Source organism: Ipomoea nil, unplaced genomic scaffold, assembly GCF_001879475.1.
Source record: "Ipomoea nil cultivar Tokyo-kokei standard unplaced genomic scaffold, Asagao_1.1 scaffold1286, whole genome shotgun sequence".
NCBI classification, from domain to species: domain Eukaryota; kingdom Viridiplantae; phylum Streptophyta; class Magnoliopsida; order Solanales; family Convolvulaceae; genus Ipomoea; species Ipomoea nil.
This window is the reverse complement of record NW_017617714.1, coordinates 169352-233924: the sequence shown is the minus strand read 5'-3', so window position 1 is coordinate 233924 and position 64573 is coordinate 169352. Positions and strand designations below refer to the sequence as shown.

Sequence of the window (64573 nt, the reverse complement as noted above, 5' to 3'; positions counted from 1 at the left end):
TGTAAATCATTAAATTTGTTTTGTTGCCTAGCAATGTCGTTTTGGCCTTTTGATTAATTTGCCACTAGTTTTACTGTTTTAGAATTTAGTGCTTTACTAATTACTAGTTCAAGATTTAGTTTTTAGTTACTTCAAATTTTCATAGTTTTCTGGAACTTATTTTGATGTTGCTAAACCCGATCATAACTCGGTTATCCGACAAAACCGTCTGAAACCGAATTAACAAAAACCGAAAGGATTTTATAATTTTTTTAGCCAAGATCGGTTTTAGTTTCTCCCATCCGAAAATCGTGCGGATTAAGTATTCTCCCATTCGAACCGAACCGATCCGTCCGTTGCACAGTCCTAGCTTTGAGTTCTTCATCTAGTTGTGCTTATGTGGTAGCCTTAGCACACTGCTAGAAATGCTTTTTCATAACCTTGCCTCTATGACTTTTACTCCAGTTAGCATGGACATTTCTTGCACAATTCCCGTGCTCAATCCCAGGAAATAATTCTGCAATAATATTACTTAGACCCTGCAACAAATAAGCAACTGAAGCAGTAAATAAACATTGTTGTTAAGGTTAGGATACTTACTGTTTCTGTTTCTGTTTAATTAGGAAATAGGATTACCAACTGAAGCATTAAAGCAGTAAATAAAGCATTGTATCCGTTTCTGTTTATGTAGTAAATAAACATTTTAAAAAAAAACTGAAGTGCATACCTTTTGTTGATCACTCATAATTGTCCACTCAGTGTTGTCCCACATCCCTAGATCTGCCTTCAACAACTCCAGAAACCATCTCAAAGATGAATTATTCTCTATCTCAACAACAGCCTAGGCAATAGGATACATTTGGTTGTTTCCCTCCCTACCAACCGCAGTTAAAATCTCTCCCTTCAGCATACCTTTTAAGAAACACCCATCTAGCCCAATCACCTTCCTACAGCCTTCTAAAAACTCATTTTTAAGAGCACAAAAACACACATATATTCTCTGAAACACACATGGAGCATCTAGAACAACCCTATTTGTTTTTATCACAACAGTGCTACCTGGATTTGAGTTGAGACATTCTTGAGCATAATCTCTCAGTCTCTTAAACTGCCCTTCATATCCTGCATCCAATTTCTTTATAATTCATTTGATAGTCCTTCTAGCCATGCTTATTAAGATATTGAGCTTTAAATCAGCCTTTATGTCATTCTTCAGTTGAGTAAAACCAATCCAAGGATCCTTCATCACTTTGTCCTCTAATTTATCTACAAGCCACTTTTGACTCACAACCCTAAGTTTGTACCCTTACCCGATGCTTTAAGCAAGAGAGTTAAAGCTAAGCAAGAACAAACAAAGCAAACACAATAAGCGATAAAGGAAACTCGCATCTCACCGCGCGTCCTAAGAGTCTTAAGTCCTAAACACTTAGTCACTTAGGGGTCAACTTAGGGTCTCAATTCTAACTTAACTTCTTAAAGTTCAACTCTTAACATCCTAGGCTCTGATACCAACTGTAACACCCCCGATTTTACCAAAATTTAAAAGCTTAAATAAAAGATAAAATCTAAGCATTAATCATAAACAAAGCGGAAGCTAGTCAACTGCAATACGGGAGATGTTATGCCACACCTATACAACTATAGGTGCATAGGCTAAGTCTAAACAAAACTATCCATAAACAGAGTCATAAGAAATAAGGCACACATGCCATAAGTCTAAACAAAGGACAACAAGAAGAGCTACACTATCTAGGTCCACTAGCGTGCTCTCCAAGCTACTCATAACCTGTAAAGACATAGGGATAACACCCGTCAGCGAAAGATGCTGGTAACCCACCAATACGCGTTAAGTAACATAATGTATATATATAATAGAAACCATTTGAGACAAAGAAATACAGTATATATCATTTCCAAAACCAAGAGAGGGAACATCAAGAGACACAACATAACACTCTCAACAAAGACCAACCATCAACAACAATCCACAAGATAATAAGGACTAGGGCTGTGCATCGGACGGGTTCGGGTGGTTCGTTTTTTGGAACCGTCCACCCGTCCGGATTTCGGATTGGAAAAAACTACCCCAATCCGTTCGAATTTATTACAAAATCCTTTCGGATTTCCCCTGTTCGGATAGGGTCGGTTTTCGGTTTCAATTCGGATTATACAACATACAAAAAAAAAAAAAAACTGTTGAAAGTTGAAACTTAATAACTTAAAACTAAATTACCAAAGCTATTTACTATTTAGACATTTAGCTACATATTGCAATTTGCAAATTGCAATTACAATTCACAAAAGTTCAAAGTTCAAACTGGCCAAGTCCAACTGTCCAACTGTGAACTGTGAAGTGTTCAAAAAAGCAAAATTGAAGTTCACAAAATTAACAATTCTCAAATCAGCAATAAGCAAATTACACTATTACTGGTTTACACTTTACAACACTCAAGTACTCAGCAATCAGCATTAGTCAGCAATCAGCAGTCAGCATTCAGCATTCATCCATTCCTCCTCTTCCTGCTCAATTATAAAACCATTAAAGGCTTAAAGACAATAAAGACAAAGAGAACTATATGTCTACATATGACATATCAACTCAAGATAATAAATAATAATAATAATAATAATAATAATAATAATAATAATAATAATAATAATAATAATAATAATACTAATAATAATAATAATAATAATAATAATAATAATAAAGGCTCAGATTGCCCTTTTTCATATCATTTTAGAGTTGGGGGCAAATTGCTTCATGAGTTTTGTCTCAGAGCAACATACCAAACACCCAAAGTCCTTTTAATTCAGACAAATGGTAGAAGCATCGTCATAGCCATAATAAACACAAACTAAACAGAAAGGAGACTATGAGAGGAAGGGAAGTGATATACCAGAATTCCAGAGAAGGCATAATACCAGAGATCTAACTGAGTAAGGGCAGCAACATTTATAAAATAGTTACCAAGCCACTTAGCAATTAGCAGTTCTGGAATCTTACTTGAGTTCCTCAAAGAGTCCACACATTTAGCAATCAAACTAAACAGAAAGGAGTGTTATATAAACTAATAAATTATAAAAGTATTACAGCAATTGTTGGGAGTGTTCCAACAGTACTTAGTGAAGAACCAGCAGCTCCAGTGGACAATTCTGCACAAAAAGAAAAAACAAAAAAGAGTTTAGAAACTGTAACAATTAACAATTTATAAAGTTGAAACCTAGAAAGTCAGAAAATAAAAAGAGTATCCTTCTCTAATCTTTCCACATCATCCAAGTTTTCCTCAACAAAGATTGGATGATTGGGTGCCCTCAACCAATCTTGTGCACAGACTAGGGCTTCAACAATTTTAGGAGTTAAGGAACTCCTAAAGGCATCTAATACCCTACCACTAGTACTGAATGCACTCTCAGAGGCAACAGTTGAAATGGGAACAACCAGCACATCCCTTGTCATTTTAGAGAGTATAGGAAATCTATCACTGTTAACCTTCCACCATCTTAGCACATTAAAGTCCACATTTTCTTCATCTTCCACTAATTTTTCACTTAGATAAATTTGGAGTTCAGTTTCTTTACTGCTCTACCAGTCTCCATTCTCTGTTTTTTTAGCTGGCTTTTCATTCTAGCCTGAGGTTTTCCAACTGAAGTTTGAGAATGGACAGGTTCAGATTGCATAGATTGCACAGTAGGGGATGCAGACGGTACATGGTAGGTGGCTGTATAATCATTAAACAGCACAACCATAGAAGATTGAACTTTTTCAAAGCATGATTTTCCTTTATCATCACCATTTAACTGGGCAAATTGGGCAGACATGTACTCAATCTTATCCCTAGGATCCAAAATAGTGGCATAGAATATCAAGAAGTTCATTTTTTCAGGATCTCCCCAATATTTTTCAAATTTTTGTTTCATATGGGACCCCATTTCCTAAAAAAAACATACATGACACAGAAAAAATAAAATCAAAGTCAAACACAATTCACAGATTCATACAAACACATTCACAAAATGTTTACAATTTACCTTTTCAGAGGTTGAAACAGAGTTAACCATGTCATCCAGCATGCAACCTAAGTCAGAAATCTCAGAAAATGAAAATGGACTAAGCTTTGCACAGAAAGCCAATCCATAAAATTTGGAATAGAATCAGATAAGTCAGCAGTCATTGAGGAATCATTCTCATAAGCTTCAAAGGCCCTCTGGTATTGAAGGCCAGTGTTGAGCATCATGTATGTGTTGTTCCATCTTGTTGGAACATCAAGTTGTAATGCACATTTGGCTTCCACCCCATTAAGCACAGTAAGCTCTCTAAACTTCTTGAGTCTTGCAGGAGAACTCCTCACCCATCTCACAACATCTCTAACTTTCTTAACAGAAGGACCTGCATATCTCAACCCATCCTGGACCACTAAGTTCAACACATGGGCTATGCACCTCATGTGCATATATTGAACCCTAACAGAAGACTCACCCCAAGACAGAAGTTTGTTCTTGAAAAACCCCAAAGCTGTGTCATTTGAAGAGGCATTATCAACAGTAACAGTGAAGACATTTTTTATCCCCCAATCAAGAAGACAACTCTCAAGGGCTTTGGCTATGTACTCTCCCTTATGAGAAGAAATTTGGACAAAGGAAATGATCTTTTTGTTAAGCTTCCACTGATCATCAATGAAATGTGCAGTAATGCACATGTAATTTATCCTTTGGACAGAGGTCCATGTATCAGTGGTCAAGCTGACCCTTTGGGTGCTCACCCTAAACAACTTTTTTAGGCTTAGTCTCTCATCTAGGTAAATCTGGTAAATGTCTCTAGAAATGGTCCAGATAGAAGGGATTTGAAACCTAGGACAAGCAACTAAAATGAATTTCCTAAAGCCATTTCCCTCAACAATCCTAAAGGGAAGTTCATCAACAATGATCATCTCACACAATGCCCTCCTAATAGCCTCTTGGTTGAAAACCCAAGTCCCCAAAACCCCCTCAGAAGCTTCTGTTCCATAGGTATAAACATCATTAAAGGTGAGAAGAGACTGCCTTGTATCCTTAGAATGAGGATTTTTTAGGCAGGCCACCCTATGGTTTTTCAATGAGGAAGTGCCATGCTTTTTACTTTCACATTTATAAATTTTTACACAACAAAAGGCATTTGCCCTTAACTACTGGTCCCTTAGGATCACCTACAGGATCACGGATCTTTTCAAAATGATCTCATACTTTGGATCTAGACTCCACCTCTTTCCTCTTCTTTGTAGGAACAACAGGAGGAAAATGCATAGGATTTGTCTGAGGATTTCTCTCAGTACCTGGAGCTTCTACTCCATGCTCCTCTTCAGTTGAGGTTGGAGGGTGTCCAGATGCACTGATGCTTTCCATCTATAAAGATGGGCATCAGTAAACAAATATATCCAAATAAAGAAGACAACCAAACAGATTTGAGATTACAAATCATAAACAGGTAACAGATTACAACATATTTTATATTAAAGCTTCCACCATACATAGTACACTTCCACCATTAGATTACATATTACACTTCCACCATTAAATTCATAAATCAGATTTGCATTTTTCAAATCATCATCTAAATGGAATTGCCCAAACCTTACTGCCTTAGGACTTAGGAGGTTTAGGGCTTTGTGCTCAACTGCTCATACAATCAACACAAATACACAATACAATTCAATCTCATAATTCATAAAATCCATAATCACATTAATCAAATTTAGGCTTCCACCACTACAATATGTAAAATAATTACATATATACAGTCTGTACAAAGTTAAGGGTCCTATTACCATAAACATGAAACCATATATCAGGAATTTGACAAATTCATCATTTATATGGAAAGCCCCAAAAATTAGGGCTTAGTGAGCCAGTGACTCACTGACTCACATACAAATTAGGGCTCACAAAGTCACTATTTCATCACAAATCGCAGAATAATGCAAATAATCAAAATATATAGAAACCCCACAAACTATCCAAGTATCAATCATAAATAACACAACTTACACAAGAACCCTAAAAAAACTGTATTAAAAACATGTTTTTGATTTTTCTCCAATATTTTCCCGGAGAACTAGGTCTTCAACTTCACTCTTCAAGCAATCAACACAGCCACACAGGGACACTGGACGTCTGGACACAGGGGCTTCCACCAAGGCTTCGCTGGCTTGAGAGTTGAGGCTTCCACCAAGGCTCAAGAGTAGGGCTGTGCAGAACGAGTGAACTACAGAACCCTCGAAGCCTCTGAGAGACTGAGACTAGTCGAGAAACTTAGAGTCTTAGAGAAGATAAGAGAGTGAAGAGTTTGAGTCTCTGAGACTCTGAGTCTCAGAGAGTGAGAGAGACAGAGAGTGAGAGAGAAGTAGAAGCTGCGCAGCTGAGAAATGAAGCCCTAAGCAAACCCTAGCACATATAAGGCATATATATAATCCCCACACGACGTCGTATTATCCATATACATATAATACATTATATATATATATATATATATATATATATATATATATATATATATATATATATATATATATATATATATATATATATATATATATATATATATATCTAAAAATCTAATAAGTGTGAATGAAGGTTGGTACCCTTCATTTATGTCCATTTTTCTGTTATCTTTTTTTATACATTAAGCTATAAATGTTGTACTATATAATTTTGTGGACAACAATGCTCCTACCGTTATAACTTCCGTTATCTATTTCCATCACTATTACCATGCACTTGCATCCAACATATATTTTCTTACATTCTTTAATTGTAATAATATATGTTGATATTATATTAGAATATGTAATAAATAAATTATTAATCATACCATAATTATTAATATACTTTTTAATATATAATATGAATTCTACAACTATAAATTTTATGAATTTTTATAAAATTTTAATTTTAAAAAATTATAACTATGATTTTAGCATTGAATACTAATATTGGGCACTTAGTTTTGCGCATCGCGCATAGAAAAGACTAGTGTGTATATATATATATATATATATATATATATATATATATATATATAGTTTCGGGTTTTCGGACAGATCGGGTTGCTTTTTAGCCAACCCTAACCGATTACATATTAAATCGGAAATTCCAAACAAAGGGCGTCGGGTTGCTATTCGGTTTCGGTTATCCGCTCCGAGAACAACGACGAGGCGCGGGTCGGACGGGTTGGACGGGTTATGCACAGCCCTAATAAGGACAACAAGCAACATACTCATCAATAGATGCAACCTACTATACTCAAGGTAGAGTTCCCGATAGACATACTCATAAGCAATGAACACAACAAATCACACAATGACAATATCAAGTCACAAGACCAAATTTCAAGTTCCAACCTTATACTTAGTGCCACCCTTATGGCTACCTCCGGTCTTATCTCAGTTCCAACCTGTACCTCCGAGTGTCACCCTGTACTTCTGAGTCCAACCTTATCCCTCCTGGGACCGTCGTCCCCCGTCAATCTGCCGTTAAACAATACCGCCGATCTCTCAATACACGAGGGTACCATTAAATATCATAGTAACATACCGTCGATCTCATGAGCAAAGCTCAAGTCACAATACCACCAATCTCATTCATAGTCACATATAGTCATCATCAAGAGGATTGAGGCTCATCAATAGCCCAATCAAGCATCAACAACGGGTACAACAAATGTACAAGATCACATCATAGGAATCAATCAAGAGGTTTCAATAACAGACATGAAATAATACTCAATAACAATAATGGACTTCAATCCAATATCAACACGATTGGCAACACAAGTTGCCAATCCTCAAAGGAATGGACAAACAACACATACTAGCATCAACAACAACATATCTAGCATGCTCATCAAACGGGTAAACCAAAATGGTTTCAACGAACCTCAAAGACTCACATAAATCCAATGAATCACAAAGTTGGACCATAAGCACGATTCAAGACACCAAATCTTAACATGGATACTTAGGACATCGTTCTAGACATACGAAAAATCAAGAAGACAAACAAAATATCAACAATCCAACATAGGGAGGCCAAAACATCACAAACCAAAGGGTGGAACCACGGGAAAACAACACCCGGCACGACCACCACCAGTGGACCCCGCGGGTGGGTCCCTACCTGCGGACTGCGGTTTTCCCCGCCGGGTACACAACTTCCACATGCGGGTGGGGCGGCGGGTGGACAAGTGCCCGCCGTTCCGCGCGCGGGGAACACGCCTGAACACAAATAACCCTTTGGGGAATTTCATCTCCAAGGTCAAGTTCAATTCTAAAACACCCCAAATCTCACATACAACAAGGAAATGGCTTGAACCCAAGAATATATCAAAAGATAGCACTCAAGAAACCTAGATACAAGCTCTAAACATGCATTATCACAAGATCATGCATCAAATCTCACATTAACACCAAGAATCATCAATAGAAGTCAAGAATCATTAATAGCAAGTAGAAAATAGGTTTTGTATAGCATGGATTACCTTTGAAGACCAAAAGCTCTTACTTTCTACCCTCCTAAGCTTCTCCTTGAAGCTCCTATTCAACCAAGACTTCTTACACAACCAAAACCACAAAGAAAACACTAATCTTAGATAAAGACTAGTTAAAACTAATTAAAAACACCAACTAATCCTATATCTTACCCTTCCTTAAGCTTGGGAGATGGAAAGGTGGAATCTTGGAGTAATTCCAAGCAAGGCTGGAAGAGATTCTTCTTAGCTTGGAGAAGAAGCCAAGTTTTCTTAGAGAGAAGGTGGAGAAAAGTCTTCTTGCCAAAGTGGGGAAATGAAATTTAGGTTTGATAGGGTAAGGTTCCAAGACCAAGCAAAGGGGAAAAGACTATCATGCCCTTACTTTCCCTAGAAAAGCTCAAGTAGACCCCAAAGAGTTAGGTACAACCATCAAAGCCAAAGGTCCTCCTTTTTTACTTAAAGCAATTGTCTAAGGAGTTGGTCAATTTAAGTCCTCCGACTATCAATTTGGGAAATTGATAAAAAAGTCTACAAGGATGACTTAGGATTGATTATCCAATTAATCCTATTTAAAGGGTGAGATTTTCGGGGTGTCACAAGCATAACTAATCATTGCATTTTTAAATTGCACATTATCATCAAACAACATACCTAACTCAATATGAGGTGGATCAGACTTTGGATTATATATAGGATATCTAGATTTCATCCTACTAGATTAGACCACTTCACTAACATCATTGTCATTGTCTTCTTGAATGGTAGGTAGATCATCATAATCATAGTAAACAGATTCATTCCCTTCATGCTCATCAACAGTAGTAGTTTCAGGTTGCCTACCCATAGTTTCAGCCCCATCATTAGGCCCACCATCTGTTTATTCATCACTATAAGGCCCACCATCAGTTTTTCCATCATCTGCCCCACCTTCAGTTTCAAAGTTTGACCCTACTTCCCCTCCTATTTCTGCCCCAACATCACCCTCATTCCCAAATTCAAAGCCATCAAAATCCAATTCAATATCACTCAAACACCCAGATTGAGCCCTATTATCTATTTTTATTTCTGCAGTTTTAGGGCCAGGTAATCTCATAATAGAAACCAAATCTGGATCATCTAACCCATGTTCAACATATATTTCACACCTCTTACCCTTCAAAGTAATCTGAACTAAGTGCATACTGCTAGCATCATTATTTAAAAGTTTCAAGCACTTAAAAGATTCTTCAGGTAATTTGTATGTTAGTGATACAATGTTTCCATATCTTTGCTCTTTTATGTACTTCATAAGATGTGGATAACATACGTAGTCTGCGTCAATTTTTACATATTTTACTTCTCCACCTACATACTTAAGGCTAAGGGTTTTTATAAAGTTACCACCATGGTGAATAAGTAATTCAATAGTATCTGACATTCTAAAATATAATAAGTAAATGCACAGTATAAAAATCACAACCAGACAAAACTCACGTTTCACATGTTCTCACCATTATTAAATACAGAAATTGAAAAATACAACAACCAAACAATTTAAGCCTAGTGTTTTGTAGGACCACCCACAAGACCTTTACTAGACATTGTATACGCAAAAGCAGGACCACATTACCCACTTTAACTTTGGAATACTGTCTGGACCACAGAACAACAAGCATAACATATTTGTTTTGAGATATTCAGAGCAGGACCACAACCCTATTTATCACTTTACAGAACATCAAAGCAAGAAATTGACAACCCCATTTGCTCGTCTATTTATTTCAAAGCAAATCAACCATTCGACAGCAGCAAAGCAAAGCTTACCTAGTTGCTCGTCAATGACGTCGACGGGTAGTCCACCACGCAGGTCGTCTATGTCATCAATGTAGGCTTCTCCACTGTCGTCGACGGGTAGTCCACCACACAGGTCGTCAATCTACGCTTCTCCACTGTCGTCAATGGTATTGGGCTAGGGTTTCGCGAAATGGGGATTTGGGAATGCCTAAATTTCACGATTGGTGTAGTCAGCCTCCTAAGTGGCTTGATGAGTTGTTTGTTTTTTTGTTATTTTTTGACATGTAGATAAGCCACCTCACCGTAATCAGGAAGCCTAAAAGCAAACGGGCTGGTAACCTGCGAAAAAGGCTATTAGAACAAATTTAGAAGGTAAGTGCAGCTAATTACACAATATTTTGGTTCATGGGGGAAATTGAGCACTTCGCGGAAGTAGATTGGCCTATTTGACACTTTTGCCCAACAATTATAAAATAATTAACTCTAAAGGATTCCTTAGGCGATTGCATTTCCTCTTCATGATCATTTTCGTCAAATTATTTTTTTTTCCTAATAATACGATGTTTAATTAGAAATGTAGGATTTATGTTCATCTCACATGCAATACTGTTGACAATGTTTATACTCGAAACAAAGCCTTCATTTCTATAATTATCAAAATAATCTATTACACCTTTAATTTGATTTTTAGTAGTTACAATGCACATAGATTTTGATTGCAACCTTTTACTTACCATGTTAATAGCAAATAAAATTTCATACCAAATAACAATTCCAAGTAAAAATTCAAAACTCTCAAGTCCACTAACCAAGCTATCCGCTTCACTCTTTGATTTGACATCATCACAAAAATTAGATAATTTTAACAAAACTAACCTTATTTGAGGAGCTTGAAATCTAATAGTTTTGACACTTTTTATTCGACTCTCCAAATCTGTGTTGCATAAAGATTTTATAGTTAAGTTTGAAACATTATCAAGTAAAACTTTTCATCTTTTAGGGGAACTTGAAAATAAAGCATATATGCGTTGCATAACTCCAAAAATGAAATTGTTTTAATACAAGAATGTGTCATATCACTAACAGTAAGATTAAGACTATGACAAGCACGTGACATATACAATTCTTTCGGATTTATTTTAAGTAATCGTTTTTTAACACCTTGGTGCTTTCCTTTCATATTAGAATTATTATCATAGCCTTAACCTCTCACGCCATCAATTTTAAGACCTAGAGCTTTATTTGCATATAACAATTCATTAAAAAGTCTTAAACCAGATGTATTGTCAACGTTTAAAAACTCTAAAAAGTACTCTTCTAATTTTATTTTGTTACTGAACATATTAACACATCGTACTACTAAACTCATTTGTTCTTGATACTCACATATGAGGTACAATCAAGAATTATAGAAAAATATTTAGCCTCTTTAATAATATTTATGATAGAACTTTTAACACTTTGAGCCAAAATAGAAATTAAATAATTTTGAATTTTGTGACCAAGATAATGACAATGAATTTCATGGTTTTGAATACGTCTAATATGATCTTGCATTATTAAATCAAATTCTACAATCAGCTCAATCAATCCAAAAAATTGACATTATTATCATAGTAAATTTTTTCATTAGATTCTCGAAAAGCCAAATCATGTTTTGCAAGACATTTTACAACAGAAACTATGCGTAGTAAAACTTGTCTCCAACGTTCTTTTTATTTTGAAATTTCATGTTGTACATCTTTATCAATAGTTTGATTATTATTTAATCTTATTTTTAGTTCATTCCAATTTATCATATTAGTCATATGTTCAATACTATTCTCATGTTCTTTGAGTCTCTCACTAAGATGCTCTGAATCTCTAAATTCACCATTTGCTAAAGTAATTGTATTGTTATTAGATTTGAACAACTTACAACAAAACAATATACTTTATCCACATGTTTTGAGTAAACTAACCGTTTTGGATCACTAGTTTTTGCATTACTCAACTTTCTAGTATAATAAGCATATGAAAAATGTCTAGAGTTATTATGTAAAGGAAACACAATATTTAAATCTCTTATAGGTCAATTTTCAACTAAAATATCTTTTAATTTACTATTATTTCTAAATATTTTGTTTTGACTTTATTTTCCAAAAAATAACTCTTGTGCTGAGATGACACTCAGGTTAGACTTCTATATACGAGGTTGTGGGTTAGTCTCCCAGAGATTGTGAGTTTGAGCCTCAGTGAAAGCAATACTACATTGTAATACACTAGTAGCATTAAAAAAAAATACTGCTGAAAATCATTTTTGGGAATCCCAAATCAACCTAAAATAAAGCCACATGGAAATATCAAATCAAATATGTTAAAACCGCTTGTCGCTCTTTCGCTTCGCCCAAATCTCCCGATCAATACCGCGCGCGTTGAGCAGAAGGGTGATCAGAGCTAGGGTTAACGGCACACTCTGTTCTCTCTCGGCTTCAGGTTTTCCCTCTACAGCCCCCTTCAGTGTATAATACATATATAAATATGATGTATGAATTGATGATTTAGTAATTGTTTGTCTATAAGGGAGATGGGGGATGCGTACTGGAATCGACAAGCGCCCATGCATCAACCAGCAGGATTGGTCAAACGGCCTCGTTCTGACTATGGTACAGTTTTAGGGCATTCATTTTTTTATTTTTTATTTTTTGGGGGGGGGGGGGGGGGGGGGGGGGAATTACTGGTAAACGGACTGCCACTAAGTATTTCTGGAATGAATAATGGATTACTTAACTGCAATGGATTGATGTGTAACTCTGTAAACTCTAAGTTGTTCTAGCATGAAATTTGTAATGTTTAGTTAAAGCTTTAAGTACTCTGGGTTTGATTAGTTAATATTATGAAAGCCTAAATGGGCTGGGATTGAGGTAGAAGGTCATGACTCATGAATGCTTGAGAGCTTGCCAATTTTTTCAGAGACCAAGTAAAAATGTTTTTTTTTTTTTTCATTCCTCTTTTCTTATTCTATTTTGGTGTAGTGTGAAATTTACTCTTCAGCCATGATGATATCCTATTTACTCATGTGACTTTGGTCTACTATTTATGTTGTGGTGTTCTAAATCTATATACTACTATTCTTTCTCTTTAATTATATGCATAATTGAGAAACATTGCTATGAATACCCTGATAATTTTTTCAGTCTGTTAAATTGTCTGGTATACTCAGGTAATTCAGCTAGTGTTTGATGATGCAAGTTCTCTTAAAATCATAACATTAGAAATTAGAAATTAGAAATAGGAAGATAATTGAATGATTTGGCTAGAAGTGCAGCTGCTATGATTCCTATGAATGGGTAATGATTCAAGTTCTGTTGACGTAGTAACACTAGAAATGGAAATATCGTACTGTGGTTAGTTGATTAGAAGTGCAGTTGCTATAAATTGGTGAATAGATTTGCTAGGTTGAGACATTGCTTGGTTGCAGGTGTCATCATATTTCTGCAAAATGAGGACCTGCTGGCTCAAAAATACCCGAGTTCTTCAAACCCTGCTTCCTTATTAGAAAAAAAAAGGTTTCCATTTTTGTCAGATCCAATTAGGAGAAAAACCTATCACAACCACGCTGTTGCTGATTGATTAGTGCAACGGAATCTGCATAACAGTTCCACTTGATCCTGAAGTTGGCAGTCAAATATTTTAACATCACCTCATTTCCATATTTTTCTAACATGATAATATCATTTCATTGATAACTGGCCCTGTACTGCTTGGGGATTTGTGATTTATTTTTATCCTTTAATGTGGATTGGATACTACATAAATAGCTAGTATACGAATGCCTCAGTCTCTGTTTGTTATGTCTGCTTGTAATATGCTCTATTTGCATATATATAAATAGGAAAAAATGTGAATTTGTTAAGTGCTAGTGCATGCAATCCCATGTCTGCATGAAATTCTGAACTTATTCTAAGCCATCTTCTACTATGCCGTAATTCTAAATCACTTCTATCAATTCATAGATATTACGCCACAAACAATGCCTGTGGCTCCGGACATGCATAATTATTTTGTACGGGATGATGATCGTGGCATGACTAGGATAAAGGATACACAGACAATTGGATCAGCATATGATCGTTATCTTCAGAGTTCGGTAATCCCAAAATCCCAAATACTTACTATTGCATTCCCTTTGCTCAATTGGACCTATAATTGTACTCAATATTATGATGTTGCCTTTTATAGCATGTTTCTTCTTTCTCTTCTGGAGAAACTAGTAACTATAAAGGAGTTGGAGTTGGGTTGGGAAGAGTAGGAGGAGGTGACGTGATGCCTGGCCTTGCAGCACGTGATCCTGTTGCTACGGCTCGGGGTGCTGTTGCACCAGAACTAGTAACAAATGGCAGAGGTATGGGATATGTTGGTCGTTTGCCTGTGGATGCAATTGCTAGACCTCGTGAGACAATACCTCTGCCTCCTGATGCATCGAGCACACTATATGTTGAGGGGCTTCCCCCTGACAGCAATAGAAGAGAAGTTGCACGTATCCTTTTAGATGCTAAAAGAGAACGCGATGAATGAATACGTATTTACTTCTAAGAGTATTTGTCTTGAATGTGCTTTTCTTCCTTAACCCTACTATAGATATATTTCGCCCTTTTGTGGGCTACAAAGAAGTCAGACTTGTTAGGAAGGAGAGCAAACACGTATGTCAATCATCATTTTCTAATCCATACAGCCATCCGCCATTTTATTCCGTTGTTCTTGAGTTTAGTCTCCCAATTGTCATTACTAATAAGACTTCATCATTTTCAGCGTGGTGGAGATCCTCTTGTTCTTTGTTTTGTGGATTTTGTAGATGCAGCCTGTGCGGCCACTGCTTTGAGTGCTCTGCAAGGTGATCCATTTAAGTTCTAAGATTCAATTATTGTTGGTGGCCTTTAAAATATAATTTTATGAAGATATTATAGTTATTAAGCTATTTATTTATGGCATATATGGTGAATACTAGAGCATATTTTCTTCTTTTCCCAAAAGGTTGAATCCCCAACCCCAAGGGCCCCCCACACCCCAGCCCAACAGAGTATTTGAGAGGATGTAAATTACGATAACTTATGGCCCAACAGACAGGGCCAATTGGCTAAATGCTGGTGCAAACAAGGGATTTATCCACTTTAGGCATAATCCCCACACTGTTGCTACCGTGTTTCGGACCTTGATCTGTTCTCCCAAATACTGTCTACTAGAGCATATTTTGTTTAAATGATCTGTAGTATGATATTTTCACTCTACTCTCGTCCACATGCATGTGAACATAGTGAGATTAAGAGGGAAAAGTAGTGCTAGGATGAATCATCAATTCCTCATCCATCTTATATAAGGCATGATATGAATAATTTTTGTTGTGGCTGGCTTGCCAGGATATAAGATGGATGAACATGACCCCGATTCACCCTACTTGCGGCTACAATTCTCCAAGTACCCAGGCGCGAGATCAGGAGGCTCTGGAAGCCGTGGCAAGCAGCGATAAAGACAGCAGACCAACTATTTGTATTATTGCTTAACACCCCACACCACACCGCACCGGAGATGGGACATGCAGTCTTAGAGAGATTTCTGAACCACGTTTAGCCAATTTAACATAATTCTATCCTTGTTAGGCTGTTAGCATTTGGCACTAAGTGTTGGTTCATGGATGTGTATGTTGTATACTAGTTTTTTGCCAATGAGTTTATTTTTGTTGGTATTTTTTTTTTTTTTTTTTATGTGAATTTTGTTGAATCATGGTCCGACGTGAAAATCAGATTTTTTGTGTGGCATGGGAGGTTGAGTGTAGTCTTTTAAGTCAACAAAAACATGTTTCCCTTTGGTCATGTTTTGTGAAGTACCACCCAACATATAATTATAATATTATAATATAATTTTATATTTATACTAATTTATACTAATAGGAAAATGTTACAGCACAAAGCATTTGACTATGGTTTGTGGATATTGTGACTTTGCAGTGATGTAGATCAAGTTTACAAACTTCTAGGAGTTGTCTTCCGACATTTGAAACAAGTTACTTCACATATCGACTTAGGACGTGTTTGAAAGCTCGAAAAATGAAATTTTGATGTTTGGCTAGGTTGGAAAATGAAAGGTCAAAAGAAAATAAGGATTGATCAATGGAAAGTGACCTCAACTATATGAAAAATGACTTCCCCTTTTTTTGGGGAAAGTCATTTTCCGAAAGCTACTTTGGCCTACAATTACGGTCTCTGGTGTCTGGCTGGAAACTAGAGAGCACTTTTCTCTGGTTTCCGGCCGCGGAAACCCGCCGAAAACCAAAGAGCTTTTCTCTGGTTTCCACCCGGAAACCAGAGAGTAAGTACTGGTTATACTGCTCCCTTGTTTCCGCCGGAAACCAGAGATAACAACGAAAACCAGAGAGTTTTGTACTCTATGGTTTTCGTAATTTTTTTTAAAATTTTTAATAAATAATATTATTTGATTTAAAAAATAAATATTATTATTTATAATATTATTATAATTTTTTAATATTTTAAACGAAATAATTAATTATATAAAATGTTTAATTATACAATTCTACATCATTTTTCAGAAAATGAACCAAATACACAAAGACAGTTTTATGCTGAGCAGCCAAACACAAAAAAAGAAAAATGTTTTCAGAAAAATGACTCATTTTCTAGAAGTAATTTTCTTACTTTCCAAATGGACCCTGGTGCACGATATAACGATTCTCATTATGATGAGAAAATTCAAGTGTAAAAGAGCATTTTTTTTTTAAATTTAAAAAGTATTTAGTTATTTAAAAAGGGCAAGCTCTCTCTCTCACACACACACTTCGATTTGTTCGGTATGTCATTGCGTTGACGGTAGGACGGTGTGTGCACTTTTATGCTCTATTTATGCACTTTGGTATGCGTCGGACAATGCACATTATTGCCGGTGTGTGCACATACATTGTGTACGTGTAAGCTGATTGCAATTGTGTGCACTCGCATACCCGTTTGTGTGCATTCTACATGGATGACGTGCATTTATTCTTACATTTTATGACCTTTTGGACAAGTGTTGCATTGGTGTTCAGTGGTTTCATTTATATGCATTTGTGTGTTGCGTTTTTAGTCACTTAAAAAACGCTAAAAGTATTGAAATATGTCAATCCAATGTCATTTGTCCATTTTCTCACAGCGGAATACCAACAAAACATGTTCAAAAAATGCACACAACATTACAAACGTGTACGCACTATCCATCTTTCCCAGCCCCGAACCCCGTCCGCATTCCCCCATCCACCGCGGGTGAACAAACATGAAAACATGCCAATAGATAACAACCTAAAATGCATACAATATTACAAAAAAATGCATATTATCTATCCATCTTCTCCAAGACCCAACCCTTTTCGCTTCTCCCGACTAACATGGCCGAACAAACACCCATGAAACATAGCAATGGACAACAACCTAAAATTCACACAATAGTACAAACAAGTGCATACTATCCATAATGCTTATAGAAATCAACACCATGCTCCAAATTATTAAAACGTTGTCCAATAAAAGACTTGATAGACTCGTCACAAGTTGACGACTAGTACTTCGTTTCACCGAGGTTGAATAGACTTGTATACGATTTTGAAATTTTTTTTCCATTCAACTAATTGAACCGAAGAGTAAACTTGATTCGATCAACCTTTCGTAAGATTTGCATAGTGGAAATAATTTAACCCTTTTTTACTTAGTTTTGCACATAAGTTTAATTTGATATTGTCTAAATGGTAGTTTGTTGCGTGATGAAGTAAATGCTTGTAAATACGGAGTAAAAGATAGAGAGAGAGACACTTTTATAGTGGTTCGGCTAAAATCTAGCCTACTCCACTCTTCTCCTTAAACTCCAAGGAGGTTTGCACTAATCTTTCTAGTGCAAAAAGATCACCCAAGCCTTGAACACAGAGTTAGCCTTGAGTATCTATATTTTTTTAACTCCACACGAGTTTACTCCACATCTTTCTATTGCTTCCGAGTAGAGATATAGATTTTTAAACAAAATTCTTTGATTTTCCAATGCGTGGACTTGGCTTCTTGAATGTAGCCTTGATCGTCAAGGTTTGCAGCACAAGTCTCACAAGGCAAAAAAACGTAATTCAAATCTGCGTACGATCTAGCGATGAGAAGTTATATTTGTTTTTTGTTTTTATTTTATTTTATTTTAGTACTACTGACTCTGTTATACGGAGTAATATAATATCTATTTAATAGGATCAAACCCATGACCTTCCGGTTGAAAAAAATTACTTCATGCTATTAGATTATAAGATCATTGACATTTATTGTTTGTTAAATGTTTTTGTAGTTTGATGACAAATTTTAATAAATATTAGTATATTTAAGGTGGATCCAAATTGAATTATTAATTACAGAGTTGTTCAGGAAAACCATTAAAATTTGAGCTAAGAGTGAATCAAAGAGCACATTAGTTGTTACTAATAAAATTGGAACTTACAAACATATATTAAAAGCCAAATTAATTCACTTAATTAAATACTATATTAAACCATGGGGAAGTGTCAAGTGGGATGAAGTCATGAAGCTGAATTTCACTAATAACTGATACACTGGGGAGAAAAACACAGATATAAAAGTAAGCATCAACAACATACCTATCAGCTGGCTGCATCAAAAACAAAGAAAATCCTTTACAAAGATGTTAAAGTAACTGGGACTGGGGGTGGGGTATGGAGAAACAAAAACCCTAGCATTCAATCGTGTGATGTTAGATATTTACCTCTACTATACTATGATCATTTCAAAATTCTAAAACGTGTAAAAGTGGTAAATGTCAAAACATATATATATAATTATATATATTAGATTGAGAGTATTCTTCTATTCAGCTTCCATTTGGTGCTTCAAGTTCAGTGGCATCCTGTGATTAGGTAAGGGGAGTTTACTTCTCAAGTTCAAAAGGGGTATATATAGGGATATATAAAAGTATGGATGTTTTACATACCTCCTCCTCAACATTAACATCCTTTAGGAGCTCCTCAAGTTGTGGTCTTATATCAGAGAACGAGGGTCGCTCACTAGGAGCTGCTTCCCAACTTCTCTGCATCAACTCAACCAGCTTTGGGTGTGAATCAGTAGGAAGTTCTGGTCGAAGACCCTGCCATACATTTATTTAATTATAAAAACAATTTTTTTTAAAATGATGAATTTGGTATACATATCTTAGTCTGTAGCCCCGGTTTCCCCCCAAATTCCATTCAAAATTGCAGTTTTAAGGTACAAACCTGTCTCACACCGAGTGCAGCTTGTAAAGGGGTCATGGTGTCATATGGGACCTGCATCATCAAGGAGACAAAGTTTACCTTTTGAAAAGAGCAGCCGGGGTTTTCTTTCTAAGAGAGATTGATACCTTGGCTGTTGCAAGTTCCCAAAGAACAATTGCGAAACTGAATACATCTGCTTTCTGGTCATACGGTTGATGATTTATCACCTGGGATGAAGACATTCAAACATGCATCACACAGATATTGTTACATAGTACACAGTCCCAGGTGAAGAAATGCACAAACTCGGGCACTCTCACCCCAACTGCAGACAAAGATTAATTCAAAACCATTAACTACATTCTTGATTCGTAGGATCTCTAATAATCAGCCTACTATGTGACGACTGAGGAGAAGGATAGGAAAGTTTTTATAATACACACAGTTCACTGTAGATCCAATGCAATACATGGAAACATCTAGTAATGCAGTTTTAACAACGTATGAAAGGCACATCTGTATGCATGGATATTCATTCTATAAAAGGACTTTGTGATTTCATACCTCAGGGGCCATCCATCTGTATGTTCCAGTCTCAGCTGTCATGACACCCCCTTTACTCTGGAACCGAGCAACACCAAAATCTGCCACTTTTACAACCTAGTGAAAGATTACAAAATCAATATAAGCATCGGTGAAACAACATAGTAAATTATACCAAAGAGGCAAAGGAGAATATAAACCTGCAAATAATTGATAAACAAATAAGGCCAACATCTTGGCACAAAGACATATTCAAGTTAATTCTCTCCTCCCCACAGTGATAATATACAGGGTCTTTATATGGTCTCAATACATCAAAAGTCTGAAAATCTCTCAATAGGTAATGGATGAAACTGGGGGAAAAGGATAGTATATTCCAATTTGTGATGCAATTATCAGTTAATTTGCTAAATGAAAACAATCCTCAGTTTGAGAAAGCAAATGAGTTTTATGATTTCCAAGTCATATCCCAGGCAACTAGAAATTAAAATTAACAGAAGCTTCTAGAAATATGTTCATTTGATCATTCCTATGACCAGATAATCAGCATTCATCCATTTATGGAATAATAATGACTTTTTCATACAAACATACACACACCCACTTGTAGTCACTCATCAGACAGGTGAAAATAAGAAATGAAATTATCTTCAGTGTCAGGAGGAATACTTCTTCATTTGGCAAATGCAGAACACCAAGAACACAAAAAGAAAGATAATATATTCCAATAAGAGGGGAAGTTTAAAAGACCAACATAGGGTAAGACAACCAACTACTCCAATATATCTTAGCAAAACAATGTACAAACTTAAGGGGCAGAAGCTCACTAATTGTATTATCATGTTACTCATGTATTGGAAATAGAAGGATAAACGACATTCTTCTTTGATTGCTGCAATTAAAGACTGCATGCAAAATGTAACTCGGCCCAATGACCACAAGCATTTTTCATTGCATTAAAATTAGGGCAAATCTGTACAGAAGAATTGAGAAGCTAAAATGCAGATTGTAATTGCACACATGGAGAACTTCATAAAAATGTAATCCATTCAAGTCATCAGTTATGACCCTGCAACATTGTCCCATGCAATGAAACACATTGTTACCTACTCTGTTCCCATGCCAAATTGCTAATGTTGAGATTATGCAAAGAACAACAAAAATTTTGCATTCACAAACCAATACCTTGTCTACATCCATAAGTAAATTTGCAGTTTTCAGATCTCTATGGATTATATTGTTTTGATGCAAATATTCCATTCCTTTGCAAACATCAATTGCAAATCTCAATAGTTGTGAGAGCTTCAAAGTATTATGGTTCCGATGCAAATAATCATACAAGCTTCCACCAGGCATGTATTCTACATGAGACATTAATAGCAACATATTAGTAAGCGTACATCTCTAGTTTACATTCACTAATTGAAAAATACAGCTGATGGCAAGAGCTTCATGAAGCAAATTCATATCCAAAATATGAAACAGATAACTTTAGATACAGTATTAGGTGAGAAAACTATACTCAATTAACAGCTTCAATAAACTAAGAGAATGGACAAATCAACAATAATAAATTACTATAAGAGCAGGCCTAACAAAATGCCAAATGGTGCTACACTAAAGTTGTTCTCAAGCCATCAGAATTACCACACAGACATTAGTCCAAAAACGTAGCAAAAAGACGGGAAGTATTTCCTACGGATATGTAATTGTGTACCTGTGACAATGCACAACAGAGGTGGTTTTGAGCAGGCACCAATGAAGCGTACGACATTTTTATGTTGGACCTGCCTGCATATAATGCAAAAGACCACATAAAATCAGCCAGTAGATAGCCACACAAATATGCCACACTAACTGCCCATAAGGATAAGTACGAAAGTACTTTCTACCCATTTCAAGTATTGATGTTGTTTTCAAATAGATTTGGATATCAAAAATTTATAGCAAGATACATCAGTGAGATGGGATATGAAGAACACATCTACTAATAAGAGCTACAACTATTTACCTTAAAATAGCAACTTCTTGAGCAAACTCATCCTCCAAAGAGTCATTTAAATGCTCAGATCTAAGGACCTTCACCGCAACATCAAGACCAAGATATACACCATGATACCTTTTCCACGGAAATATTATGAAGAAAACAATACCATAAGAGGTTACAACAATAGGAAATCACATATAAAACATTACTGAGATATATCTAACTTACAGATCACCACAAGATCCTGATGCAATCTTTTTCCCTATCTTCAGTAATCTTCTGTCAATTTCCCAATCTTCAAATTTTGCTTGTGCAGAAATAGCTTTTTCCACTGATGACTGAGAATGTGAAGAACCAGACCATGACCCCTACATTACCAAATAGAACCCAAAATTGTCACTAGAAATGGTTTGTCGATGTCAGCTGCTTTGATATATTTAGAAAAGTAAATAGAAAATCACAAGAAGAAAACTAACATCCAATGGCTATGAAGCTCAACCACAAGGTCCTCAAATGCTAGTGAGAATCTTGAGAATTCAAGACATAAATATATGATTTTGCATTTGAAATTTATATTTATTTATTGAAATAAAAATAGAAAACAAGCTGCTGACAAAAGCAGAATAGAAGTAACAATAAATATATTCTGTTTTGCGGCATTGATATATGCAATAAGTTACCTTATAAATGTATTGTGATACAAGTAGAACAATTTGCTTTACAAATTAGCAAAGCGTAAGATGGGGAAAAAAATCGCTTGAGTCAACTCTCATTAACCAAACTGGACACATAAAATGAGTTAAGGGAGTAGTAAGCAATGCCCTCCTGTTAATAATTAAATAATGTTTTAACCTCAAGGGACATTTTTGGAATTTCATATCCTAACTAGTTCAGTCCATATTCAAGGTTTCAAAGCAAGACAATGCTTAACTAGTTCATGGCTCAATGACAGATGATGAAAAGTTGGCCCTTTGGAGATCCAATTTCAATAATAATTCAGCTCATGTACTGGACAAACATCTCATATATGGCTTTTGCCAAATGGTGAATGTTTGTTATTTGAGAAAATGAAGCTATACTAGCAAAAATCTGTAGATATACACATGCTATACATTTTCTTCTTCCTTTAGGTTTTAGGGTATGCAATCTTAAAAAGGTCCCTTAGAGTTTACACTTCATTTGAAAAATGTTGTGTCTTATATATACACATTGAAATGAAGCCAACTTCTAGCAGAAAAGTTATAAAAAGTGTATAAACAAAGTGATTACCTCACTTCTAGCAATTGCCTTTTCCAATTCTTCAAGCATCCCCTTTGGATCCTGAGCACAACATTGCAAAGTCAGCAACATTTGGACTCACCACACATTCCTGTCATGCAAGAATATAATCACAATGCTCACTTTTTATCATATGTTTGTGCTATCCTATGACAACTACCTTGTGAAAGGTTGTCCTAATGACTTCAAAGCTCTATTTTTGTCTCTCATAATCAATGAGAAGAAATCCATGTGAACCTATGCAACTTAGAGATGAAATTAGTATGTATTTACATTGCATCAAATTATAAATGGGATCATCAAAATTGATTATTTCATGCAAGACTTGGTTATGTTTTAGCAATCAGCAGCATTATTATGCACTGATATCTAAGCACATAAAAACAGAATGTTATATCTAACTAGATGCTGTTAAGGATATAACAACAAAATATTTATATCGAAGGATGAAATGACAAAATAAACCACAATTTGGCACATCAAAAAGAGATGGGATTCAACCCAGGCCATTGTGAGGCTTAGCCAACCACTAGGCTATAGGCTAGGACCTGAATCTTGGACAATATAAACCATACCTCAACAGGCCATCCATCCACCACAAATACATCTAACGAGTAGCCATCAGTTGTGGAGAATACATGAGCTTCACGGATGTTAAGTCCTATGTCAGAGAGCAAAGCAGAAAGCTAGAAGAAAAGGGAGGAAATCAGGTGCGATACAACTCCAACGCAAAACAAATGATGAGAAGAGAGGTACATTCAATAAAAAATAAATCCCTTCCAATACAAATATAGAAAAACAATGCTCTAAATGATCAATATTGCCTTTTATTGTCTAAATTCTAGCCTCAATCCTTGAAATTATGTAGCTAACCTAAAGTCTAATGAAGATAATGTGCCTTAAACACATTAAAAATAAATAAATAAATAAATAAATAAAGGAGACAGTTCAGTACTTCAGTCAGATTCTTAAAGTTTATCAAGGACACTGCTAGCAATCAGAATTAGCTTGTCTGACAATGATTTCTTATTTTGATAGCTAAGGAAGTTCAATAAAGCACCACAGGTGTGCAACCCCAGTCAACCACCAACAAAGATTCCAACAATAGCTACCGTCGATCCCATTTCACAAAAAATCTAGGATGAATTGCAAAAACACAATAAAACAAATTTTCAGACCCAGTTCTATCTTCCTTTGGATTTTCTATCTTTGCACTCTTACTCCACCCTCCCAATTCCAAACTTCTCAGTTCTCTTTCCATGTTAGGTATTTAGTTGTTCAGTAGTGAGTTCCCCAGTAAATAAAGGGGCTTGGCAGAACAAATGTATGCAGTTTTTTCACCAATTACATGGTTTCTTAAACCTTGTTTATTCTCTTCAGATATGATCTAAGAATTAAAAAGAGCCAACCTTTCACAAATTAGCATGCTGGTGATTCACTGGTTTTGTGCCCTAATTTCCATTTAAATCAAGCAATTCACATGTCAAATCATCATATGGTAATTATATAGGGGCAAAATGAAGTTTTAAAGTTTGGAATTGATGAAAGAAGGAACAATAATTATGCATAACTGGCCACAAAACAGGTGTATATTGGGAAAGAAAGAACAAGAATATAGAATAATCATGAAGATAAGAAAACAAAAATCTAGAAAAATGTACAGTAGATGTCTAGAAATCCCACTTATTCTTATTCTCAAAAAAAAAAAAAAATCCCACTTATCCTAAAAAAGGAAAGAGATGTCCTAGAAATCCCTTTAAGAAACTTGAATCAACCAACTTTTAAAAGCTAGGCCCTAATAGATATCTTATGCAATGATATCCTACTTGAAAGATCACAGATCATAATGAAGATAAATCAGGTCACTGTCTTCAATGTTATAATAACTCAAAGTCAGAGAGACAATAAGATTATCTGTTGCACAAAATTATAAGGTGATTCTTTATAAACTACAATGTGGATTATCTTGCATTACCTGGCTAAGAAGCTTGGGCTTGTCAATGGTAGAAAATATTACTTCATGGATTGAAATACATGAAACCACCTCCCTGCAATTCACCTTCCAGTGGTCAAGTAACTTTTCATGTGGATAATAATATAAATTTATTATGGGAATAGCCTTCCTAATAGGTGTGCACTGACATGAGGAAATGCAATGGGGCAGAGCTGGGGGCATATTCCCCATCCCCACCGGGGGAAGAGAATTCTTCTCTACCCCTGTCCATGTGGGAAAATTACGGGGATGGGGATTCCTAGTCCCCGGTTAACTCCCCAAAAAGTTATTTTAAAATAATAATAATAATAACACTTTCGATCCTACAACAAAAATTCACCAAATATTTAGTTCTTAACCTTAAAAATATGCATGTGTGTGGCAGGGAATTGGGTGAAATTGCCATCCCTAACAATTACAGCTTTTTAAACAGCAAGATAGTTCCTGTGTAACAAAGTGAATGTGGTTTTCTTTCAATTTTAAGCTTAATTATCTTTGGCTTTGAGACTGGATCTCTGGAATTACAGAGACTGATTTTTTATTCATAAGCTGATAAACAGCTATTTATTTTATTCACATATATACTGGGAAGATGCCAAAATATTATTCAAATCTACCAGGCAAACTTACTAAAGTATTTAAAATTTTCCAAAACTGCCTAGCTAAGGGAAGTGCAAAGTCAAATTATGGAGTAATATTGTTTATGATAAAATTCAACAAAAAAATTCCCCCTGATTCTAATATTTGATTATTTGCTAACTAAAAAATCTGCATGCTAGAGTCTCCCAGATGTTTGATATTATAGCCATCTATGTAATCCCCAAAGATTCTCACTTCAAGTGTCAAAAATAGGGATGGGCAAAATAGCTAGACCTGAAACCCAATCCAAATTAGTCAGATTGGGTGGAATTGAATCAATTATGGTTCGGGGATTTGTGAAATTCATATATCTGTTGTTTATACATATATCCAATAATTATATTCAGAAAGGGTTTGGAAATTCTAAAAATTTTAATCCATTTTCCAACCCTACCCTAATTTTGCCACTTCACCTAATGGCTCTTGTGCAACTGTGCTCCAATTCCAGATTGGAGAAGCCCCTGGATTCCCAGATCATTATTGTTGAGCACCAGTGGAGCCGTGGAGGAGATGACATCTCAGAGAAAGGTGACAGTGCTGCCAGTATTGGTGGTGCCTCAAAAGGTGAGGCACCAACTCCTGGAAGATAGGTGAATCTTCACATACAGTGCTGGAGCAGGGAATGCCTAGAAGAAATCTACTGAGCTTAAAGGGTTATTCATTTTTTATTTATTGATGTTATATTGCTTTGGCTGCTACCTTCCTATGCCTTCTTAAACACGTCTAACGAACCCTCTCTTTCTGAGCTGGTTTAGTGCAGAACATAAGGACCTAACGAAGCTTCACAATTTGGACGTTGAGAGGAATATGAACTCAAAAGAGCTTGTTGTCCACCTCTTTTGCCTACAAACGAAAACTCCATAGTATTTAATTCTTAGATGTTACACAGCTAGTGAAATGGTGAGTTCTTTTGTTAAAATGTATGTTGACACAATGTTGATACAATAGTTTGTAGTACTCAATGAAAAAGCATAACTACAGTGGCTTGAATCTCAACAGTAGTAGCTGTCATATAGTATTTAATTATTTATTCATGTAAATGTGTCAAAGTTGGTGATTCTTAGCAGGCAAATATAATGTATATGGATGAGAGATTGCTTTCAGAGTTTCAGTTTTAAAATTGGGACTCAGTGTCGGAAATTTTGGATACCCAAAGGCCAAAGCAAGATCCAAACAGACTAGAAATATTTCAGATACCTGAACTAAATTTTGGATCCCAATGCCCATCCCTAGTCAAAATAAATCAGAATGATGGGTTTAATAGTTGGTCAAACTGATGGGTTTAATAGTTGCTCAAGAAGTTTACTATTAGAAATAAGAAGTTCAAAAGAAGTTTACTATTAGAAATAAGAAGTTCAAAAGAAGTTTGCTGAGAAACTACCTTCTGTTAATATTTTCTTCAGGACTTCCCACCCTTGTGCCATTGAATTTCTTTCTAACATCCAAATTTAGATCCTCAAGCTTAGAGCAGGCTTCAAAGTCATTCACACTAGTCCTGTGTCTTGTATAGTAAGTTGACAAGTAATAGGGCAAAAGAGAGCCGGAAGCAAATACTTATTTAGTAAAAGTAGCTTTTCTTATCAAAACGTGCAAATCAGTGATAAAAGTAACTAAAATAATCACCTTCTATCAGAATGCAAGATCCCTTCAGCATCGTTTACATTGAAATGCGGCTTTGACATGGAAGAAAATTTTAAAATGTCTTGATCTTCAGTTTCATCGACTCTAGTCCAAAAATTCTGCTCAGCAGGGGGGATAAACAAAAACAGAGGCAATGGATAAGAGAGGAGGAAATAAGCAGAAAATCAATTCCATCAGAAGATCATAACTATAGTAGCAATAGGTAATGTATTGGACTTCCTAGAGCAAATTCTATTACGAGGTTGTAATCTTAGCTCTATGACCTTCCAGCCCCATTCAGCATCCTTTCTCCAGTCTCTTCAAATATCATTATCTAAATCTGACTAAAGCAATCTGTTTTTAGCCAAAACGGAGAATCACCAATCAAGAGGAGGTTTGGCCCACCACTACCCATATAATTAAAACACAAGGAAATACAAGAAAGGAAGATGAAGCCTGGTCTCTAAAGAAACCAAAGATGCAACTAAATTAATAAGACACATGTTATTGTGTCCAATGGTGGAAACCCTGGGTACACCAAAAAAAAAAAAAAGACATGTTATATGAAGTGCGCTTATTCAATAAGCCACCCCTTCTTTTTTGTCAGGCCATGAGAGCAGGCCGCACCTTTAAGCCACCCCTTTAAAACCCATTAAAATCTTCTTATCTAGTCTGTTCAAATTTAACTTAATGCTTTCAAAAATCCCATTATGTTCCCTGTCCTAAGCCCAAACGTGCATAAATTAGCTATCTAGCATTCTAGCAAATGCACAAAAGCAGGAGGGTGAATGCCACTTTTGAGCATCAGTAGAAGATGTATTTGCTTGAGCTGAAGCAGAAAGTGCTGGCAATTAGCAGTTCTATGCTGTATGATGAAATGGTGGAGTACCTCTAGAAAGCGGACATGGTAAGCAGGCCGCTTATCAGGATCCTTGGCTTGTGTGAGAAGCTTTTGATGCAATAACACATCTTCCACTCTATCCATATTAATATCCAGCCCATAACTAAAACAAAAATTCCACCATAATTGACAAGGTGTTTAAAATTCATGTAAAAAGCAACATTAAATTCTAATCTAAATTTTTTTTTAAACACTAATCTACATTTCATCATCCTACATTTTAATAAAATTTCAATTAAAAAAAGTGAAATGGATCTTGTAAGATATATATAAGTCCAAACTTCCATGAGCTATTGAGCTCCAAGTTGCATTAATCTCCATATGTTAAAAAAAAAAAAAAAAAAAAAAAAAAAGGATTTAAAAGGAAAGCCAATTCAAGAGGTCTCCCAATCAAAATACTAACTTATACTAAATCTACATTAAATAGAAGTATATCCTTAAGATCCATCTTCAAATAGTCGACAAAAAGAAAAAAAAAATGTTATTTGCGTGTGAAACAAGAAGAAACCTGGAAGGCAAGCGAATGAAGTGAGCTTCCAACTGCTCCCTGAGCAATTCCGGATTTCTAATCACCTCCTCATTCCCACTATCCAACAGCCGGTTGTACACTTCGTTCCTTATGTCGTAAGCTCCTCCTCCTCCGCCACCGGAGCTACCGACGCTCCGAGGCGGCGACGAGCTCTCCCCCACACCTTCTCCAAAATCCATCTATGCGCATGAACTTTCCCGCACAATTTCTGCAGCGTCTACCGCACTATCCGTACAACAAGGATGAAAAATGAGGCAACCAAAGTCAAATAACTTCCATGGCGGTTGACCAGGCGATCGGAGAGTATCTAAAGGGGGAAGGAATCAGACAGGAATTTCAGTGAAGAAGCGTGAGCAAAATGGTCCGCCATTACCAATGGAAAGTGGAAACTCAGGTCCTTCTTTCTCGCTCTGCGTGTCTGAACTCTGAAGAGAAGGAAACGGAAGGTTTGAAAAACGCACCGGAAGGTGTGAGTGTGTGTGAGAGAGAAGGGGGACAAAAGTGGAGTTGGAACTTGGAAATGGATAGGGTTCTAATTAATAAAGACGTGTATGAGGTGTAACAATAATACTGTAATAAATTACTCCGTATTCAATAATGCTGATTTAAAATAAAATCATTCAACTTAGACCCTTCAAGTTTTCAGCTGTAACGGATGCACCCCAAAACTTGTATTCCTTCTCTCTCTCTTCTATATTTTAGAAAAAAAGGTCAAATAGGTTCTTGAACTTCACCAGGACTATGTGGTCCAATGGTACCCGGGTTGGACTTCCATTTGGAAGGTTGTGAGTTTGAGCCTCAGTGGAGGCGTTATTAGCTCTTTGTGTTAGCTCTTTGTGTTTCAGTAGGTTGAGAAAGTATATGAACAGATACTACAATGTAATAGAGCTAGTAGCATTCAAAAAAAAAAAAAAACAAAAAAAAGGTTCTTGAACTTCACTTATAAAGTCAATTAGGTCCCTAAATATTTTAAAATTGTAAATAAACTTATCAACATTGTATTTTAGTGCAATGAAGCCTAAAAATTGATTAGTGACCTGCGATACCCTCCGTCGCAAATTTCGACAAAAAAATCACTGGTGAATAGTTACTGGTCATTTTTTTTATCAGAATTTCCACCAAAAGGGTGTCAAAACTCTAGTGACCTGTGATAGTAATACAATGTTAATGGGTTTAATGGGACTACTTGACTTTTCAAGTGAAGTTTGAGGGCCTATTTGACCATTTTCTCACTTGACCCCCCACAATCCTTGGACCTCTTTCCCATACATGTTTCTATTGGGATTCAAATTCTATATTGCCGCCTCCAGTCATTACTTTTAAGTCAAGCGACAAACCAACTACTCTAAGTCATGCAGTGAGATCTGAACTCAGATTGATCAAATCTGGATCAACGACTCAAATCAATAAAAAAAAAATGCATGTCCTAGGAAGGCAGAAACTAAGTGTAAAAATGGCCCACCTTAAGTGTTACAACGACACACATTAAGCAATCATTATTGTGTGGACCATGGTCCACACAAGTTGTATGAACCATATTTTGTATACTGTAAAATAATGTACATTGTATTCAGGGGATGTACATTATTTTTGTACTGAGTGTACATTATATTGTATAATGTACATACAATATAAAAATAATGTACATTTAGTATATTAAAAATGTACTTTTTGTTATTGTCCACATAACACTGTATGGATCATGGTTCTCACAATAATTTGCCCACATTAATGGCATGTTTGGTTCATGAAATATGTCAGGAATGGAATAACATTCATTGGAATAGACCTATTCCATCGTTTGGTTGGATCATTTTGTCATGTGAATAACATGCCTAGGAATGAGCTATTACCGGGGAATAGCCATTCCTAGGGGGGCCTTGGTATTAGCTATTCTCATGTCCTTGGGAATAGCTTTTATATCACAAATACCAAAAATACCCTTTACACATTATATAATATTTATATTTATTTAATAAATATAATGTATTATATAAATGTATACATTTAAATAAATTATTTGTGTGTGTGTGTGTGTGTGTGTATATATATATATATATATATATATATATGTAAATACAAAAAATTAATTGTATAAGACTACTTAATTATGGAGCCTTGGCTCTTAAATTAAGTAGTCTGCCCATCTGCATGCCTAGCGAATGGGCATTGCAAGCTTGCCTAGCGGATGAGCATTGCAATTGAAATTATGGAGCCTTGAGGCTCCTTTTATAGGAGCCTCAAGGCTCCATTCCTTACTTCTCCAACCGATGTGGGATAAGTGGGAAAATAAACATAAATATAAATATGTATTTGTATAATAATAATAATAATAATAATAATAATAATAATAATAATAATAATAATTATTATTATTATTATTATTATTATTATTATTATTATTATTATTATTGTTATTGTTATTCTCTCTCTCGCATACACACATGCATATACATTTATATAAATATAAATATAAATATAAATAAATAAATAAATATATATATATATATATATATATATATATATATATATATATATATATATATATAACATTCAGTATATCATAATCATATTTCTTATTATTATTATTATTATTATTATTATTATTATTATTATTATTTTGTATAAGGGTATTTATGTCTTTAAAACCTATTCCATTTCTATTCCTTTAACCAACCAAACACTGGAATACAATAACTAAAGTCTATTCATTCAGCCAACCAAACAACAAAATACAATTCCTATTATATTCCTTACCTATTCCATTCCCTGCGGAATAGCATTCCTATTCCCTCTAAATTCATTCCGTGAACCAAACTTGATGTAAGTGTTAGAATGACTTACCTTAAGTGTTAAAATGACGCACCTTAAGTGTTGTGTTACAAAGACACACCTTAAGTGGTAAAATCACGCACTTAAGTGTTAAAATGATGCACCTTAAGGGGGGCGTTTGGTTCAGGTTAAATAAGATAACCAAAGTTATATTTGCTTGGTAATATAAGATTCTCATGTTTGGTTCAGGTTATATAACTTTCCCAGGGAATGTCAATAACCTCCGTATTAAGTTTTTAGCTATTGGAAGGGAATGTGAGATACCCTCCAATTTCTTGGGTAATCTAGTACCGTCAAAATGGGCCGAAGCCCGTGGGTTGGCCCGCCCTTGTCCCATGGTGGGGCGGGTTAGGGTCATAGAAAAATAGGTCCGCGAAAATACGGGCCTAACGGGGCGGGCCGGAATTGACCCTCAACCCACGCGGGTTAGCCCGCGCGGGCTGCGGGTCAGCCCACGGGCTAAATCAGTTAACACTTACGGATACGGCATACGAAATAATTAAGATTGTGACTTCTTATATAGTGCATTCGTAAATATATATATATATATATATATATATATATATATATATATATATATATATATATATATATATATATATATACAATGTTGAAAAAATCGCTAGGCGCTTGAGGACCGCCTAGGACGCCTAGAGCGCCTAGGCCGCCTAGGAGGCCGGGCGCCTAGGCGCGATTTTTACAACAGTGTGTGTGTGTGTGTATATATATATATATATATAATTTTTTAAACATTACTTATTTTGTTTAACTTTGAATTATTATTTAAAAAAAAAAAAAAAAAAAAAAAAGAGTTCGTGGGCCGGCCCGCAGGGCCCGCCAACCCGCGTGGGCGTGGGTTAGGGTTGCATGAGCCCTAGCCCGCGGGCCTAGCGGGCCAACCCGCAAAAGTCCGCTAGAAATTAGGCCCGCGATGGGGCGAGCCTAATGGGACGGGCTGGCTCGCTTTGACAGTACTCGTAATCTCACATTACCTTGTCTTATTACTAATATTGGACTTTGTATTTTTTAATCAATTTATCTTATTATCGTTGTCTTATTTACATATCTAGTTTTAAACCAAACACAGGAATCTAACATTCCCAGTAATCTAACATTTCCAGTAATATAATATTCCTAGCAATGTAACATTCCGTGAACCAAACACCCCCTAAGTGTATAACCGATGCACATTAAATGTTAAAATAGTGCACCTTAAGTGTTAAAATGACGCACCTTAAGCTTTGAAAATACACTCCTTAAGCTTTAGAATGACACACCTTAAGTTTCAACAATAATGTTAAGTTTTCAAGTGTAGAACTGACATACCTTTAAGTGTTAAAATGGCACACCTTAAGTGTTAAAATGACACACCTTAAGCTTTGAGAATACGCATCTTAAACTTTCAATAATACGCAAAATTACCATAATGTCACCGCATTTTTTAATCAGTGTTCAATTTGGACGATTGATTTTGGAAAGATCAATGACTATTATTAACCCACATGTTTTACCTGGACACATCCTTCGTATTTGATCTCTATTTTATATATATAGGCTTATGATCCCATGAGAACACACCCCATGAGAAAACTAAGAACGAATATGTAAAAATCAGACGGATCAGATCAGATTTTTAAAAAATACAATGTCATTTTTATAATTATTGTCAACTTCACTTTGCAAACTTGAACACTTAAATATGCAATCAGTAACAATTAAAAATGTAAACCTGGATAAGTTTTAAAAAATCAATGAAAATGTTAAATTTTAAATCTAAATCGTAAATGCTAGACCCTAAGCAATAAAAAGTGAAATCCTAAACTAAATAAAACAAAAAACTCAGTAAAAAACTCTAAAATCCAAACCTTAAGTGCAATGTACTTTCGCAGTTTTGCAAGTACAATCTTTTAATACAAAATGTGCAATATTTTAATACTAAATGTGCATTTTATAACAACTAGATGTGTAAACCTGAAAATTCTGAGAAGTGTAAATTTTAGTGTTCATGTTTGTATAGTAAAGTTGTTGATAATTATGAAAATGTCATTGTATTTTTTAAAATCTGATTTGAACCGTCCAATTTTTCCATATATAAAACTTAGATTGGTTCTTAATTTTCTCCTAAAGAATTGTTTTCATATGATTTAATACACACACATATTAGAGAATGATCAATGATAACAGAGTCCTCTCGTAAAAAGTGAGGATTGATCTCAGCCGTCCATCAGGGTTCATCAATGGTTAAGGGTTTTAGTAAAAAAGATACGCGGTCAATTTTATAATTATTAAAAACTTTTAAGAGCGAGGTCCATTTTATAATTATTGTAAACTTAAAAGTTTAGTAATTATAAGATCATAATTCTTGATTTTGTAAGATAGAGAGTATGGATATGTCCACACCTTTTACTGAAAAAGTTGTTCTCACCTGAAACCTCCATATAATTGAATTACTTTATTAATATAACTTTTTACATAATATTGAGAAACATTATACGGAGATCTATTTATATATGTGTACATATATATATAATAATTACACACACACACACACACATATATATATATATATGGAAAATACTACATGTATTCTCATTTTATACTCTCAATTTTTATCCCACATATAAAATATATTGATTTATACACACTTGTATTGAGACTCACATGAAAAAAGTAATTTATCAATATCTATTATATTAGGAAATAAAATTTTCAGAGTATGATTTGAAAATCTATGTAGTACAACTCTCTCTCTCTTTATTTATATATATATATATATATATATATATATATAGAGAGAGAGAGAGAGAGAGAGAGAGAGAGACACACTGAGTACATATACTATATTAGTGAAAACTTTTTGGGGTTGGCCCCCACAAAACCGGTTCCTCTGTCCCTATCATACACACACATATTGCACGTGGAAACATACACACATGTTTTAAAAAAATGGTCTAAAATAAATAAGGGGTTAACAAGGAATTAATTCTAAAAATACCCATAAGATTAAAAATCGCTTGCCCACATTCAAAAATATGTGGGTGTAGTGTCATTTATAAGTATTCGACTATTTGTATTTTTAACAAATATGAAACATGTTATTAGAGGACTTTTTTTTTTTTCAGTATATATATATATATATATATATATATATATATATATATATAAAAGGAAGGGATCAGGTGCGGGGAGGGATTCTCGTGCGGTTGTGCGGTTGAATGCACATTAAGCATTAAACTGACGCACTTTAAGTACACAACACACGCACATTAAGCACACAAACAAAACACCTTAAGAACACAAACTCACGCACCTTAAATTTCAATAACTACTCACATTAAGCACAAAACTCACGCACCTTAAGTTCAAGACTCACACACCTTAAGCACAAGACTCACGCACCTTAAGTACAAAACTCACGCACCTTAAGCACAAAACTCATGCACCTTAAGTTTCAACAACTACTCACATTAAGTACACACTCATACCTTAAGCACAAACTCACGCAACTTAAACACAAGACCCTCACGCACCTTAAGTACAAAACTCACGCACATTACTCACTGCATATATATATATATATATATATATATATATATATATATATATATATATATATATATATATATATATATATATATATATATATGGTTCAAATGTGGATGGTGTGCTCAGGTGCGAACGTGGAGTGAGATGAGAGCCATTGATATTGTCAAGATCAACATTCGGGATTAATAAGGATTTAAAAAAAGCGCGGTGGCATTTTGATCTTTTTGCATCTAGGTCAAATTTAAGTTGCGTGGTTTTCGTGCTTAATGTGCGTGATTTTTGTGTTGTGTGTTTAAGGTGCATTAGTCATTGAAACTTAAGTGCGTCGGTCTAAAGCTTTATGTGTGTGGTTTTCCTTCTTAAGGTGCGTGTGTTTCCTTTTTAAGGTGCGTGGTTTGTGTGCTTTAGGTGCATGATTTTCCTTCTTAAGGTGCGTTGTTTTTCTTCTTAAGGTGCGTTGTTTTCCTTCTTAAGGTGCGTGATTTTCATTCTTAAGGTACGTTTCTTTCCTTCTTAAAGTACTTTGTTTTCCTTCATAAGGTGCGTTGTTTTTCTTCTTAAGGTGCTTTGTTTTTATTCTTAAGGTGCGTTTTTTTTTCTCTTTTCTTCTTAAGGTTGCACCAATTTTTACAGTTTGTTTCTTGAATTGAGGACACACACATTTTTTTTTTTTTTTTTGCAGTCCCAAAACACAACAACTATCATTTTCCAATCATGTTTCAGCAATCAGAATAGAGATCAAAGAAAGTAGAATTGCTTATGAGTAGCCAGTAGTAGATCCTGAACAACGCCTTTTTTTTTTTTTTTTTTAAATTCTCATTGATTTGAGCCGTTAATCTAGATTTGATCAACGGCTCAAATCTAACCCCATCTTTCACCTGGAAGCATCTTTACACACACGCACACACACACACACACACACACACACACACACATATATATATATATATATATATATATATATATATATATATATATAATTTAATAATTTATAAATCTATAAAAGAAAATATTCTCCACAACATAAAGCAAAATGGTGCATAAGAATAAACATTAATAATTCATTATCTTTTGTGTTTATTAGATTCTATACACATGCAATAACACAAATATCTTTTGCTATGATAAAGACCCAATTAAAAAATCTATTTATGGTAAATTTCAGTTGAACCCTTGAGATCTATAGCAATAACACGTCACAATCTCTCTCTTTTCTTTATTTTTTTTTTTAATTTTGCAAATAAACACGTCACAATCTTTATTCTTCTTATTTTGGAAATTACACTTCCATCCCCTAAATAATTTGTTAGCTCTAAAAAGTTGTATATTTTCAATATTACCCTTACTTTTGTGTGTGGCGTTTGTTTTTGTTTGTGTGAGAGTGAGAGAGAGAGAGAGAGAGAGAGATTTGGATTTTAATGAAATGAATATTTGAAGAAAATGATATGGAATAATAAGTCTAATAGTTTTTTGAAAGAGTTAATACCATATGAGGTCCTTCGAGTATAATGATTTTGCCACGTTTAGTCCTAAACTTTCAAATTGACCATCTGTAGTCCTTCGACTTTCAAATTTAACCATTTGTGGTCCAAGTTAACCAACCATGGTCCTTTAAGTTTCAAAATTTAACCAGTGGTAGTCCTGTTGAAAGGACCATGGTTGGTCAAATTTTAATAGTTAAAGGACCATGGATGGTTAACTTGGACCACAAGTGGTTAAATTTAAAACTTGAAGGACCACAGATGGTCAATTTGAAAGTTTAGGACTAAACGTGGCAAAACCACTATACTCGGAGGACCTCAAATGGTATTACCTCTTTTTTGAAATAAAGGTCAGGCCATCAAACCGCACACGACAATGCAATTAGGCTACTAAAATAAAAAAAAGTTACAATTTTAGTCCTTAAACTAACTCATTTCAAGCAATTTATCCAATTTGTAAGTTTTCTCCCTTTCCAACAGGTCACCTAAATTAAAAAATTTTTAAAAAATATTTTTTTTAAAATTAATTAAAATAAACTAAAATTAAAAAAAAAAAACTTCGAAGAACGTATCTTCGTCTCCGGCCAGAGACAAAGAAGGTTTCCTCGTCTCTGGCCGGAGACAACCTTCGTCTCCCGCGGAGAAGAGTTTTTTTTTTTTTTTTTTTTTTTTTTTTTTTTTTTTTTTTAATAATAATAATAATAATAATTTTAGTTTATTTAAATTAAGTTTTTTTAAAAAAATTACCTTTTTGAAAGATATTTTAAATTGTGTGACATGTTAGAAAGGGGAAAAATCTGTAAATTGGACAAATTACTTGAAATGGGTTAGTTTTGGGACTCAATTGTAGCTTTTTTGAGTTCAATGGCCTAATTGTATTATTATGTGCGGTTCGATGGCCTATTTGACCCTTATTCATAATTTTTTTTTAAAGATAAAATAATAACATTCATTTAACTAAGGTCCAAAAACAAAATACTACACAGAAAATAGGGGGATGGTTAAGCCATTCCCTACAATCAAACATAGAAAGAGCTTTCCTAGTTAAGATATGAGTAGCTATCGTTTAACAAATGAGATGCACGCATTTGAAAAAATATGAAGTAAATTGGAGTTTAACATCAAGTAAAAACATTTGTTTCAATATGGAAGTGAGTACAATTCTGTGTTTTGAGCAAACTTAGAGCTTCTCGAATTGCCATTGTTTCTACTTGTGATGGTGAGCATGCTCCAGTGTATGGAACATATTTTGCTGCCTTAAAGCCTCCATTTTCATCTCTAATGATCCAACCAAATCCCATACAGCCTCTTTGGTCATCAATTGTTGCGTCCACATTACTTTTTACCCATCCAGCAACCGACCTCTCCCACTTTGTAATGAAATTTGGTCTTTGTTGAGTGTGGGTTATCTCCTTCTCATTTATAGATTTCCATTCATCCAAAGTTTCTCTAATCACCTGGCTTTCTATGGGATTGGCTCTAAAGAACAGAAAACTATCAACAATAGGTGGGTGATTTTTGGAGTTCCTTTGGCAATCTGTACACCATCAAATCAAGCCCATTTCTTCACAGTCTCTAAGCATCACACTAAGATAATCTGCCACCAGAATAAATATAATAAGTATGGGGAAAAGGGGTCCCGGCCCCTTACCCAAGTCCCTGTTAGGGATGAACAATACTAATAACTTCACCATTATTCAAGAGTTGGAAACTGACTAAGGATACACACTCAATGATCAGATGAACCCACCAATCATTAAAACCCATCCTGAGAAGAATTGCTTGAAGCATGGACCATTTAATGCGGTCATAAGCCTTACTCATATCGAGTTTTAGCACTGCAAATCCTTCCGTGAACTTCGGGGTGTTTGGTTGGAAGGAAGGAATTAGAGGGGAAATGAATTGTAATTCGGTGGGAATAAAGTAGGAATTCAAATTACGTTGTTTGGTAGGGAGAAATAGAATTTTGGAGTTAAGAAGGAAAGAAGTGGTATAAAGACTAAAATACCCTTGTGTAATAATAATAATAATAATAACAACTAAGGATAGTAGTGTCATTTTATTTTTTTTTCCTTTTTCAAATTTATTGAATTGCAATTCACTCCAACCAAACAATGTAATTGAGGCATCCATTGAATTGCAATTCAACTACAACGAAATTACAGTGAACCAAACGCCCAGTTAGTGTTAGTTAGGCGTTAAGAGCCGGGGTAAAAATGTCCATTCAAACTATCAATTCTAGGCTGAAAATATATGGTGAGTTTCCTCCCCCATTCCCACTGTGCTTTGCTACAAACCCCAGTCTAGACAATAGGTTTTGCCCTCTCGAAGATACCCAACATTTAGACACAAGAACTCTACAATTTCTCTCCCTTAGCCATATATAAATTCTCAAACTTGAACCTTCTACTAGATTTAATACGAACAGTAGAAATATGCCATAAAATAAGGGAGAGGTGGTCACTTATAGGCCGGGGTCTTACAAGACATGGCTTTGGCATTCTCAAATTGGTCCAGGTAGGTTCTTCAACCCAATTCGAAGTGCCCTTACCTCGTTCCCATGTAAATTTGTGCCTCCCCTTTGAAGTCCAATTCGTTGAGACCGCTGCTTGTTATGGCATTATTTAATCCTTCCATCAACCATTTAGGATGGGGATGGTAACCATGCTTATCCTCTAGGCTCCTAATGTCATTGAAGTCACCCATAACCAGCCACAAGAGAGGGCTACGGCCTACGGGTGGAGAGTTCACGAAGCAACTACCAAGACTCCCTTTGTTTATTCCTCTCTGGATTGCCATAGAACTTGGTGAACCTCCACTAGATTTCGTCATTGCCGAGCACCACCAACGCATTCATATAATTTTTTAAATGACTTAGGCTATCCTTTTCCAAAAACTAGTCGTGGGCACGCGCTTTGCGCGAAACGTCATGCCCAACAATTAATTAGTATATTTTAATTTTTTATTTTTTATTTTTAAAACGAGTATGTTCTAATTTTTAAATAATAATATATATAATTTTTAATAATTGTTATATGACAAAATAAATAAGAATACATAAATAAGTTATTTAGATACCAACATGATATACAAGAATTGAATTAGAAACATGCGGGAGGACATTAGATTTGATTTTGAGGGAGAGAATGAAGATGTTAGCTAGAATAATGTAGTGGTTTTTCTTTAAAAAAATGTTAAAAAAAAAGAATATAATGGAATGTTGGAATGATGGAGAAAAAAGAAGACAAAGATCACATCAAGGCAAAGAGAAGAAAACAAAAAAGTAATGGTAAAGTTGTTATTTCTTTAAAAATTAGGGCAATTAAAATGAAAAAATAAATAAAAAACTAGATCAAAAAATTTCATCCATTAGATTTTAAATCAATGGTAAGCAAGGTGTGCCATTTTTGAGGGGTAAATGGCAACTCCCAAATATAAGTATAGGGTAGATACTACCACTTGCTAAATGACATGGCCATCGAAGTGACATTTTAATTTTTTTTTTTTGTTTTAATTTTTGTGCCATGTGTCTAGCAAGCTTTTTTAAACAACGGTAGCCTTTGTGTACTTATTATTATTATTATTATTATTATTATTATTATTATTATTATTTCTTATTTGTGTACTTTTAGTTATTTATTATATTATTTTATTATTATATTTATAATATAATATGAAAGTGAGACCATTTTAGAAAGTGAGAGAATACTGCAGGAATGTAGAACAAATAGTAGATAATTTGTAAATTTGATGGTGTGGAAGTGGAACCCATTTTAAAAAGTGAGAGAAAATTGCTTGGATAAGGATAGCCTTAAGATGTCCACCTTAATTTGGTGAGTCCACAACAATGCAACTTGGGGTGAGCAAAGAATTCGGACAGATCAAAAAATTGACGATCGAAATCAACTATTTCAGAGAGGCTGAGAAGAAAAATAAAAATGGGAGAAGCTGATGAGAAGATCACAACGAAGATGAGAGAGATTATGACATAGATCCTACTACCATCAAACGGTGCCGTACTATTTCATCATTCATGCTACTATGTGGACCATGGTTTATAGTAAAATTTGTCGTGGATGTAAAAAAAAACGAGTAGGATGATTCATCTTGGGAGAGTTACAGATTACCCATCTTTAAATTGTGTTGTATTTCGTGTCATATAGAGCGGTTAACATAGTTGGAATGATTAAAATGTTTAGGAAATTAAAATTAATTATTGGGTAAATAAGTGTAAAAAGACAAAAACAAATCTTTATAAAATGCATCTATATTCAAATTTGAATAGGAATACATAATATATGCAATTTAAGAGATATATATATATATATATATATATATATATATATATATATATATATATATATATATATGTGGCCTTAGTTCCCCGTGCGGTCATGCGGATATATTAGAACCGTAAGATGAAGAGATCAAATGACTGTAAATTAATGAAGAAGAGAAATTATGCCCTGGCAATTTTGTATATTTCGACAATGCATTACGTGCTAGTGTGTGGTGCATTTTAATTACTTTGTTGTGCATTTTTGATTGATTTTAAATGTGCATTGGTTTGTATTACACCACTCAACGGGGGTGTCAAATCCGTCGACATGTTCAATAGACCCGTTATCGGGTGCTAGTGTGTGGTGCATATTTGCGTGCTCTGTGGTGCATTTTTAAATGCTCTATGGTGCGTTTTTGAGTGACTAACGGTGCATTGATTTATATTACACCACTCAACGAGAATGTCAAACTCGTCAACAGGTTCAATAGACCCGTTATCAGGTACTAGTGTGCGGTGTATATTTGAGTACTCTATAATACATTTTTGAGTGATTAAGGATGCATTGATTTGAGTGATTAATGGTGCATTGATTTGTATTATACCACGGGGTGTCAATAAGCAACCGAAGGATGCGATTTTTGATGCTTCATCCACACCACAGACCAACGCTGCATCCCAGGCTTTGCTGTAAGCGAGGGACTGCTGCCACGTTGAAACCTACAGACACACAAGCTTCCACCTCCCGCCAGGCTCCAGATCATCGCGGGTGCTGGCAATTTAGATTCCCATACTGCCAAGTTAATTTCTAGCAGTCCAAATTCCATGCATAACGCCAGTTCGTCCAACCATTCAATTCGCTGAAGCAATTGGTACCGTCAGATGGGAGGCAGCCCAAACACGCCTTGCATAGTGTGTGAATGACCGATTCTTCTTCACTATAACACATTGCACAAACGGTGGGGATTTCCACATTTTTCCTCTTTAAATTATCAGCACTTGGCAAGACTCCCTTAACTGCCCTTCATATAAATAGCTTCTATTTTGGAGCAATTTTCTATAACCATAATTTCCTCTAGAATCCCATGCCAGTACCATATATCCACTAAGCTTAAGTTGGTAGGGATTCTAAGTATTATTATAGTTTAGTTCTCTCAAATATAATTATACAAATAATAATAATAATAATAACAGGAAAAAATGTGTAAAATTATAAATAAGGTTTTCATTTGTTGGAAGTAATGGTATCATAGGCTCACAAGTCAGTTGTCAGGAAAGTGTCGCAGGTTTATTAATGTGTAGTGCATATTGTTTTTGAACACTAAAATGAATACGAAAATTATAAATTCGTATCCGTAGGAATTAAAACTAAAAACTACAAGCACACCGAAACCCCCGAGGAAACACATTCTAAACCAACGACTATTAGATTCAGAAGTAATACACTATCACACTGGCAAACACAAACCTAGAATGAAACTGCGGCCTTCTGGATTATTATTGCATCATTTGTGGAGGACACAGCAACAGTTTGAAACCCCTACATCTTCTGCAAGACAAGGAGGTTTTGAATTCCCACCTTCATACCAAACTGACCGAGCTTGAATCAATTCGTCGAGAAAACAATCCAGCTTCTCGACTGTTACACTGGGCATCACGACAACGTGAGACATGTTTCTTTCGCAAGCGAGCTGCCAACGCCGAACAAACTCCTCGTCTTTAGGTCTCTCAAACACTACAGTGCTACTGAGCTCATTCAGCATCGCACTGATGCCAGCTCCTCTAAGCTTATCCTTTAGGTAGTGTGCATTCCTAAGACACTTTTGGACTTCTTTCTGGAAGCCCTTGTACCCTTTCCTATTCAGTGTGTACCAGAGAAAGATTGGAGCATGGCCATTTCGGCTCCCCATGATGGTGGCATCCCTTGAAGCAAGGTACTCCACGTTGCTTGAGAGTGCATTGATGTGGTCTAACCTAGTCAACTGAACACCACAGGGCATTGGACATCCCACAAACTTGTGACCAGAAACGCTAACACTGCCAATAGGCTTCTTGAAAGAAACTTTTGGTGCCTGTACATGACAGTGAAATGAGATAAATAAAAATAATTGATAAATGAAACAATAAGAAGGGGAAAATATAATCTAGACGATCATACAGCTGACATTCCACCAACAGCCAGTGTTTCTAGCGTTTGCTTCTAAACTGCCAGAGACAGAACAATTTCCCCTTTTATTTAATTACACAAATGAGCTTGGTCACGGTAAGATGTGAAAGCGAAGAACTTTACCACAAATGATACTTGTGTTCTCAGTTTGGGATGCTCAAAGGCAACATTTACTTACACGTTTCACAAATGGCATCATAAGTCCAAAGAGGGCTCCATCACAGTGTATATAAAACCGATTATGTGAATACCCACATTCTTCAAGGGTTTGTATAACAAGATCAAGATCGTCAACAGCCCCCTTCACAGTTGTTCCTGCAATTGAAGAAAGAAATGAACTATTATTAAGAAATATGTTGCAAGTAGGCTTAAATGTGTGAGAGGGAGAGTGAAGCAAGGTATTGTACCTATGTTAACATTGATAATTGCTGGTTTATCTTTGTTAGGAAGAAGCTTCATCTTGAAGTCTGCACAATCAATCTCACCAGTGATTAAAGTGTTAACCTTTTCACATTCCATTCTATACATTCGTGCAGCTTTAAACACTGAATAGTGTGACTCTCTTGAAGCATACAAAATTCCATCAGGAAAGACTTCTCTCCTGCAAAGTGAATTTAACATTTTTATGTGGACTATCCCTCAGACAAACTCAACAGAGAAAAGGATGTATTCACTAATCACTAGCGAAATGAAAAATGTACAAACCCAACAAGGATTCCATGAAGATTCCCCTCAGTCCCACAGTTTGTAATATAACCCCAGTATTCATCTTTTTCAATGTCCCACAAACGGGCAAACCAATCTAAAACACCCACTTCAAACTGCCTTGAGTGGACACCATAGTTGCTCTCAATAAATGGATCACCAAGGTTATTAATGGAGAAATGCTGCAACTGTGAAAGATCTCCATAATCAAAATCCAGATTGTATGGATACCCTGTAAAATTAGACACTCAGAATAATAAGAGACATGCTTCATTTAGATATAATTCGTTTTGGAGACAAAAACACATTAAATGCAAGGAGTACAAGTCCAAGTGATAAATACATGAATTCTTTAGATATTCTTCAATGTGGACACATTAAATTCAAGGAATTCAAATCCAAATACTCCGTAATAAGAAATGTGAATTCGTTATAATAATTCAATGTAGATACAAAAACATGCTAAATACAAGGATTATTGGACATAAATATGTTATGTGCTCACGTCATGGGCAAGAAAAACACAAGAAAAGAATGAAAAGGAAAGAAATCACTGGGTTTGCTTGAGACCCAAAACTCCCTTGTCCTTAGTTCAGGGTTAAATTTTTGCTTGTCTAGTATTTCAAATAACAAGCTCTTATAAGGTTGATTACAAGGATCCCTAAGTTGATAATGATTAATTATTTGGTAGTTTCAAAGTAACTAAATTGTTTAAACTAATTTGACTACTAAAAGTAATAAGCTTAATAATAATTTAAAAAGAAATCCACAGTTAATTACTGTCATCTAAATTATCTCTTCACAAAATGGAACCATTTCTCGATAAGGTAGTAAAGAAGGGAATATTTATTTATATCAAGATCTCAGATTACGCTCCTCACCACAGATCATTTGGAGTTACCTTCCTAGTTTAGCTATCTTAATAAATGCCACTTTTCATCCAAAATCCAAATAATTGGCGTTTTACATATCGTACAGTGCATACTAAAACATAAAACACAGAAAGATCTAGAAATCAAAAGCGCAACAATACGCACCTAGATGATACTTGGTCCGCTCGACAAGAGTCTTACGGTAACGAGCCAAGACGCTAGCCATGTAGGCCTCCTTATCTCCAGTGGATTCGTTGTCGGCATCAGGCTCCGTGACCTCCAAGCACGTGGTGTGCACGTTCCGCCCCAACACTATCTCCCTCTTATCCGCCTTCCCTCCATTGGCCGCAGGGGGCGAATCCAGTTTGTCCGATTGCACCGGAGGAGGCACCGGCTCCGTCACAATAGCCGTCGGATTAAACCGACCGTCAGCGAAAAGCTCAGCCGCCGCCGCCGCTGCCGCCGCATTCCCGTTGGGAAGAACCGCGCTAAGCATCTTCGCGCTGTTCACCTCCAAAATTACCCCAGTCATCAGATCCATTTTCTCAAAGAATTTCTCAAACGGATCGGAAACAATCAATCAATCAATCACCTAACTAGCTAATTTCACGCGAAGAAAGGGAAAACCAAGGAAGAAGGGAAAGAAATAAACTGAACATAACTATGCATACACACATATGTATAGAGAGAGGGAGAGAGAAAGTACCTGAAATTGAGCGAGTGTGTAGGAGAAAAAGCAGTGGAGTGATTGGGCTGTGTGAATGGGCGAAAGAATTGGAGAAATGTAGAGGATGACAATACACTACCGTGACGCTGCGCTCGTGTATGTATATATGTATATAGACCAATTGCAGTTGATGAATTGATTAGTTAGGCCCCTTCGCCCTTCGGGAGCCACTAACGGACTCACATATAACATATTTGAATGGAACTATCACTTTCAAAAGAGATCATTTTATCATTTCATATATTTACAATTCAACAATATTTATTTTTACATCTTGCATCCAAATATCAATTGAATATAACAAAATTATCAATTTAATTATTGATTACTTTTTTTTATTGTCTCATTTAGTCCTCAACTTTAAAAATCTTAACCAATTTGGTCCTCCGTTTGTTTAGCTGTTAGACGTCAGTTTATTCTAGACCAACTTGATAATCTTGCTATAATTAAGGGACCATTTCGATAATTAACTCTTCGGTTTAATAAGAGAGGGAATGTTGTATGTGATGATCGAAATGGTTTCTTGACTATAGCAAAATTATCAATTTAGTCCCGAGTAAATGGAGGTCTGACGGTTAAACAAACGGAGGACCAAATTGGTTAAGATTTTTAAAATTGAGGGACTTAATTAGACAAAAAAAGTAATCAAGACCAAATTGATAATTTTGTTATAATCAATGGACCATTTCGATAATTAACTCTCTTGCAATTCTAACCCACCTACTTTCACATAATCACATCACATTTAAAAATATTTTCTTTAATCAATAAAGATAAAATTTAAATTACATGACATTATTTTCATAAATTTAGAAATAAATTTTAAATATAAGTTTTGAACAAAATATAAATTTAAAATAATTAATAGATTTTTATAATAAATACTTCGTAAAAGACAATCATTATTGTATGGATTATGATTCACACAAGCTGTGTTGACCATATTTTATATACTATAAAATAATGTACATTTATTACATAAATAATGTACATTTATTACATAAATAATGTATTTTTTTTTTTAAAATACAAATAATATATTTTTAATATATTAAAAATATTTTTTTTTTATAGTTTGTACAACACTATTTTGACTATAATCCACACAATAATTTACCCGTAAAAGAAATGTGGTGTGCCTATAGATAAGGCATTTGTAATCTTTCAAATTAAAGTAATATAATAATAATAAATGAGTATATATTCCTTTGTGTTGGGCCTATGGATAAGACATGCAATTTGACTTGACATATCCATCGTGGCGAATTTGGCAAATTATTGTGGACAAATTATATCGTGCGGTGCATAATTGATAATGCACCGTGAATCAAAACGACATCATTTTGTTTAATGAAAAGAAGTAGCATTCGTTTCCGGTTGTTTCGCACTCTTCCACAAAAAGTAACTCTGTTATTCAGTTTCATTTTGTATACACTGTAGTTTTAGTTCAACATAACTACAGTTTCATTCGATATTTATAGACTCAAATATGTGAAAATGTTATTTAATTTATTTTATATACACTATAGTTTTATTAAAACACAACTACATGATCAGGTGATATAATTACAACTTCATTGTACAATATACACTCAAATATGTGAAATGTTATTTAGTTTCATTTTATATACACTGCAGTTTCATTTCATCACAACTACAATATCATTTTGATATAACTGCAGTTTCATTTGATAGTATAAAAATAATACGTGAGACAGTGTCGGTTTAGATATATCAGTTGGTAATTAACATACAAAAAATATGCACTCCGTTAACACTAACGGCGCGCCGTTTCTTTACTTAAAAAAATGTACCGTTTTGATCGTGGTACCTAAAGGGGCTATACAAGTGAAACTTGCCTTGTGAGCTTAGTCTTTAAAAGAATACAATGAGATAAGCTAGCATAGTTTGCATATAGATGACCTGATAAAATCAATGAGTTAAAACTAATAGGCAACTTTTACACTATTATTATTGATTTATAGCTGATGTGGCCATGTGGGATAGATATGTCACGTTGAGCCATGTCATGACATATTTAAATACTCTTTTTTAAACATGTGCATACATATGATATTGTTTAACGTATTTATTAATTAAAGATTTAATGAGTAGGTCATAACACATTAAACGTGTCGTGTTCATCTTAATGATTTTTCTGTTATATTTATAGTTTGATGCAACACGAATTCATGACACCAACACACGGATTATCATCCTTAGTTGAATTATAACTAATATATATATATATATATATATATATATATATATATATATATATATATATATATATATATATAATTGCACTCTGGTGCGAATGGAGCGCCCATGTGCGAATATACAAATGCCTAATATCTGTCCACGTGTCTAGATCTAATGGATGAGAAACACTGATTTTTAAAAGGAAAAAGTGTCAAATTGGCCCGCTAAGTCTGGTGGATAGTGCAATTGGGTCCCCTAAGTGAAAAAAGCTCCATTCAGGTCCCTTAAATCGGTAAAATTGTTCAATTAAGTCCAAATTGACTTGTTTATCAGGTTAAATGCCTATTGACACGTGTCCTTATTTTATTTTTTTATTAAAAATATTATTTATTATAAATTAATTAAAATAATAATAATAATAATAATAATAATTAAAAAATTAAAAAAAAAAAACACGCTGGACAGCCGGTGGCTGTCTTCCTTCTTCAAGGACAGCCGTGGCCGGACGGCCAAAGCTGTTTTTTTTTTTTTTTTTAATTATTATTATTATTATTATTATTATTATTATAATTAATTTATAATAGATAATATTTTTAATAAAAAAATTAAATAAGGATACGTGTCAACACCGTATGCATTTAACCTGATAAACAAGTCAACTTGGACTTAATTGAACAATTTTATAGGTTTAGTGGACCTAAATGGAGCTTTTTTCACTTAGGGGACCTAATTGCACTATCCACTCGACTTAGGGGGCCAATTTGACACTTTTTCCTTTTTAAAAAAATGCGGCGACATTTTCGTAAATAATTGAACATCAAAGTGCAAGTAAAATGTATTACAAGTGCATGTAAAATGTATTATAGGTGCAAGTAAAATTTACACTAAGCATCAATACTAAGTGCACCTATAGTTATAAGTAGTTGCACCTATAGTTATAAGTAGTAGCACCTAGGTGCATGAATGTTTGCGGGTGATTTTCACGGGTACTACTACCCGCTGAACTCTCCGCAAGAACAAAAATGATGCCAAACAGAACGAACTCAGATCAATGAATGTTAACAAGACAAAATTACATGCACTTGCAGGCGAAAGTAGGTGCACTTGTAGGTGAAAGTAGGTGCACCTGATCAATGAATGCAGAGAAAAAACTACTTGCACTTGCAGGCGAATGTAGGTGCACTTGTGGGTGAAAGTAGATGCACCCGATCAATAAATGCTGACACGTGGCGCACGCTGATTGGTTTGCATTTCTCTCCTGGGCACCTATTCGCACCTGAACGCGACGCTATATATATATATATATATATATATATATATATATATATATAGAGAGAGAGAGAGAGAGAGAGAGAGAGAGAGAGAGAGAGACACGAAGAAGTCTCAGGAAAAAAATGGGTGAGATCTGAGTCGTTGATATGAACACAAATATGTGGATACCAGTGCAATATTCATCTTTGTGCAAACACTCTGATTACGCATCCATCACCAAGATTTGGTGTTCAGTGCTCTTGGAAATCAAATTAACTTTGTTAAAACGGCTAATACATTCTCTATTCTAAGTTATGCACCTCAAAGTTTAAAGTTATGCATCTCAAGGTTCAAGGTTATGCATTTGAAGAGTTGAAGGTTTAAAGTTATGCACCATAAAGTTTAAAGTGATGCACCTGAAGGTTCAAAGTTATACACCAGTAGGTTCAAAGTTATACACCAGTAGGTTCAAAGTTATGCACCCGTAGGTTCAAACTTTTGCACCCGAAGAACAAAATTTTTGCGCTTCAAAGCTAGAAAAAATTATCAAAATGTCACCATGTTATATATATATATATATATATATATATATATATATATATATATATATATATATATATATATAATTTCCTTCATTCTAACGGTTGATTTAGATTATATCAATGACTGAGATTTAACCTTTTTTCTTATCCGGGAGCTCCTTCACATTTGATCTCTCAGAGAGAGAGAGAGAGAGAGGTGAAGGAAAATGATCATTTAAGAACTTGTTCCTAAGAGAATTCTAAGAACTAATCTCAGTTGTTCGTTTGGTCAAATCTAACAATACTAGAGCAATTAATAGAAAACAAAATCACAATGATATTTAAGTACTTTTCCCAATTTTAAAAATTACAATTTCTAACTGTATACGATACATTTTTCAACACTACACCATGCATTATATTTTTTACTAGCTTAAGAATACCTTTTAAATTTTATGGTTTAGATTTTTAATTTAATTTAGTATTTTGTTTTTTTTTTTTTTTTTTTTTTAATTTGGTTTACGAGTTGACATTTTACTGTTTAGGGTTTCGTAATTATGATTTAGTTTTTTTTTTTTTTTTTTTTTTTTTTTTTTTTTGGGTTTATCAAAAAAAAATGTACTATATACAGTTAAAAATTGAACTTTCAAAATAGGAAAAAATTATCAAAATGACACTGTATTTTTTTTTTCTCTCAAATAACATCAAGTTAGATTTTTCTAGTTGGAGAGTTGAGATTGATTTTTAAGTAAAATGTTTTAAAAGTGCAACAAATAATGTACACCGAGAAACGATATTAAGTGCACCTAACGTTATAATTAGTTGCACCAAACATTATCATTAAGTGCACAAATGTGAAAGACGTTATCATTAAGTGCACCAATGTGAAAGATGTTATCATTAAGTGCACCAATGTGAAAAGGTAAATTACTTGCACTATTAAGTGTAAATGGTTGCACTTTTAAGTGATTTTACTTGCACAGTTGTATCCGTTACTTGCACACAAAGTTTTAGTGATAGTCAATTGACTAAATTAGACCAAATTGGTTAAAGAAATGATAGTCAATGGACTAAATTAGACAATTTTGTAACGCAAGGACCAAATCAGTCAAGTCGATATAATCAAAAGATCATTTTAATAATTTACTCCTATATTAGACCATATTTTCTTTCGTCTAATTATATTAATTCAGTTGACAAGGGATTGTAATAGGCCTATTGCTAATGATTCTAATCTTATCTCGCCTTGGATTTACTTAGCTTCCCATCATTTTTCTTATGGGATATTTATACCCTTTTAGTTGAGTTTCTCTCCATCTGGCCAGCTTATACCCTTCTTTATTTCTATCACGGCTTAGACCGATGTTTGACTTTGTTTCCACGCCTTCACCCACTCAAGTAAGTACATAAAAAGCATAATCATCCCTGAATACTCTTTTTAAGAAGATAGTTTTTAAGTAAATTTTAATTTCATCACTCGACCTAAGAATTTTTAAAAATAGGATATTGATCATGTAGACTAGTTAAAGTGTTACTTGATATGATTGACTTTCATATGCTCTGAACTTGTTCAATAAAATGCCCAACATTAATCCATGGGCTTTTATTGCTTAAAACATATCATTGTCATTCGTGGCATCTATACAACACTAATACTTGCAAATGGCTAGTTGCAGATAATGACTCCTGAAATTGCCAAGCCACACTTTGATATGTGTACCAATACATCTTGTACGTGGCATTTTAGACATTTCATGGTATTGATCAATCCATCAAAGTCGTTGCTCACATGTATAAGAATTTTTTTTTTTTTTTTTTGGAATGCTACTAGCTCTATTACATTGTAGTATCTGTTTATATACTTTCTCAACCTACTGAAACACAAAGAGCTAATAACACCCCCATTGAGGCTCGAACTCACGACCTTTCAAATGGAAGTCCAACCCCGGTACCATTGGACCACATAGTCCTGGTACATGTATAAGAATAATAAGCCTGCATGGGTAGCTCAACTGGTCATAGAGGTGAAACTTTGGAAGAATGACCAGGGATCGAGTCTCACCAGCGGCAGTGTGGGAGCAACCTCTCGAAGTGAGGGGGGCTCCTTGTGCGCAGTGAGCACCGGTCTAGCCTCTGTGATTAATGTCCATGATTAATAAGAATAATAATTGATGGATTTAATTAATCATGGAATTGAATTATTAAACCCGATAAAATTATAGAATAATGATAAATATAGTGTAATAAAGGGACAAATATGGATAGGTCACGGGGACAATAGTTGCATTATAATCAAGTGCAAATGTAGAAATTGTGTAATAATAAGATAAGGTAGTGGATAAAAGATCAGATAAGTTATTCTCAATAGGACTTGAATGAGTGTTTTTATACTCCAATTCAGCCTTAACTACCCCGGAGAAAATTGTGGCTCTGTTGAGCATATAACCATTAATGTGCAATCCAACTATCAGTTTAGGCTTTTAGTTGAGATGGAGCACATGCTTCAATTTTGTATCAGAGACTACGGTCCACGTGTTGCTTGGAACCCACCGCACACGTGAGGGGGCGTGTTGAGTATATAACCATTAATGTGCAATCCAACTATCAGCTTAGACTTTTAGTTGAGATGGAGCACATGCTTCAATTATCTAGACTGCAACAAACGTCGCAAAACTCGGACAACGCGAAGACCCAGTCACTCAATCGAGCACGGAGGCAGACTTAGCTTCTTGGCTGACCTCGTGGCCGACCTTGACCGGGTCGACTCTCCATCTTCTTCCAGTTGGTCTGCCTTGGCCGACCTCGGCTAAGGTCGGTCAAGTCCAGTTCTGAATTTTTCCGTATTTCGAACTTGGTTCGCTCCAGCTCCGGATTCATTCGTAATTATTCCATCAATAATAATAATAACAACAACAACAGTCACCATGTGAAGCGACAAATGTGATATTAGAAGCAGGTAGGGTCGTTGGCTTTGTTGAATCGCCCACAAAAGAAAACGACATAGAGTAAGAGCGCCTCCCGTATTGCATCATTTTCTCGTGGCCTAAAAGGCAGAGTACGTGCCTGCCTGCCATTGCTCAAACGCAAATTACGTGTATGGGCACTTCTTCTTATCATTTTGCCAACTGAATTGAATCTCAAAAGAATCCGAATGGGCTCCCCTTATCGGTTGTTTGCTTCTTCCGAATCTTCCCTATCCTTTTTTCTACCACACATTTCAGGTTCATCTCACACATATTCATACTATTTACTTATAATTAATATATTATGTAGTTTTTACATAAAAAAAAAATATTATGTAGTTTATTAATTAACATATTATGTATTTGTTCTAACATTATTTTACGTTCATAATACGTGTATTGTAAGTAAATAAATAAAAAATACATAATATGTTAACTGCAATGCAAGTTCATAATGCACATATAGACCTGATCATGGTATAAAGATTGAGATATTTGTAGATAGACTAATTATATCATTCTTATCTGCCAAGCACCTTGTGCTCAGATGACACCGTTGTGGCTTCCCTTGAGGGAAGGTCACGAGCTGTATTAGTTAAAGAAAGTATAGAACATATACTACATTGTAATAAAGTCAATATTATTCAAAAAAAAAAAAAAATCCTTACTATCTTTATCTAAACATAATAAAAATCAACTTCACAATCCCTGCATAATATTTTTTATTAAAAAATAAATATATTTTTTTCGTTAATTATTTATTACATGTGGATTCAATACTACCATGAATTTATAAGGAGCCTACACAATAATTAAATAAAAATATCTAATATAATAATGACAAGTTATGCAATGAATATTATATAGTGATTTTGCAATGAAGTGTTACATGGTTCCATCTAAAATTATTCTATAATATTTTCTCTATATGATCTTTTGTTAGGATAGATACTTAACATGTAATGTGCAAAAGCCTATATTAACAAATTGAGAACAATATATAGAAGTTAAAATATTTTTTTCTTTAAAATATAAAATTGACAAAATTTTTAGGGTAAAAGTAGAAATATTGGCCATGTTTGGTAAATGGTTGTTAGCTGATAGAGTTAATTAGAGGGTATAATTAGTTGATAACATTAGCTGATTGTAGAAAGGTGTTTGGTAAATTAACTGTTAGCTGATAGCTGTTTGGTATAATTTATTTTCTCAAAAAGCTAATTGAAAAAGTTGCTTTGAGTAGCTTTTTGAATTTTAGCATTTTGGAGTACAAAAAACTAATTAATCAAACACTTATATTGATTTTTAAACCAAGTCAAACAACTAATAGTGTTCAAATAAGTCAAAATTGGCCTATAAGCTAACTATTTTACCAAACAGGGCCATTAATTCTCTCAATTATAAAAAGACAAAGGTCATATTTGGTAAATGACTGTTAGCTGTTTGGGTTAGCTGATAGTTAATAGTTGTTTGTGTTTGCTGATTTGACCATCTGATTGTATTGGCTGATTATAAAAAAGTGTTTGGTAAATTAACTGTTTATTATTGGCTGATTGCATGTAAAATGACATTTGAGGGCATGGATATATTATGTTATTTTAAGCTTTAAATATACATTTAGAAATAATTTACATTTATAAATTGTTGTTATTATTATTACTTATTTTCTTTTGTTTTATTAAGAATAACATAATAATAAAACAAGTTAATAATAATTACAATAAAAATAAAATAAGCATATTTTCAAAATAAAATAAAATAAAATAAAATAAAATAAGCATAAAGTAGTTAATAATAATTAAACATACTAGTTAATGCAATTTTCTCTCTCTCTCTCTCTCTCTCTATATATATATATATATATATATATATATATATATAATAATAATAATAATAATAATAGAAGTGCCTGGAAAGATTTCTCAAAAACATAAGGGCATGTATGTAATATCAATCATTTGGATAAAAATGTCATTTATATTTTTCTTTCATATGGTAATATGTTAATTTCAGCTTGAGTTTTTTTCCTTTTTTTCTTTTTGTAAAAATAAAAATAATGTATAAAAAACTTTTTTGTTTTGAATGCTACTGACTCTCTATTCATCTATACTTTCTCAGCACAAAGAGTCAACACCGCTTCCACTGATGCTCAATCTCATGACCTCCCATATGGAAGAGTCACTACATGTCATCTGAGCACAAGGTATTTTGTATTATTTTTAGTTTGATAGTATGCCATGATAATCAATAAAAGTTAAGGACAAACACTATCATATGTTGGATTGTTCTTGAGAAAGTTAATTTTTAATCATGGACAAATGTGTAAACTATAACAATAGGCATGGAATGATTTAACCAATACTTTAATCGTAAGCGTGAAAGTACTAACCTGATTCCATGAGAGAATGATGAAGCTTTCAACCCTTTCTTCTTCACAACTTCTTTATGCAAGTTTGTAGAGTGTTTTTTTCAGAATACTTTTCCCTCTGGTCTTTCACGTTAGTTTTCACAGTGATAGGATAGGAAAATGCTTATGCCCTTTTATATTGCCTTCTTTACATAACTTACATTCCAATATTGATTATTGGAATTATGGCAATAATGGCCATAAACCAAATATTAAGTAGGCTTAAGTAGCCCTATTGAAAGCCAAAGAGAGGGGAGTAATAACCCCTTGATCCGTTACATATTTTATTCCCATTACCTATCACAAAGGGATTTTAATTGTCCAGACCACTTTAATACATGGACCACAATGACATTAGAATAAAATATTCTAACATTCTCCCACTTGGTCCATGTGTATCATTGATGCATTAGGATAACTTTAATTCGCGAAATATCCCAAAACATCAATGAACCTTTACTCAAATTAAAGTTAGCTAGATCATGGCGGTCGCACGTTATTTGAACAACATGTTCCCTTCCATGCATCATAGGTCAACTTTAATTTCGATACTGACAACCATAGGTGCAAACAGAGATATAACATTAATTGAATTCAACCAAGTCAATATAGCATAAAACTGAAAACCAAAATTACAATGATAACAAGGCTCTATGCAAAATTCTCATACTCTCCACATGACAGGAGAAGACTTTCGGTGCTAAACCTTTGGTCAAAGGATCAGCAACCATAAGTTCAGTTTTGATATGCCAAATTGACACTCTCTGTTTTTGTACTTCTTCTTTAACTGACAAGTATTTCAATTCCATATGCTTAGCACCCTTAGAGTACTTGTCATTCTTAGAGAAGAACACTGCTGCGGAGTTGTCACAATAAATTCTCAAAGGTCTAGAAATACTGTCAACTACTTTAAGCCCCGAGATCAAATTCCGTAGCCATAGTCCATGATTTGTGGCTTCAAAGCATGCCACAAATTCTGCCTCCATAGTGGAAGTAGCGATGACTGACTGCTTCGCACTTTTCCAAGAAACTGCTCCTCCAGCTAATAGGAACAAATAACCAAATGTAGATTTTCTCGTATCTACACACCCAGCATAGTCTGAATCAGAATAGCCAATCACTTCAAGTGGATCTGACTTCCTATATGTAAGCATGTAATCTTTTGTGCCTTGTAGATATCTTAAAACCTTCTTCGCAGCCTTCCAGTGTTCTATGCCGGGATTACTTTGATATCGACCCAACATACCAACAGCAAAGCTGATGTCTGGCCGAGTACTAGTCTGTAAATATCCCAAACATCCAACCACTGTTGCATAAGGTATACCTTCCATTTGCTTTTGCTCAAGTTCATTTCTGGGACATTGAGCTAAACTTAATTTGTCTCCTTTCTTCATTGGAACCACTCCCGGAGAGCATTTATCCATCTTAAATCTTTCCAAGATCTTGTTAATGTATCCTTTCTGAGACAATCCTAATAATCCCTGTGTTCTATCTCGGAATATTTCTATTCCAATCACATAGGATGCCTCACCCATATCTTTCATTTCAAAGGTCTTGGAAAGAAACACTTTAATATCATGCAACATGGCCTTATCATTTGCAGCAAGTAAAATGTCATCAACATATAAGACCAAAATAGCAAACTTGCTCCCACTGACTTTCATGTAGATACACCGATCAACAGTGTTTTCCACAAAACCATAAGATGTAATAATACTGTCAAATTTAATGTACCACTATCGAGAAGCTTGCTTAAGTCTATATATTGACTTTTCTAATTTACACACCAAGTGTTCCTTTCCTGTGGAAAAAAAACCCTTCTGGTTGGTCCATATATACTTCTTCCTCTAAATCACCATTTAGAAAGGCAGTTTTAACATCCATTTGGTGAAGCTCTAAATTGTAATGAGCCACCAATGCCAAGACAATCCTTAACGAGCCCTTCTTAGAAACTGGGGAAAAAGTCTCGTTATAGTCGATGCCACTTTTCTGAGTATAACCCTTGGCAACAAGTCTAGCTTTATACCTTTCGATATTACCGTTAGAGTCGCGTTTGGTCTTAAAGACCCATTTGCACCCGACTCTTCTTGAATTTTCAGGTAATTCTACAAGGTTCCAAACTTTGTTGATTTTCATAGATTTCAACTCATCTTTCATGGCATCTAACCATCTTTCAAAACTGTCACTTTCAATGGCTCTTTTGAAAGAAACTGGATCCTTATCAATGCTCAAATCATTTTCTTGTTCAGCAAAATATATCAAGTAGTCATTAGAAATGGCAGGCCTCCTTTCCCTTGTAGAGCGCCTTAATGTCATTTCTTCCCGTGGTTCATTGATTTCTTGCTAAATTGTGATTGATTCATTTTCATTGGTCGCAATGCCCTCATGTGGGTTTAGGACATTCTCATGTTGTTCCGGTGCACTAGAGGATGACAAAGTGATAACCAGAACTACATCTTGAAAGAAATTTTCATGTGAAGAGGTTTCAACATGAATTTCTCGAATGTCCACCTTACGCAGTTCTGTGCTCCCACTATTTTGACCATTTTCAATGAATCGAGCATTCCCAGTCTTTACAATCCTCATACTATGGTTAGGACAATAAAACCTGTACCCTTTAGACCTTTCTGGATAACCAATGAAAAAACCACTGACTGTCCTTGGGTCAAGTTTATTCTCACGTGGATTATACAACCTTACTTCTGCTTGACAACCCCATACATGGAGATGCCTTAAACTCGGTTTCCTTCCTGTCCATAGTTCATAAGGTGTCTTATGAACTGCTTTACTTGGAACCCGATTTAATAAATATGTAGCGGTTCTTAACGCATACATCCACAATGAAGAAGGTAAGGTACAATTACTTACCATACTCCTAAACATATCCATGAGGGTTCGATTCCGCCTTTCAGCCACGCCGTTCTGCTGTGGTGTTCCAGGCATTGTATACTGTGCACAAATGCCCCTGCTTTCGAGGAATTTAGCAAAAGGACCTGGACATTGTCCTTTTTCGTCAGACTTACCATAATATTCACCTCCCGGTCTGACCTCACAATTTTGATTTTTCTATCTAACTGCCTTTCAACCTCATTAATGAACACCTCTAAAGTGCCCACAGACTGAGATTTATCAAGCAGTAGATATATATAGCCATATCGTGAGTAGTCATCTGTAAAGGTGATGAAGTACCTTTCGCCGCCCCAAGAAGGAACATCGAAAGGTCCACAAATGTCGGTGTGAATTATTTCAAGCAGCTCACTACTTCTTGTAGCAGGTTTCTTGGTTATGTGTTTGGTTTGTTTTCCTTTAATACAATCCACACACACATCCCAATCACTAAAATCCAAGGCAGGGAGGATTTCATTTTTCTCCAACCTTACTAACCTTTCCTTGGATATGTGTCCCAAACGTTTGTGCCACAAGTAAGCAGAGTTTTCCGTTAATGCACTACGTTTAACTCCTATACTACTCTCAACATGAAATAAGGATTCAGCAAAATTTATATCAAGATTAAAACGATAAAGAGAATCAATTAAAGTACCAAAACCATAATATTTATTGTCCTTACATAAATGAAAAGTACGATTCTCAAATTTGATGTAAAATCCCAACATATCCAACTTACTAATTGAAACAAGATTTCTAGCACAGTCAGGGACATAGAGACAATTTGCTAGATCCAAATGATATCCAGTATCTAGGATCAATCTATACGTCCCTATTCCCTCTATCTGTGCCTTCATCCTGTTTCCCATAAACAAGAATTCATCAGTTTTTCTTGTGGGTTGGATCGAACTGAATCCCTGCAAAATATGAGAGACATGAGTAGTAGCGCCGGAATCTAACCACTATTGTTTGATACTTCTATAAGGTTTGATTCAAAAAACATAGAGATAGAATCATTACCCTTCTTTTCAAACCAAGCTTTTCTTTTCGGACAATCTTTCTTCAAATGCCCCATTTTGTTACAAAAGAAGCACTTGACTCTCGCAAATTATGCCATGGAATCGTGTTCACTGAGAATGGTGAACACAAGGCAAAACGACGTCGTTTTTAGGCAAAAATAAAAATAAAAAATTCGCGGATGTGGAGTTAACGGCGCGCGTTTGATCAAATTATGAATTTTCTGTTATGAGATTATGAATTTTATGAAAATTCATAATCTCATAACCGAAAATTCATAATCGCATAACAGAAAATTCATAATCTCACAACTGAAAATTCATAATCTCATAACAGAAAATTCATAATCTTATAACAGAAAATTCATAATCTCATGGTTCCAAAGTGAATGTGTAGGCATGGTTCCAAAGTGAATGTGCAGGCATGAATTCATAATTTATGAATGTCCATGATTTCGGACGGGAATATGTAAGCATGGTTCCAAAGTGAATGTGCAGGCATAAATTCATAATTTATGAATGTCCGAAATCTTTGTTCACCTCAAATTAAAGTGAAATCGCAAAATGTGAAAATAAAGAAGAAAAGTCACGCAATTAATTAAGAAAAAAAAAAGATAACGGTGTATTAACACCGTTGGAACCGTGTTCACCATGAATGGTGAACACGGTTCCATGGCATAACGTCTCTTTTCTGGGCTTGACCCGACTGAGTGTTATGTTAGGTCTTGCCCTTTTTACCTGGTTTTCTTTTATTGGTGCTTGAATTTCCTTGAGATGCAAAGTGGATGGAGTGATCTCTTAACTTCTTTAATCTCGTTTCCTCTTGAGCCAGCAAATGTTTGGTTTCTTTAAAACTCCATTTTTCTTTAAGAGTATTGTAGTTCACATGGAACTGTCCAAACTCTGCTGGTGGAAGTGAGTTAATGACTAGATGAACTAGCCATGATTCAGACAACTCCATCCCCATCCCCTTTAATTTTGCTGCAATATTGGCCATTTGATCGTAGTGATCATGGATTGGCATAGACCAATCAAACTTCTTAGAAGTCAGTTCCGTCATCAGGTTCCCTGCAATTGACTTATCTGCAATTTCAGACATAGATAACTCTTTCACTGTTTCTAGAAATTCAGATGCAATATCCACTTTTGGCATCATTGGCTTCATATTTTCTACCATGGTAATCTTCATGAGGTTTAAACACATTTTATTGGACCTCGTCCATTCTTCATGATATTCCTTCTCTTCTTGCGAGCTTTTGTCTGTGAGGGCTGCAGGTTCCTTTGTGTTTAAGAAAATGTCTAGTCTGGTTAAGCCCAAGTAGAATTGGACTTGTTCAGACCAGTCTTGATAATTGAGACCATTGAACCTCACAACAGCATTCATTGAAGCCGAGAATTGAGCAAAAGCTGAAATTTCATATTTACACTTTAATGCTTTTATGCTAAGCGTATAACCAATTCAGACTTTACATAACTTTTAATAGATACCAACAATACATAAAACAATAATAATGATAATCAAGTACTAGTCAAATAACCAAGTCATCTTTGGATAAACAAAGCTATTTGACAAAACACTAAAATCATATTCTTTAAGTATTATAAATTATTTGTAGTGATTCACCTTTGGGCAATCTCATAGCAATATAATTTATAATTATTGTAATTGTCATCTAAGGCATCTCAATGATTTGGGCAACATAAATTCTATTTTTAATCATCATCTATCTCCATCTAGCTAGATCACTTTGGTGATTAACAAGCTAAAAAAAAATAGACATCCTTAATGAGTGAAATAGATTTTTTTTGCCATACACAACATTTATTTAGTCCAAATATTATATAACATGGTCACTTTGGTGACTCTCAGAATCCTTAATAGACTAAAAACAATTTAAGTAGGAAAAATTTAATTTATTTTAATCTAATTGTTCCTTAGCCAGACCACTTTGGTGACTAACAAGCTCCTCATAACAATAGACAAAATAACAACAATGATAATTTGAGAACCATAAAAAACCACGAATCACCAAACCAATAATTTATTTTAATCTAATTGTTCCTTAGCCAGGCCACTTTGGTGACTAACAAGCTCCTCACAACAATAGACAAAATAACAACAATGAATAATAATAACAATAATAATTTGAGAGCCATACAAATTCACGAATCACCAAACCATAATAATTCATGAATCCAACAAATCTTTTCTTCTCAAACTATCACCCATAATGTATTATTATTATTATTATTATTATTATTATTATTATTATTATTATTATTATTATTATTATTATTATTATAATATATATATATATATATATATATATATATATATATATATATATATATATATTTATTTATTTATTAAATGGCCTAGCGCTCTAGCCAATTTGGCTAGAGCCCTTCACGGCCCAAAACCAAACGAAAGGGTCTCCAGCCTTGCACTGGAGAAGCAGCAGCGTTTCGCTGCTTTCTTTCTCCAGCCTCTCCAGCCGCAAGGCTGGAGAAAAAGTGGCTACCGACGGCACCAACCGTTTAGCTGACGACGGAATAATTTAGACACTGTTAATTTTTAATTGTCAAAATCATCTTTAATCCGTCGAATCAATTCAAAACTTTTATATATATATATATATATATATATATATATATATATATATATATATATATATATATATATACACGACCATAATATGTATATATATAATAACAATACAAAATTAACGCATATATACATATACACAAATTGAAATTAACGTATATATATACACAAATTTCAAAACAAAATTGTTAAATCATTATACCTAACCTTGCTCTTGATACCACATGTAAACTATAACAATAGGCATGGAATGATTTAACCAATACTTTAATCGGAAGCGTTAAAGTACTAACCTGATTCCATGAGAGAATGATGAAGCTTTCAACCCTTTCTTCTTCACAACTTCTTTATGCAAGTTTGTAGAGTGTTTTTTTCAGAATACTTTTCCCTCTGGTCTTTCACGTTAGTTTTCACAGTGATAGGATAGGAAAATGCTTATGCCCTTTTATATTGCCTTCTTTACATAACTTACATTCCAATATTGATTATTGGAATTATGGCAATAATGACCATAAACCAAATATTAAGTAGGCTTAAGTAGCCCTATTGAAAGCCAAAGATAGGGGAGTAATAACCCCTTGATCCGTTACATATTTTATTCCCATTACCTATCACAACGGGATTTTAATTGTCCAGACCACTTTAATACATGGACCACAATGACATTAGAATAAAATATTCTAACAAAATGTACGTAGCAGTTTTAAGAGTAAGTAAAAATTTTGATATGTGGAGATAATGTACAATATGAGTAAGTAAAAATTTTGATATGTGAAGATAATGTACCATGTCTAAGTACGACTACAAATGTCGTGTACAAAGGACTTTTTAGTAATCTGTAATACAATTATAAAATTTAATCATTATTTAATAATTATCTAAAGCTATTCTTTTATTTTTATTTTTCTACGGTTAACCACCTTTTATCGATTATATTTGTCCGTGCATCGCACGAGTGCAATTACTAGTAATAATAATAATAGAAGTGCCTGGAAAGATTTCCCAAAAACATAAGGGCATGTATGTAATATCAATCATTTGGATAAAAATGTCATTTATATTTTTCTTTCATATGGTAATATGTTAATTTCAGCTTGAGTTTTTTTCCTCTTTTTCTTTTTGTAAAAATAAAAATAATGTATAAAAAACTTTTTTGTTTTGAATGCTACTGACTCTCTATTCATCTATACTTTCTCAGCACAAAGAGTCAACACCGTCTCCACTGAGGCTCAATCTCATGACCTCCCATATGGAAGAGTCACTACATGCCATCTGAGCATAAGGTATTTTGTATTATTTTTAGTTTGATAGTATATGAAAAAATATAAATACAAAAATAATAAAATCGTTAAAAAAATCAAACGTGATAAAAATAAACTATAGTTAACTCGGAAAATTGGACGACAAGACAAATTGTGATACAAATTTCATAGTCATGCACTTAATTAGAAAATGTTAATAGTCAAGGACCAAATGTGGTTCATGTATAATAGTCAAGGGACCAAGAGTGAAATTTTTCTAAATATTATGTACATAGTATGAGATGGATGAGAAATGAATGAATTGTATTGAATGATGTTGATTACAAGACAGGGGAATATATACAAGATGAATCATAGGGAGACTAGAATAGGGAGTCATACTATGACTCAAATACAAGAATCCTAATACTAGTCATAATACTCCCCCTCAAGCACATGCTATATTTGTAACTTATAGCTTGTCTCTGAGAAATGAAAATCTGGGACCAGGCAAGGCTTTCGTGAATATGTCTGCAAGTTGATCTTTCGTTGAGTGATAGGGACGGGTTTCAACGTGGGAATGAGGGTGGACAAAGGTTTGCATTCTGCCATTTCAGTACGTTTTAAAATATCATGCATGTATCTCCGTTGAGAAAGTAAAATTTCGTCACTACATTTAACTGCTTCAATCCCAAGAAAAAAACCTGGTTCACCAAGATCCCATGAAATCAAAAGTCAAGAATTAATTCTTGATTTTGCTATAACCAACAACCAAGAAGCAACGGGTGAAGTATGAACTCTGGATCTTGATCAATGATTCTAAAACCTGGGTCACCTATTGTGCTTTTCCTAATGTAGTTGTGCAATGTGAAACATGAGCAAATTATTCTATTTTGACCCATTAATGAATATATCGGCATTTTTTGTAATATCTTCCATCGAGTCTTAAGAACATCAAAATCTCTCTCAATGGAACTTCTTAAAAAAGAATGAGCTTTATTAAATATTCTCGAGATCCTCTTAGATTTGCACCACGAAACTCTGACGAATAATATCTTGTCTTAGAATAAGGCGTCAAATAATGTGAAACTAGCCATTCCTTTATCAACAGATTGGCTTTCATCTTTGTTATTATCATTTTGTCCTCCAACAAATTTTTTTCCTGATTGGGTGCCATCTAAATAATAATACATTGTAACATAAGCAAAAGAGAAGCACAGTACCAACATTACCACTCCAAATTGCAGTTTATAACAATGCTGTACAAACATATAATAGAACCACATAAATTGCCTTTTTGTATTCTATTCCATGGTTAGTTTTGACCCACTCACATTTTCACCTATATAACTTGACTTAACAGAATTTGGGAAGGGAAGTAAATTGCATGATATTTGAGAGCAAGCAAAAATTGGAATTTAGAATATTAACAAAACTAGTCATTCATGATTCATGAAGAAAAACAAACAAATTCTAAACTGGTATTTATCAGCATTAGGACTTTAGCTAAAATTTGGACAATTATCAGTTCTTATGTTCTCTTTCATGTGTGATTAAGTCAAGTATTGTATCACAGCAGTAACAAGTGTAGTTAACATCTTAGAACCAACAAGAAACGTCAAACACTTTGTGCTCAGGTGGCATGTAGTGACCTTTCTCATGTGGGAGGTAGGTCGAGGTTGAGAAAATATGTTTGAACAACTAGAAACACTAACTGTATAGCCTGGGGAGAAAAGGAGAGGCTGAAAATTAAAGTTCTATCAACAAGAAACACTAACTCTATAGCCAAGGGAGAAAAAGAGAGGCTGAAAATTAAAGTTAGAAATTATTACGAAATCAGCCAAGGGAGATAAAGAGAGGCAAACGTACAA

The 64573-nt window shown here is 34.5% G+C and overlaps 3 protein-coding genes across 9 annotated transcripts; 1 reads left to right on the top strand and 2 right to left on the bottom strand.

The window, feature by feature from the left end:
• The first annotated feature begins 12552 nt into the window (after nt 1-12552).
• On the top strand, nt 12553-16015 carry LOC109184690 (RNA-binding protein 2-like). Of its 2 annotated transcripts, none has more exons than XM_019334717.1 (7): nt 12553-12730; nt 12822-12900; nt 14251-14384; nt 14477-14774; nt 14876-14937; nt 15047-15128; nt 15652-15806. In XM_019334717.1, the coding sequence occupies exons 2-7, from the start codon at nt 12822-12824 to the stop codon at nt 15759-15761; spliced, it is 765 nt and encodes a 254-aa protein (XP_019190262.1). In that variant the 5' UTR covers nt 12553-12730; the 3' UTR covers nt 15762-15806. The 2 variants fall into 2 exon arrangements, with proteins under 2 accessions (XP_019190262.1, XP_019190263.1); XM_019334718.1 differs by having other exon boundaries at nt 12554-12730; nt 12818-12900; nt 15652-16015.
• A 2754-nt stretch (nt 16016-18769) lies between these two features.
• LOC109184827 (serine/threonine-protein kinase STY46-like) lies at nt 18770-29515 on the bottom strand. 4 transcript variants are annotated; one of them, XM_019334875.1, is made up of 16 exons: nt 28984-29515; nt 28464-28578; nt 27578-27693; nt 27336-27455; nt 25298-25370; nt 23898-24008; nt 23314-23364; nt 22273-22412; nt 22069-22176; nt 21775-21848; nt 21243-21418; nt 20079-20174; nt 19661-19741; nt 19536-19586; nt 19256-19408; nt 18770-19174 (listed from the first exon to the last, which is right to left on the bottom strand). In XM_019334875.1, the coding sequence occupies exons 1-16, from the start codon at nt 29181-29183 to the stop codon at nt 19136-19138; spliced, it is 1704 nt and encodes a 567-aa protein (XP_019190420.1). In that variant the 5' UTR covers nt 29184-29515; the 3' UTR covers nt 18770-19135. The 4 variants fall into 4 exon arrangements, 3 of the variants coding, with proteins under 3 accessions (XP_019190420.1, XP_019190421.1, XP_019190422.1); XM_019334876.1 differs by having other exon boundaries at nt 18770-19171; XM_019334877.1 differs by having other exon boundaries at nt 27336-27449.
• Nucleotides 29516-42408: 12893 nt separating this feature from the next.
• On the bottom strand, nt 42409-45763 carry LOC109184826 (serine decarboxylase). 3 transcript variants are annotated; one of them, XM_019334874.1, is made up of 6 exons: nt 45593-45763; nt 45052-45389; nt 44015-44246; nt 43717-43910; nt 43488-43624; nt 42580-43214 (listed from the first exon to the last, which is right to left on the bottom strand). In XM_019334874.1, the coding sequence occupies exons 2-6, from the start codon at nt 45380-45382 to the stop codon at nt 42648-42650; spliced, it is 1461 nt and encodes a 486-aa protein (XP_019190419.1). In that variant the 5' UTR covers nt 45383-45389; nt 45593-45763; the 3' UTR covers nt 42580-42647. The 3 variants fall into 3 exon arrangements, with proteins under 3 accessions (XP_019190417.1, XP_019190419.1, XP_019190418.1); XM_019334873.1 differs by having other exon boundaries at nt 45052-45397; nt 45593-45744; XM_019334872.1 differs by lacking the exon at nt 45593-45763 and having other exon boundaries at nt 42409-43214; nt 45052-45500.
• Between the last annotated feature and the right edge of the window lie 18810 nt (nt 45764-64573).

Coding starts and splice junctions, on each gene's coding strand:
- LOC109184690 (XM_019334718.1), top strand. CDS start 12,822: ATGGGGGATGCGTACTGGAATCGACAAGCGCCCATGCATCAACCAGCA. Junction 14,385..14,476: donor ATCGTTATCTTCAGAGTTCG/GTAATCCCAAAA, acceptor TGCCTTTTATAG/CATGTTTCTTCTTTCTCTTC. Junction 14,775..14,875: donor CAATAGAAGAGAAGTTGCAC/GTATCCTTTTAG, acceptor ACCCTACTATAG/ATATATTTCGCCCTTTTGTG.
- LOC109184826 (XM_019334872.1), bottom strand. CDS start 45,427: ATGGATCTGATGACTGGGGTAATTTTGGAGGTGAACAGCGCGAAGATG. Junction 44,247..45,051: donor GCGGACCAAGTATCATCTAG/GTGCGTATTGTT, acceptor CTAATTTTACAG/GGTATCCATACAATCTGGAT. Junction 43,911..44,014: donor CTTCATGGAATCCTTGTTGG/GTTTGTACATTT, acceptor TTCACTTTGCAG/GAGAGAAGTCTTTCCTGATG.
- LOC109184827 (XM_019334875.1), bottom strand. CDS start 29,183: ATGGATTTTGGAGAAGGTGTGGGGGAGAGCTCGTCGCCGCCTCGGAGC. Junction 22,413..23,313: donor AGGCAATTGCTAGAAGTGAG/GTAATCACTTTG, acceptor TTGGTAATGTAG/GGGTCATGGTCTGGTTCTTC. Junction 19,175..19,255: donor ATGTTAATGTTGAGGAGGAG/GTATGTAAAACA, acceptor CTTACCTAATCA/CAGGATGCCACTGAACTTGA.